The sequence below is a fragment of the Haliotis cracherodii genome, unplaced genomic scaffold (assembly GCF_022045235.1).
Source record: "Haliotis cracherodii isolate W230 unplaced genomic scaffold, xgHalCrac1.p SCAF_9, whole genome shotgun sequence".
NCBI lineage: Eukaryota > Metazoa > Mollusca > Gastropoda > Lepetellida > Haliotidae > Haliotis > Haliotis cracherodii.
In genome coordinates, this window is record NW_027266343.1 from 34,937,926 (window position 1) to 34,998,321 (window position 60,396).

A 60,396-nucleotide genomic window follows, 5' to 3' on the forward strand; every position below is an offset into this window, starting at 1 on the left:
TTGTTACTTGAGACACTGTGTCACTCGTAGTGAGTGAGTATTGTTTTACGCTGCTTTTAGCAATATCCAGCAATATCAGGGCGGGGGTCACTAGAAATGGGCTTCACACATTTTACCCATGTCGGGAATCGAACCCGGGTCTTCGGCGTGACGACCGACCGCTTTAACCACTAGGCAACCCGGCCGCCGCTTTGGCACTCCTAACAATACAGACGAAATTGTATGAAGTTCATGCTTGGTGCTGTACTGCCGTATGTTCTGTGTGCGTGAGCTGTTATAGGTATATGCAGAATCCTGTATACTGTACAGCCGGTAGTGGTATACAACTTGACTGTTGTGTGTATTCTCAGAGGGGATCTTGCACATATTCCACGTCTATTTGCTTGCGATTTATCAGTGAACTATAGATGGGAATGTCTGAAGTGACGTGTCCATGATATGTTCACGCCGGGACAACCATGACACTCGAGTGCAGTTCATGTATTTGGGTGTTGTATGTACAGAGCCTTTACAAGGGTAGAGTTTAATGATATATATATATATGCTACTTTACTGTCATACATCTATGCAGTGAAATGCTGGACAAAAAGGTTAGGGATCATAAATATTTGTTGGGAAATGTTCATGATATTGTGTGTGCTCACTACAAAACTTATCCTCCAAAATATGAGGATGATCCTAAAAGTTTCATGTTCAGTATAGCTTGGGGCCATGTACTGTCAGTGTGTCTTGCCACATGAAATGTTTGCTGTTCGCCGGTGTAAGCTTTCTGGCTTACTAGATAACATACATCCAGTCCACGAACTACTGTGACGGATCCCTATTTGGCCAGATCAAGTGTTTTACTGTCTACGGGTGAGATTGTCCTTCAGTTTGTAAAAATCTGAAATACATATACTTTTGTTTTCGATTGAAAGCCAATCTCATTAAAATCAGATCTTAGTTAAACCGTCAAACAAAGATCTGTGGACATCCCATTACGGATCACGTCAGACCGACCTTTCGCGAACTTTGACCGACCAATGGAATGACTGCCAAGAAGTCAACATTAGCCAATCAGAAGGCAGCTTTCTCGTGCCTTACGGCACTAGTTTCAAACTGGCTACTACGCTTTGAAATATATTTGACAAATTCTCGATAACAAATTTGAAAACGGAACAAACGAACATATTGGAATAGCTAATAGTTGGTTTAGATTGTATGGATTCAGCCATAAAGCCCGTAACTGTCGTTTGAAATACCCCGTTTTAAATCCTCCGAGGTTGCATGATCAGCAATCCCATCCCGACTGTCATATTCATGGTCTGGTAAGCGACGCTCTGATTGGTCGGTTGAAAGGTCGTTCTGACGTGACCCGTAAATGGATGTCCTCAGATCTTTGTTTAGCGGTAGCGAGAACTAAGATCTGATTTTAATAAGATTGGACTAAAAGTATGCTTATTCCAAACCTCTTTTTCTATTCATTAAAACTTGTTTTCAAGTACCTTTTTAGTAAACGAAATTGTGTTATGGTTCTACATCTTGGCATATAGACCTAAAAACGTAATACAATATAACAATCGATCTGGCCTTGATTTGTAAACAACAGTTCTAAGATACCAGGAATAACATCAAACAAATATGGAAGAAAAACATTTTAATCATAATCAAACTTTCAATATAAAAACAATATTTTCAGTAATAAATAGTACTTTGACAGAATGATTTGGTTAAATGAAAGAACGCACGCGAGATTATAGAGTATGCTTCGTAATACATTAGTACAGCATCCCGCGTGCGTCGTGCGAGGAAAGATCAGAACCCTTACTATGGTCAAACTGTGATGTTGCAGAGATCATTTGAACAGCAATGACTAGAATAGACACGGCGGGACTAGATTAGACATGGCGCGACTAGAACCATGCGAAACTATTGGGCGAATTGGACGCCAATGTCAAAGAAATATTGCCGGCAAAATCAACTAGATTGACTAGAAAATGACTAGATAACGGTGTATATTCCGAGAAAAGGGGAAATTCATTCGCAGAGAATAAACTTAAAGTGAGGAGGTATGTTTTAAAAATGTACAAAAATAAAACCTAGGTTGATAAGTTGTATTTCCACAGCCCTGTTAATACTTTTTGAGTATTGTACACAGTATGCAATTAAGTACATAAGAACAGCTGATACTCTATTATGAGATCAAAATGCAATAAGATACGTTGAAACATAACCACGCAAGACTTGACAATCAATATACAGAATCCATGCCTCCAGCACTTCGGTTTCACCTGAGATGGGACTTCGAGTTAGGGTACATACCCATAATATATTCGCTAATAGTTCTCTTCTGTTCGCCAGAATTATCTAAGAAGTATTATGTTAATATGACAAGTGAGAGCAATGGTTGGTGGATCACTCTTAATGCTGCCTTATTATGCATATTTCGTCTATAAATTGTTTTTTCGTAGCAACAAGTTTCTTTTGTGAGATTACTGTTTTCGAATACTGAACTTTACATTGACGGTTTCGTATTGAAATATGTACAGTTATATATATGTATATATATATTTATTCAAATGTCCCGTGTTGTTTTACTCGCTACGAATAAATAAATCTACATCACGCAAGAACACGTCGCAAAAACAAGTACAATCAGAAACAAAGACACGTGACAGAATGGTAACGTAAAGGCCAACAAAAATAATCTCTTGGGTTTTGTGTCATTTGGTGAGCAAAATGTCCACTGAGCTTTGGGACTAGGTAATGAGTATTTACAATGAGAAAGGATTACCCTCAGGTATATTTCCCACGAGGCAGGGTTATCTCCCATGAGACAAAGTTATCTCCCATGAGACAAGTTATCTCCCTTGGCAAGACACGAGTAAACAAGAAGTCTGTGAAACAGAGAAACACTCAGGCTAGAGCAAACATCATGAACGATCACGTTCAGTCTAAACAAGGATCACTTCTATGACCGCGTGCGCATTCCAAGACACCTTCTTAATGGGAATATTTGTGAGGAGGAATAGAAGCCGATATAATTCCCGACATATCGAAACTTCCTATGGTGTAGCAGAATTTACTCTCCGGGTGGGAAGCGCTGTGTCTTTTCACGTATTGTCCGTTTTCCTCGAATTGTTCGTGGTATGATAGCACTGATATCGTCTTTGCCCACAAAGTGCATTAACCATCCAATTCAAGAACGCACACTGCGCTTCCGGTTTAACACTCCGTCCAATCCTGTAATGTTGAGGTATTCAGTCCGGACCTACACTGTGAATTCCAACCAATCATTTTGCAGGAGACACGATGGAGCTGCTGTATGATTGTGAGTTGCACGTGGGCAGAGCGAAAGGGTTGACGCTCGTAAACGGCGACGCTACTATGCTGCTCATTCCTGCAATGAAAATAAACATCTGTTTACCCTCCTGTTTTCATATATTATCGAACATAAATACCACATTGCCAATATTAACATTTTCATTAGCATTTATTGAAACATTTGAAAAATGAAATACATTTATAGAAAAGAGTTAAAAAGAAAAAGCGAAATTTACAGGAAACAACCACAAAGCAAGCACAGTGAAAGCAGACAACATCATCTACCATCTATTTAATTTAAAACTCTGATACTACATTCGTATGTCGTCATAACAAGGTCGGACATCATGATGGCTTTACTGCTAAGGACCTTTATATCAAGCAATATCTACTAACGTGTAAAAGCGGATGTGAAACCCAGCCGCACTGAATGCCGGGAAGGGGAGGGGGCGGGCTCGGTGCTCGAACCACTGGTGCAAAGGCACTTTTCTGTTTGACCGCCGTGATCATATTGGCAGGTGAGAAAGAGAAAATCCCGGGGGCACAAGTCCCTGACAGGCCCGAGGGGGCGGAGTACTGATGGGGAGGCGAGTGTGACGTAGCAACTGCAGAACATAAAACAAAAAAGAAAAATAAACAAACCGAAAACGGCGAGGAATGGATGTCCAGCTCCACCCCCTTCCCAAATGTCGTCACAAATATCTGTCAATACCTACTGACCTTTATGCTTCATAGATTTAAAAAACGAAAAGAGCATTTTCTAAATACAAGAGAGACAGATAGAAATGAAATTAGAAAGCAAAATAAAAACGGACCGAAGAAATGCAAAAAAGTACAGATTAAAAAACGTTAAAATTCTTACCGGCTCCCAATCTTCCTGCTTCATCTCTGAGAAAATGATCTAAACCTGAAGAGAAATAAAAAAAATAACACATCTTGTCGGAATTCTGTTTGTTAATTTAGATTGGGTATGATATCTACAATGGATGAATTGATTTGTTTCACGCATGGATGATTCGGGTCATTAGGCACTAGTACAGTTATCACAGCCGGGCATCAATAAAGGATAAAGAATTATTTTACAGCCTTAACGCGTATTAACTGCTCTGCATCCTGCAACAAACACTTCCATCCTCTGTGTACCCTTGGTAACGGATTTGCCGGGACATAATGGCGTAGCTTTTGTTACAAGTTAAGCAGAGTCTAAATATTACAGCCATCAGCCAACCTTGTGTTTCCTTTTCGGAAATAAACACAGCGTTGTAAAAGTCACTGTTTAATTCTCCAATAACCGGCCGTTTCGGGCGGAAATTGAGCTACAATTGTAAATTGATCTTTGCATTATCCTCGCGCCATGTGCGCGTTATGCTAGCTACCGAGAGTCACATATGATTATGAGCAGACGAGTTAGGATTAACGTACTTTCAAGCGACACGAACTCAAGTTCGGCTTAAGATGGCGGCGCATCGATTTCCCGCCAAATGCGATTGAGTTCAAACCACGTGCGCCAAATGTTCAGTGAGGTCGCAGAGAGGAGCTTGCACATATTCTACGTCTATTTGCTTGTGAATTATCAGTGAACTATAGATGGGAATGTCTGAAACGGTGTGTGCATGATTTGTTCATCACGACGGTCCCATGACGCTTTAGCCAGGCTAACAAGTTGTTGATCAACCTATTAGAACCTGGTCCCACGAGATCTCGGAGAAACTGGCGCTCCGGTCCAACACAATGGAGCCCGGCTCCAATCCCTTCACCAAAATCAAACTTCTTCCCTATGAATTATGCGGCATTTGTTTGGCTAAAACAATTAGCGGCGCCGACTACGGTAGTGTTGATTTTCTACTAAAGGTAATTTTGCACTTATTGTTACAGAATATTGTGTGTCCACAAATACCATCGGTTCCAAATGATGTATTGTTCCACTGTAGCGAATATAGAGTAGAGTAAACCCTAGGCTTCATTCCTATAGCCAGCACAATGCATAATATGACGGCAAATTTAACCGAGATTGACGGCTGTCTAACGTGTATTCCGAAGTAGCGGTGAGATCATTGATTATAACTGTTCCCAACTCCCCTAAGCGCAGGGGTAAACACTGGCACGAAGGGAGTATTATTGTACTGTCTCCTCGTTGTGGATTTTGAATTCTTCAGGTAGAAATGGGAATTACTCCAAAAATTGTGCCGTTATGTAGGAGCATTTGAGCGTTGTGCCTTAACGTAATGGTATATCAATGTCGGGCAGCAACATCAATGACAACAATTAACGCTACTTGGAATCTTTTGACAATTGTTATGACAGATCATTTAGTCGTATGGGATGGGTCATTTTAACCTAACTTATAAATCTAGGTGATTAGGAAATAAATGCTGACATTTCGTTTCATTATTTACAGAAAACGTCATTCCTTTAATAAGCATTATGACGTATGGGATACCAGTTATATGATATTAATTTTTTTCAGATCATGCAATAAGGTGCAAAATATTTTAAATAAACACGAGTGCCACAATGGTTGAAGAATATGAAGTAAGCCAGCAGCAACTAAATGACAATGACAAGGAAGCGGAAATGATGTCGTAGCTTACCCATGTTGCCTAGCGCACCAGCACTTCCGTGATACCCGTTCATTCCCGGCGTGCCTGCGTAGCTTCCGCTGTTTGTGCTGTGTGGCGTGGAGCCGTTAGACCCGTACCCACGGGGCGACACACTGGAACTCTGGCTTCTGTTGTAGCCTAGAAGAAACAGTTATTTCAATAATAAAGGGAACCAAGAAAATCACTCAATTTCACTCGGATTTACTCAAATTTGAAAATAAAACATTGTCATTATGAAATCTTATATTTCAATCACTTAAACACATTCTGTTATATACATTATGCAGAGTGAGTTGGTTTTAACGCCGCTTTCAACGGTATTCCAGTTATATCACGGCTTAATGTGGGAGGAAACCCCGAAGTGATACAGGTCTTCGACGTTTACCACTTTGGTGAAACCCACGAGCATGGATATGGTTATAACAAACCTAGAAACATAATCGGGGCGAACCGGGATTTGAACCCACAATCCTTGGTTTCTGGCGTGCCCAAGGGACGCAACTCTGCACAGCGAATTGTAGCGCATTCAGACGACTGGGCCACCCGGGCCCTCATACATTACAGAAACAAGTGTAGATGACAATAGTACATGCTTGACAAAGAAGCACAGAAGCTACAAAGGTAGACTACATCAATTTAGCAAATACGTTTGTTCATTTTTACGTGTACATAACATGCATGATTTGTCTTGAATATTCCTGTCTATTTACGTCCATGCATCTAAAAAGTTGTCATTTAGAGGTTACTTTTTTACATTTTTGTTTTGTAAAAAGGCACATGCAAAAATTAGTAATGAAATATTCTCAAATGCTCCAACACATCCATCGCTACCTCTATCAACTCAGAAGGACAGTCAAGTATTTCAGGGAGCCAAGGGAGGCCACTCTGGCTAGAGCAAAGGGAGGCAACTCATAGGCGATGTAACTAAGAAGGTTGGAGCGTCACCAACCTTCTTCCCACTGACCGGTGACTGTATCGGCCACGCTGACCGCTAGCTGACCAGGGTAGGTGTTGAATCCGGACATTGGGGAGGTGTTGTTCATGGCGGGTGATCTTGGGGCTGGGAGTGATAGCTGGTTGGGGTTGCGGGGCATGCTGTACAATGCCTCGGCTAGATCCGCGGCGCGTTTTAAGATTATTTCCTGCAGCGAAAAAAAATATATATAAAACGACAATCACAGAAAATGCATTGACACGTCATTGGATCATATTAAAGGGGTGGACAATTTATTGCTTTTCTCTTGTTGGTATAATGCAAGGTTATTTTAAACAGAATTGACATTTCAGAGTGAACAACTGCGGTGATTCGGGAACATGAAAAATGGTCTTCCGCTCATCTCACACAGTAAAAACTTCAGATACGTCATCTAGCTGTTTCTGTCACCACTTCTAATATTCACCCCGATTATCCACAGAGGGGACGGTAATGTATTTTATAAAGTTGACAGAAAGCCAAAAAATATAATTTTTTATCTGTTCGATCAAATATCACCAAGCATGGTATAAACAAAGAAGCCACAACAAAAATCTGCACATCGAAAATAGCTAATCCATTATCACTATAGTGGATGGACCGGGGAATGCAACACTATAAACTTCACCGCCGATAATTAGGGCAATAAAAGGGAACGGGTTAGTGGCTACCTGCTAACAGATGTTCTCATCCAGAGCTATGACAATTATTGATTGGGTGTAACTTTCTGAGTTATTTTCAAAGGCACTCGAAAGGTAGCGGTGCATATCATTGTTAGCGAGAGCGGTTTGACGGAGACCAGTGACTAAGAATGATATCATCCTGGAAACTTGTCTTACTTTGGGAAGTCGCTCTGGATCTCCTGGGTGACGTGGTACCAATTTCATGAGGCGTTGAAACCCGTAGTCTATCGTTGGTTCTGTTAACGCTGTCAAAAGAATAAAATTCAATAAAAAAATGTCCTAAAGAGTCAGCTCCCTGAACACAAAACAACTAACAAGGCAACCTGAATAAAATACACCACCGTGACGTGCTATTCATTGTTAGATTAATTAATGATGAGCATGCGATGTTCGCAAAATATCCATGAAAAGGTGATCGGTGTTATTTACGATGGCTTTGTGTTTGTGTTGCCAATCAATACGTAACTTCTACTTTAATACCCATTGTGCGTGATATTATCTATGTTGTATGTACCATATGTAATATCGTTTGCCAAAAATATCCCGTGGTAGACATATGCTAGTCCAGTCATGCGTGCCTCGTTCAATCTGGATAGTTCCGCCATCGTGGTTGTAGGACTGGTACGGAAGCCATTTTGATTTGACATTTCCCTTCGGAATACTGACTTCCTAACCGCTTGTGTTCACTGACGAGGTCCGTGAAGCGTGTCTTTGGTAGAAGTGTTGGCAACGACAATAGCCGGAGTTCTGGCTTGCAACAATATCATGAGGTAAATATTTCATGAGGAGATACCACTTTAAATGAATAATGCAAACACGCAATATGGCGCGACGAGGCTGGCATATGTCAGGTTCATTCACGATGGATCCACGCAATACCGTCAATTGACAATTAATCCACGGGAGCCTGCTATACGCTTCGATGCAGCATAGCGGTATTACAATGGTGCATACTTTATGGGAGTATAAAATTATGTAGTCTGTGAATGTCTGCGGTTTGGTTTGTACCTGGTATGAATTTACTGTTAAAACCGTTTTATCAAGAAGCTAAGAGTTCATGACGTCCAATTTGGGCTAATAGTTTTAAGGGCGCTCGCGTTTCGCTTGATTGCGTTCTCTCAGAGATCACTAGCCAAATTTGAGTCCATACTCGCGGATGACGAAAACAAAATGACAGCTTTTAGTTATCAATGTAATAAGGGGTGACTGTATTTAAGATCGATATCCCCCTTCTGCCAGTGTTAAACCATAGCCCCCGTCAGAACCGGGGGGAAATGGGGAGGTTCTTGCGGAGGAAGAATCGGAAACAGTGAGTGTGCCCTTCTCCTAAATTTCCTCACTATCACGACAGCTCCCGACTATTGCCGTTTAAGTGATCGGTAATTTTCGGGATCACTCGTTTAAAGAGACGCTTCCTGATTGGCTGTTTTCTTCTCTTGTCTCTTTGACATGCGACTTGGATGAAAAAGTGGTCGGGGATCTATGAGAGGTTAATAACTCTTCATATACGAGTATGGCCAAGCTAATACACTGTTATCGATCCCAGAAGCCACCGGGGTTTTGGGGGAGATCCGGACGCCTTTCAACACCAGTGTCGGCGTGATGGAGATTAGTTCAACGTCATCGTTATGAATGAGAGTTTCCTAGAGACTGAAACCTGCACCTAATATTAGCATATTTGTTTACGGAGTTCGTTTCTCTTTATTTCGACATGTATATGATTAAGACAAATTGTAGAGAACACAAAACCTCTAATTGACGCACGGCCGTTATATTGGCTTGTCAATACCATTGAAGCGGGGTTCGGTTTTGACAGTGACAGTTTATTGCTTGGCGTTTCGACAGCAGAAAAAAATTAAAACGGAAAAAATACAGTTAGTATAATGTCCTTTTGTATCACAACTTTCGGAAAACCACCAATAAAACATACTTGCATATAAACAGTCTGCGGTTATGACTGTAATTGTGAAAGTCATGAAAAGAAGTTTGTTTTGTTTGATTGGCATTCTAGAAGTTGGTATGAGTAAGTAAACAAACGTACAACCTTATGGATAACAGATTCTGGTTTATTGCATGAAGCGACGTTTCGATGAAGATTCTTACACCTTCGGTTGACCAGAAGTTGTAATCCATGAAGTTGTACGTTTTCTTACGATTAAAAACTATTTTATCAAGCAAATCTTACTTTGAGTGATGGCAAGTCAGCAAATACATACTTAAGACACACATGCCTGATCTAATTCTTCACTGACTGACAAAATAAATACGCTTACGGGGTATTCACTATGAGATCGTATGTCAAAGCTTTCATTTATTAATAACTTTAAGAGAAAATAGGATCTTGGATATTCTACAACCCAAGATCTATGTCTGTTCATACAGCCCTTCTATGACTGTTAGACTAGAACAATGTGTCGCCTTATATTGTCTGACGTGAAATTCATTAATTATGAACGTTTCGCTGGCTTCTTCTACATAGTCCTGGTTCATTTATGTACATGCCATTGTACATTGGCGGGGGATGCTAAGTAATTTATCCCAAGGGGGCTACTGTTAGAAACAATTGATGTTGGTGAGGGGAGAGAGATGGGCTGTGAGCGGGGATTACTGATAGAGAATTAAAGTAACCGAATGCTATCAGATTGCGCCTTCCCAGGAGAGAAGCTTGATGTGAAAATATGAAGACATACTTGTGCATTCCATTTAAACACTACAACGCTAACGAGCCGTCTGGAGAACGCGCCACTGTAGTCCGACTGAGCACCGATCTCCGCCTTGTTTACATTTTAGACTTATTTAAACAGTTCGTGACGATATCGAATAAATCAAAAACAAGCTTGAATGTTGATGTTGTAAAGTTTCCCACAAAGTAAGTGTATTTTTTTGCAACTGATTTTAACAAAAATGCAAACATTTTGACAGGTGTGCTGGTAAGAATATTTTTCCGTGCCTCACCACGTGGGTCTTGTTGGGAACAATGGCGTGACATACGGGCAACACTCGCCGGAAGTAAGAACTGGTAAACCGGAAATCAAGTCCCGTCCACAAAACAAACTGAGATGTATCCGAGGCGACAAACAGACATACCAGGGACATATCTCTATTCTTGATACGACCATTCAAGTTTTCGGCGCTTTCAACCAGTCACCAATAGACTGTACGGTCAAAGGTTGATACCGTTATATCCTGATAATAGCTTCCTCTTGATACACATGCATATACTTATGTTGCCTGTCTGTAATCTTGGTGTAATTAACCATAAAACCATAATCATTATTAACACGTTCTTGTTTTCAAAGACCAACATTCAAGCTAATCTACTCAAAAGAATATTCCCCTCTATATAAAACCCACACTGCCTCTGCAATAACTTTATTGAGATCATATGTCCTTAAATTACCAAGACACGGTGTGATTTTAGTAGCATTAAAGATCGTTGTTACTTTGAATTGTCTTCTAAGACATGCTAGAAGTTATGTATTCTGTGACTGCACAAAATGCCCACTTTTAATTATTTCAACCATTGTCTCTCTATAATTAATACGTTAAATATGTATCTGCAGATCTCAAGCAAGGCTATCGGAACAATCTCGCCTTCTTTCACAAGAAATATCCTCGAAGAACGAGTGTGAAGACATTATGCTTTGATCATTGAAGGCTATACCGATCGATAATGGAAAACCTGATAAAAAGAGAGAGCAAGAAAATATGTCTGCCTTTAAGCCATTGCACTGACTGACGTGAGCGTTCATGTTGGTATTATACGACTTTTCATACACGTGCTATTTCATGCATAAATAATGTGCAGAATTCAGCATTGTAGTTACATGGAATGGCATCTACGTGAATATTTATTTGCAGTTTTGAGAAATAAGTGAATATCGCACGCTTATTTCTTTTCTTGATGCATTGCTCGATACTGATGGTTTAACCAAGTGCTATATGTTTCGGAGGAATGGTTAATAACGTATCTATCTGATATCAGTTTCGAAAAAAACAGATTCTAAAAAGGTTGAACGTATTCATCCGGAAGACGGACCCAAGACAAGACATGAATTGAAGTGTCAGTATGTGTATTGTTTCATGAATAATTGTACAAAAAATAATAATTTGTTTTGTTTTATTCAATATCCCTGTTTCTGTATGTCATTGTTATGTATCAATGAACGATTAAGTGAAGATATTGAAAACATATTCCTCATAGAAAGGTTGAAGATATACATACATCTACCACGCTGTAGAGACCAGTTTAGCTATAGTATACTAGTTTGTAAATTTATTATTTCAATAAACAATAAATGGGTTTGTATTTAATAAATTTTCTTAATGTCAGGCTGGACCATATGTTTCTACCAAACCAAAGAAACAAGTTGTAATATGTCTAAATGTAATATTTAGGTGACAAGTCGATCCGTAATGGGTACTGAAAATATTCCCCATACTATGGTTGACAATATATTTGTTGTTGTGTATTAAAATATATACCAATGAAATATTTTTATATTTGCGTTGATATTAAAAGAGATGGTGTATTCAATACACAATTGCTACTGTAGGTTGCATGTTTCTGCTGAGCTGAAGAGGTCAGTATGTCACAAATGCCAGCACAGATAGTTATAGTGATGAACAAAATTATGCATTATTGTGTTAAAAAAATGTTCCCGGATATATCTTTGCCGTGGGAGATTATATGTCAACCAAACAGACCAGTTATTGCTTACCTGTATATACAAATCTGCCCGGTGCTCCTTTGCAGAATTGTTTAGACTTGTAGGACAGAGTGACCTCCACCACCCCCGGGATATGACGCGGGGGAGTCTGTACCCGTATCGCGTGTGACGTCAGCAACTGCAGCACGTGAAAAAATATGTCGAATAAGTATGACGTCAATCACATTGTTTTTATATTTTATGGAGAGATGTCATGAGGTTAACAGTGCGAGAACTGTTCGTGGTAAGATTATTACGGATGAAGAAATCTTTGTGTAGAAAATCATTTACAAAGAAATCCTTAATGAAGTTGTGCGCTTGATATGTTGCTATGTGGTCAATAACATTTACTCCAAGCCTTGTAGTCTGCAATAACTGTCATATTGACATCCACACCAAACAAAGACGAGATCAATACCACTGTAGTTGTATGAAAGGTTGAAATTATGAAAATCAAGGATCATGTAAAACCAGTGAAAAAAACTTCTTTTTTCCGAATTGTGAAAAGATAAACATAACGATGTATATAAACCATGGATTCTAAAGATCCTAAGACAATAATCGGTATTTTGGTATTGCGTAATTTAAATTGGTTCGAATACCTGTGATCGTTCATCAAAATGAACATATATTTTAGAAATTTTAATATGCATACCTCGCCTTTCATCTTGTCAATCATTAACAATTAACAGTCTCAAGTAACTTGCAGGATGACTTGAGTGAATTATTGATTATTCAAGTGTCAGCCTTTTTGTGAGTTATAGTCCCATTCCTACTTTTTATTTTCATTATAGCTGTTAATTATACATCATGTGCTTCCAATGAAGACATGATACCAACTGTATTGACACCACAACTATAGAAGAAAGGACTATCACGTTACATTACCATTATTCGTTAGAAGAAAAAAAACGTCGTTGTGTTGAACGGAGTTTTCCAAACGAAAAGAGCATTGTCGTTACTTTATTGTATAGTTGATAAAGAAATAGTTCCTTTCATGATTAATTTACTAAAAATAATAACAATAATAATCTCTTTCACAGGAACAATTCTCCTTCAAAAGAGGCCGATATATTGGAATAAGAATGTTTCACTGCGACAAAAAAACATTGGACAAAATTTATGAGCAGAATTGTATGATATGAGAATATTAATTACTTTCAAAGTGATAATGCCTCTATATATGAACGATTGTACGCAAATTGTACATAAAACTAGATCAGTAATTACAGGTTACCGAGGCGGTCTGATAAACCCATACCAAAGTGTATCAAGGCCCTCGTTTCTCTAGATTCCTCAATTACTACCAATTAACTCCCTCTAAGTGACCCTGGACTCTTCTAGGATTTGACTTAATAACTGTTAGAGCCCTCCGCTTTCTCAACGGGATGGTTGCCTGCTGCCGTAACAACTTGAGTCGGGGGATACAATTAAGACGCCATCCTCATCCCGCACCTTGCTGATGCAGATTAATAGTTCTGTTACTAGCTGCAGTGTCGGGGGAGAGGAAAACATTTGTTTTCCTGTCCCCCGTGATGCCCTGACAGACTTTCAGATGTGTTTAGTGCGATACAGTGGAAGACGCATGGCCCGCTTCTTCATGTTGGATGCACGAGAGATTGTATCGGTTAAGATATACGGCATCTTTCGTTACTGTAACTCTCGTCATTAACAAATGCTTGATAATTCAAAGAAAACAATTACGACGAAAACCTGTATTCCCAAATCGCGCTGGAAATGACAATCATCTCCGGTGGATTTATGGGAAACTGTCGGGTTTTGTTTACTTGGTATTTTCTACATTCATATCTCCCCACAGTGTTGACAGAAAGCAGTATCTCACACGCAAAGGGACAGGCCGAGAGAGGGACGTCAATACTGATTTTCCTTAATCATGTAGTATCAATCTTTTCCATATATTTTGACAAAATGTCATGAAAATAAGTTTCAGTTCTTTGAAATTCCCCTAATGGGTTTCTGTAAAAAATAGCCTTTCAGAAAAAGTGTTAACTGGCTACATGGGAAGTATACATGATGTAATGATACGTGTATCAATATATACTGAACAAATCAAGTTAGGGATCATGAATATTTTTGGGGTTCTTTTTTGTGAAGACTGATTTTTCATGATCCCTAAACTTTTTTGTTCCTATATTACTTTAAATAGTATGTATTAATAACCTAATGGCAAATCAATTTACTGTTAAGCGTGTAAGCGAGGGAATATGACAAGCATACCGCAATCAGACCGTATCTATCGACAAATCACAATAACAACAACAACAACAACAACCCTGCAGATTGTGATAATTTGTTTTCGCTGGGTTATTTGTATTGACGGAGTCAAACAACCTCATCATGCCCACAGACACATGATCATAAAACTAATGGCGATGATGATAATAATTCCCCTATAATCGTAATTATAACAACACTAATGGTAATATTACCGTTGTGGCGTGGTGGCGTTATTGTGAGTCATGTACACAACATGTTATTTACAAGTGTCACCCTACAGAGCCCTAGAGGCGACCGATCTCGCCTGGCGTTCCCATCACCCTGGCCGTGAATGGATAGCATAATCAGACAGATTTGAAGGGAGTCTTTTATCACGAAGCTAAAAAGCTGGCATACTGGCCCGGACCAAAATGAATCTAGGCGCTGTGACAGCTTTGATGATTTCGGGAGTGATGAGTTTGTTGGCAATAGCTAGCCTAGTCCTCTCTCTCCGTCGACGACTTGATGAGAAAGTGTACGACCAAGTCGGCCGGCTAATGTGTTGCCCCGCTGATGAAGTGAGAATTAACTGTCCCATTACTACCGGCGAGATTTTCATTTTAATCAACAAAAATCATTTCGGTATCAGGTGCGAGCTCCCCTTTCCAAAAATGAAGAGCAATTACGGCGAGATCGGCCCTGACAGTTGGTCGCCATTGCCGGCAAATTTATTATTTCTGGTATTCAAATGAGATCTGGCTCTCACAATACGGTATTAATGATTCATGTTGGAAAGGATGTAAACTTGGCGGTATTTAAGGCACCGAAACGTTGACAATCCATTTTAGGAACAATGTAGAATGGAGCAATAACCCCCTTATACAAACAGACTCCGAGTCAAAATGATTCCTTGACAAACAGATAGCGTTATATTGTGGTGCGGTAAGTGGGCTTTCCATATTGTTGCAAACACAGCTCACTGAAGCTACTTCCGTGTTTCACCCGAGCTCAAAGAGAACGGTTTAAGTGCCAGTGCTTTTGAGTCGGATAAGAATCACAGGCGAGAAATTTCATCATCAAATAGTCGTAAATTCGACAAATCAGAGCCCCTGGCTCGTAACAGTAAAGTCGTGGACATTAGGATGAGCTATTTTGTTTCAACTTCACAGACCCTGGGTCAATGAATAACGGACAATCTTAAACAAAGGATCCCGGTGACTATGCGCGAAGTATTTCTTTGGGTTAACTTCACATCGTGAATACTTTCATAGGCCAAAGGCCCGAATTCGCTGGGATAAAGAAGGTATAAAATACGACATGGGCAAAATAAACGACTATAGAGAATCTGATTCATTCAAGGAGTTCTTTGAGCTGGTGATACCTTAAGGTTTGATGGAGAAATGAAGCGGACAAGTAATGATCCTTTAACATTAAATACTTTTGTAATTTGCGACGGAAATTTATGACAGCGATACCTTGGCTTGAACTTTCTACTAAATCCTCTTCTTATTACACGACCAAATATGATCTTGATGACTTTACAATTAAACCGTTTGAGAATGAACACGATAATTGGAATGTCGATATTGCATCCAAAGTATCAAACGAACTGACATTGTAAAACGTGACGACATGATGTCGATGATAATCTTAAAGAAATAATGGCATCGTATGTTTTTGGACATTTTCCGAAATGTCACTGTGACGTAGCTCACATTTTGAAAAATAAACCGAAAAAGAGTTAATCAGGACTCCTCTTTGGAGATTCCTTAAATTCCGGACAATATTTCAGCATGAACTATATCATCCGGGTTCTTGGCCACAATTTGGTTAACCTAGACGCAGACCAGTCCGGCTAAACGAGGCTGTGTAAAACACACAAGGCACCAAGCCACCCTACGATGTCAATCACACAGGCATGTCAAGATGATTCAATTGATATATCCCATGTGAGATTTCATGTCCTCATAGATCGTCGTATTGAATAATAACGACAACGAAACTGTAGCTGTGCGCCGCATACACATCCTCTCGTAAACACTGAATGTCACTACGTCTCTGGGCACCAACACTGTCGCACATAATAAAACCCCGAACCTGCGGATCTAACAGTAACGCTTCCCATCTATCAGAAATAGATATGACGTTATACCGACTGATTGGAGCGTTGTATCATTATTATCGAGCTTTCACACATGGGGTATGCGTCTTCAGGGAATTCGAAATAAATGGCGGCTGTCTATAATGTCGGAACCCAAGCTCAGGGGTCAGGCGAGACGCTCGTTCTGGTGGTACCTCGCGGCCCGACGGTGAGGAGGTGTCGAGGTTGTGCTGGGTGCTACCCTAATATCATTCCCCTGTCTTCTCATCCAAGAAAATTGGAAAATATGACCATATCAAAATCCAGTGAAATTCGATACAGCGAACACATAACTAAAATTTATCTCACGCGATGTTCTGTTGAAGATAGTGTTTTAGTGTTTTTATTCAGCCCAGCTCAGCTTCATAAAAGATTACGATACTTGTAGGGAAGATATTATCCTATCGTATATCACAATTGCTCTTTTAAATTACACAATCTTTTTATGAAAAATGCTGCCAAAGAAAGGATGTCATATTTGAGTATATTTTCCGATTTGGGGAACAATATTACATACACCTGTTTTCGATAATTGTAACTTCAGCATTTCGTGTACTGGTAAATATTCCAAATGTTTTCCTATATGTTTTTAATCCGGCTAAAACCAGTGGTAACGAAAATACTAGCTGTTCTGGCCATGGTCCAGTCGAATTAGCATCAAAACCAGACATACAGCCCAAAGGGAGCGCTTTAATAGATTCTTGGACTTAATACAATACACATTTAAGGTACAGACCATTTGTAGAGAACAGATATGCCATTCTATTTCTTTACTGAGGAATTACACACACAAATTAAATTCAAAGCGGGTTTTGTTGGAATATAAATGTACCGTCTGAAAAGTGCTGGTCCTAGAGAGGTTACTCAAGGGATTAATTTGTATGAAATGAATGACGTAAGCCACACTAATGTCTACAATTTTAATCTCTTTAAGACTCTTTGATTTGGCTCTGTCTGACATTTTGTCGTTATGAATTGGCTTGGCATAATGATTTCAATTTGACAAGTGCCAATGAAAAATATGCTGTGGTCGAAAAATTGTTAGTGATTTGTTAAGCAAGAAAGCTCTCCAGGCAAGATGGTGGGAAAACTGCAAACGTACTTGTCTGGGATATGCGTGTCCATGGAAAACATAACTAGGGCGTGGTACTACCCAAAAAAAGACAGCGATGTAGGTCAAGGTTTATGCTTGTCATTAGAAAATATTTTAAAGTGGCATCCTCACTATGAAGTGCGATGGTTGCCGCAAAAGAGGTTACCTGTAGTTAACAGTTGTTAGTATTGATTGTAGGACGAGTCTCACGAGTCAAGACTAAACTGGGGGACACTTTAGAGTCGGTGGCTATCAAGTCTTGTAAATTAAACAAAGTGCCCTTGGTGTTTTTACAGGCGTTTCGATTCCCGTATCACAATTATGATAAATAAGGCCATTGTTTTAATTATATGCAATAACCACCAATGTCTCATATGTGAGGTGAAAAGGGGTTTAATGTCGCTTCGAGTTGTCATCTCTGTGTGTGTGTGTTTGTGTGTGTGTGTGTGTGTGTGTGTGTGTGTGTGTGTGTAAGTGTGTGCGTGCGCTCGTCCGGCCTGATGCCGATTTTACACCGCTCGTCTACTGAGATAGCATGCAGTTTAACATATATACTATATACTGACTTCGAGCCAACCAGTCCTTGTTTTATCCCCTTAATGCCGTGCTACAGGCAGGGTAACAACAATTACCATCTTTTACGTCTTTAGACGCGCTCCGGGATCGAACCACCGACCTTACGCTCTCACAGCAGAAGCTCTATCCACTAGACCACGGAGACGGTCACATCTTTTAAACAGACGGAATAATGTAGAATTTAAAGTAATCACCTCACTCCAAACAAGCATAGTTCCAAACACGACTTGTAATCCGTCGAAGAAGTTGTCACCGATGATGATGACTGTCGTTCCCCCGGTCGTCCAACCCTCGCTCGGACATATAGCCTTGATACACGGAGTGGCTGGAAATAGAAAACCTATGGATAAATACTACTACCAATCTATTTTAGAATTTTCAGCACAAATCAAATTTTATTATCTTAAACCAAATCATAACGAAATTATTGATAAAGATACAAAATCAGAAACATATGGATACTTATTGACGTTTTTAACATTAATTGTTTATTTGGTTTTATTTTTTAAACTTTTGCATGCACACAATGCATTCTGGTAGAGAGCGTACGCAGAAAAGATGATCTCACAACAAAATTCCATTTGAAATGACAGTATATACAACAGAGCAGAGGGAAATATATGACTTTAAAGCATGCATGACAAGACATATTGAAGAAAGAAAGCAAGCTGAGCTACAGAAAGTCGATAAAGGTGAATGAACGAAACATCAGCTGCTGGCTCGTTGCACATAATTATAGGCATGCTTGAGGGATGTTAATACTGGTCTGTAGCTGTTACTGCATTTGGAAAAGATGTAAGAGTATTTCTAAGTATTTAAATTCACTTACGCCCAAGTTCATTTCTGGAGGATACTTCCACTTTGCCCCAAAATACATGAGGAATTTGACCATAGCCACTGGACATGTCTGTCAATGCACAGAAAGTGGACAGGTCAGTATTTGACCATTTACTGTTACTGTCTTTTAATCATGTGCAAAGTGTTCGAATGGCTCAAGGAAAATCCATGTTACGAAAGAATATAAAGCTTTTTTTTCACTTTCGGACAAAACCTTCATTTAAATTGTTAAATGTTTCCTTGAACCATTTTAGTTTTTGTAGAAGTTTCAAAGATTAAACTTAACTTCCGATTGAAAAGTTCATCATTTTGTCTATCAAAATACTTTTACGATGCGATCAACACTAAATTCAAATTCGATTTCACCGAATTTTATATCATTTGAAACTTCTACATGAAAACATGATTTAAAGGCAAACAATGCAATATGCAAAACAAAATAAACGTGTCATTACAACTGCAAAACAAAAAATGCCTTTAACTGCAAAAATGTAAAAATACAGATAATACGTGCATAATATACAACGTGGTTAGGTATTTTCACGGTGCTTAAATAATAAACATCTATCGTAATTGAAACATAAGATAGCATGCCGTACATAAAGCATTCAAAACATTTCTTAATTAGTTTCAGTGGTATGTATTTACTTAGACTTGTACACAAACCACGATAGCAATCAAACATGGTATGATATTGTAGCCATATTAGTTCCAACCATTCAGTATTTTCAGGTTAATTAGAAATAGCCTTTAATCATTGGGGGTATTGAAATTATTGATTTAATAACATATATCGCTTGTTTTTTCTTTGTTTAAAAAACGGTAAACTGACTTATTTGTTCCAGCAATTATCGTTGTGTCGTTCAGTTTGGGTCATGATGCTAATGGCGAGTAATTAATATTGTGGTCGACTGTCAGGCTTTTATACTCATTCATTAATTGTGTACTTATCCGCGAGGAATCAAACGCACTTGTGTGACCCACCGACTTAGGGAGATGGTGTGAATCGGTTTAAACACTGGCGCGACAAACGAGCTCTAACAATTATGAAACAGCTTTTGATAACGGTGAGACTGTACTCGGCTCTGTATGAAATAATTCCAGCAATGATGCTTGGGATGAACCATCAAAGAACGAACACCACTTTGTGTCCCCCTGGACCCCACGCAGAGAGGCACGCAACGCCGATGGGGGTAAAGTGCACGTGCGACAAATTACTAATCTTTTGTCAATTTTGTTCCTACTGACATATTAATTTCATGCGAATGAATCCAAACATAAGTCAGAAAATGTAATTGTAATTCAATATGTTGCCAACATTTTTAACACACCAAGTAGACTCAACGCGCGGACGTGGGAGAAGACAAGCACGCTTATGTTTTTGGTCTACGAGCTATTCCATTGGTTGTTTGTACACACACGGAGAAACCGACGGTAGGCCCGCAGAGAATACACGGGAAGTATCTCTATTGGTGAATAAGGGATTCACATTCCGTGCGGGACTGTTATAAGACACCATGCCGGGGTATTTTGTTGTTAGCACGGTTTATATTCGAATGGAATGTGGCGGTGTGGTTACAATGGAACACAAAGACCTGCGCATCTCCGGGGATTGAGGTTCGAAATCAAAAGCAGTTTTGCTGAAAATCGCATAAGTGCAAATATTCTCCATACAGGGGGGTCTCCCACCAAAGGCAACAGAAGTTGTTTTCTAGGCCACTAGATCAATCAACTTGTGATAAGTGAACTTTAATTGTGTTTGAAAAAATACAGCCGCGATAAGATATTTTAAAAACATGGTTGTCGGCGACTGTTAACAAAATTTGTTAATCAAATGACGTCATGGCAGTTGTAACCTGTTTCCTCTCACGACCGAAGCACTTCTTCTGATCTTACTTTCATTTGCGCCAATTTCCAGGCGTCAGTTGGAAACTTAACAAACGGTATTCATTTAGACGCTGCATTTTTTCTCCCAACAACAAGGCACATTTAAAATAACAGGAACTACCAGAAAAAATGTCGGAAGTAAAGGACAAGGTGAAAATACTCGGCCAGATGGCCGACTCGGACTGGCTAATTAGATAGTTGCAAATTTAATGAAAACTTAGCCCCGCTCTTCACAGGCGAGCAGAGGAGACTGAAGCAGAGTCTGAGACGAGCATGCGACATTTCCCGGCAATCTCCCAGTCATGAGACTTGTCGTTTGCTGTCAATCTCGTCTGAGCACTGACCTTGACCTTTTGTAAGTATACCCACAAAGTGTTCGAATGTGGATGAACAGAAGGGAAATTCCCGAGGCTCCTTTAAACAATAAGTGTCAAACAGTATTTTTGTGTCAAAAACCTCTATGCAATTATAATCGATTCCGCTATTCATTTTTTTGTCAAAAACGGTTAGCCCCGTTTGCTACGTTTTTGTCAATTCGATTTCCTGGAGTGTTGATGTAATCAGAAGGATTGTCCATGCTACCTGGTATACCCCTTCCTTTCAATAACGTAGTCCCTGTGCCAAGGTCCCTGTCTGATGTCGCGTGCGTCAGCGACGTGTAGTCACCGTCCCAGACCCCAGATGCGCAAGGAAACCAGAAGCAGATGGGACGCTAGAATCTGATTTTGGACAGCTGGAGCCCAGTCTCGGCTGAATCACGTGTTATTGTCATTCTAATTAAAGCGGTAATCTTCGATACGCTTGTAATTGTAAACTGTAATATGAGCGCATCTAGAAGAATCTCCGGGGCAGTAATAATTGCTGACGAAATGAAATTATTCCCTTTAAATTCTACTACACATAGCCGTTACATCATGTGCACGTTCGGCGTTAAGTCCTTTAACTCCCTCCGATATAGTTGCACGTTAGATAAAATCCCTTAATGTTCCTCAAACGATTGGAAAAGGCCCATGGAGCGATGACCCGCCATCTTAACGGTTCTTGATATTATTTTTCACCCCATTTTGCTCACCCAACGGTATAATGATAAATTAAAGTTTTAGTGATATTAATGCCCCTTTATGCATCGCAAGCGCTGGAGATGTTATTTAAAATGACGTAAGAATAAATTAAGTTTCTATAATCAGTGCTTTAAGTTCCTAATAATGATTTTAATTTCAAATCGAGGGACAAAATGCAAAGCAACTGATTTCACGGCTCGATATTCTTAGATGGAAAAGTAAGATTACCATCGGCTTTATTTCTATTTTGTGCTGCATTGTTAACAAATTTCAACAGGGAAAAGCTTCTTCTTTGTACTTTCTTGCCTTGAAGTGGAAGTAGCAGTATTTCCAGACGCGAAAAAACCCATTATCATTAGCACGACCAATATCTTGTTGAATAATATAATACTTAGTATGCAAGGTGAGCCTTGCCAATATCAATCAAAATCAATTATAAACCACCGTCGTGACAAATAATCCAGATATATTCCTCACAAACGGTCCCTTTTCAACAGAGGTGAAGAATTTACTCCCTGTATTTTGTACGAAACAGTGGCATAGGTGTGAAGGTTATGGATCTGTCTGCCTTGCCGCCATTTAAATATATGTATGACTACTTGTAGACAGAAGAGCGAGCCCTAACAGGTGACTGATTACGAATACCTCATTAGTTTATTGGATCTAGATTCCCTACTGTAATACCCCATACCAAGGAAATTAGCCGTGCAAGGTGCCGGACTACTTTGTTGCGGCGTATTGATTTCCGGGGTTGTAATTGGTCAGGTGGGAGTTGCAATCAGCCTTTAGTCAACACCTCTTCCGCCAAGCTTGTAAGCCTATGCAGCGGAACTACATTTTGATTTCTTAATAGGAATTTGAATGACATCTATTGGGATTTTTTGTGTTATAATGCTCGATAAATGCATAGTAATTGAGCATGAACAGACTGTTTAATGTTAATTGGTTTTCCTCTCATAAATCCGAGTTTGTGAACTTGTTTAAGAATTATGAAGCATGATTATATTTTTACTTTACAGGATTAACTTTCATTTATTGCCTTAAAGTGATATTTGAAAATGTGAATGAAAGGGTACATTTGTTTCCAGGTGATATAACAGATTCATAAATTTAAATGCTTTCTTTAAATGTCTTCCGTTTATCACATCTGTACTAACACATATCGATTAACATGTTCTATTTGTGTTTACTTTAAGTATTTGATGTCAAACAAACAGTAATCCCACACACCCGTTAAATAGAAATTACTTAATAAATGAATACAATTTGAAAATTAACATCTGGCAAAGTTTAATTTTTATTTGAATAACCTTGTAATTGAATGAATGAAATTATGTATACATGTTATCGTCTTACCCCCTTCAGTCGGGTCCAAACGCCGAGCCCTCCGTCCGTGTTTGGAGTTATTGTGTACAAACATATTATCTGACACAGCTAACAGTGGGCCATCTATCGCAACATTTGTACAAACAGACACCTGAAAATAAAGAAATTCGTGTATACAGATATGGACACGCTATATGACAAGATTTGTTTATATAAGTAGCAATAGTTTTGAGGTTAATAGCATCCCAGCCGTATGCACGAATACGTTGCTACGTAGCACCTTGACACTAGTACGGATACAACTAATTCTACAACGACCTTTACTACGCATTCTATCCATACAACTACGTCTACTGTAATTCCAACTACTACAGCTTCAGCGGTATACTACTACTACTACTACTACTACTACTACTACTACTGATGTTGTTGCTACTACGTCCTACTACTACTACTACTACTACTACTACTGATGCTGTTGCTGTTAAAACTACTCCCTACGACTACTTCTACAACTACTATTACAACTACTACTACTGCTGTTGCTGTTGCTACTACTACTGCTACTACTACTACTGCTATTCCTACTAGTTATGATAGAACTAGGGGTATTCATAACAGCTCTAATAATTATAACAGTTACACATATTCTGATGTTGTAATAATATCAAATAAGCGACGTAAAATGATATCATCACGAATTAACAACGGACTTGTATCAAATGCTAAATGGGCATTCACCATACCAAAATTGAACTAATTTCTGTAATGGTTTTCAAACAATGTTCATAAAACTTTCCCATAATGGCGTGTTAAAGCAAATTTAATTCTGTGAACAAAGGCAGAATATTTTTTTAATGTTGTTTGCTGCGTCATGTTGTCTGGGTTCAAATCTATCGACCCGGACCTAAACATCCGATGCGTTGTTTTAAGCCGCGTCAAGATGTTTAAATCCTGATTCAGTCTGTTCAGTCAAGCTTTGCCCAGTCGGGCTCGTCCTCATTTTCGAAGTGTTTTAGTTAATGAAGTTTTTACAGCGGTTCACGTCCCCCATTTAATACCACTCTCCTAGGTCCCTGCACTTTCATTTCCACAGCAACCCCGTAAACATCAAGTGATTGACAGGATGATAGTGTTTGTTAAAAACGGGACTAGATCTAAAACACTGTGGATTTGTTCCATGCTATAGATGAGCTGAACTCAATTGACAATGAAGGGATGATCATTGCAAAGCAGATTCCCTCAGATAATCGATCCCCGCACATTACGCCTTGCTTTATAAACTTTACAAACATGGACGCTTTGACTCACGAACCAATTGGTTTCAGCCAATTCCTTTTTTTTCCCGGTGCGGCATTAGAATCTGGATGTTAACAGTTACCATGGCCAAACAAACTCGCTTGACTATTGTGTGTTGTCAATGATCGGAAAATTACGAGCGTGTCCCCAACACAAGTTGCACAAATATAAATTACAAGGCTATAACCCTCCCAAACGCCATTTCCTTCCAGCAACAATAAAGGGAGTTAATCACGAAGCGCTATAATGAAGCTATTGCCCCTCAAAGCCTGGTTCGACAGTTATAAACTATCGCGTATTCGCTAGACAATGAATATTTTATACGTCCGTCCAGCTACCGGGTTTCCTTTTTTCTAGCTGGTCATGTTTCAACTATGTATGCTTCTACTTAATGTTTGCAAACAATGCAGAGTGTGTAAACGAAACGTACTGATTTCATCCAACTGTCAAATGTATTTCCTGAATTTAATTTGGATCTACGTGATTTGGAAAGCAATCGCGTAATGGTTTATACACTGCTGACGTCACTCACATGTTCCCTCCACCAATACAAATATCAACTAATGTTCTCACGAACAAACTTAAGATCTGTGAAATAGAATATAAATTTCATTTTGTGGATTGTGAACGAAATATTGATTTGGTCTACCAGCCCTTGTTGAAATAAACAACAGTACTCAGTTGTGCAAAGCAGAGGTGAATAACAGATCGCGCATACACTCCAACATTATGTTCCCCAAGCAATGCAAATAACATATATATGTTTGGTACCTCATGCCAGTTGCTTCCTACCCAAAATATAGTGACGTCATTCTATATCACTATGTGAATCGTTACCATGACTACGTCACTAAGGAGTCACATATGCTGTCACTGCTTTAGTACAACATCGTAACCATGGTTACACAATGAATGATGGTATATGTGTTATATAAAATGTAAATGTAAAAGAAATGGAGATTTTTCTATTAGAAATTAAACATTTTGGCTTACCTGGAATCGTCTCATGTCGCGTGGGTTTCCAGCGTTCTTCAGGCAGTTCTGGTTGCACTTCATGAAAAACTTCAAGAAAAATCTGAAAATAAAAGAAATAAAATTTGAAATTACTTGATAACAGACACCCGTGTATATAATATTGAAATAACAAGATGCTCTTCCGTATGGTAACCTACCCCAAACTGGAACGACATCCCGCGAAGAAATATATATCCTTTATCAAGAAACATAACTTTCCAAATTTGTACCAGTAAGAATTCGTCTCAAAAAGTCAAGTTTTGTTCCAGACGGATGAGAGCGTGTTCCATTCACCCCGTGGCAGGAGATACGATGCGACTGAAGCTATATACTGCCTCGGATGCTTTTGTTTGGGAAAATATTCTAACTTGTCTCTTGAGAGCGACACAAGCAAATTGATCACTGCTCTATTATAGCGACAGACAACGGCGTGCCGTCACAGCATTGGTGTCAGGGGGATGGGAAATGAAGGGGGTTTTACACTCCAAACTTGAGATTTACATTGTGCAAATGTTTACTTGGATTGAATTCACCCTGGTATAAAAGTGGCAAATTTGCATATTTGAAAGGTGATCCTGTTTTAAATACTAAATGGCATAAGCTGGTCTTGGTTTATGGGGGCTTAACGAAGGATTAATAAAGGATCGGATTTCACTGCAGGAGACACCGAGGTGAAACCATCATTCGGGTTAACATGTAATCAACGGAGTAACTATTTCACATAGAGTAAACACATCAACTCGTGGCGGAGGGTTTTTACAAGATAAAGTTCCCTTGGCCATCGACACGAGAGTAGCCATGCGTTTCGGATTGGATTGATGGATAATGTATCCTAGTAGCTACTCTGTCATTAGAGCAGCGATTGTAGTCCAGTGTTTGTCGGTACGCGCCAAAGGGTTCGCAATTTTGATGAGATATGATTAATTGATGAAAAATCATCGTAAATATTTAATGAAGAAGCGAATCGGCTTTGATCTGCGCATTACGGGCACCATCAACACAAGGCTACCGCTAGTGATTGCCATCAAATTCAACCACCAATCCTGCTTGATATAAATCCGCCCCATCGACACTGAAAGGTTTTTTAAATGTTACAAGGATTTGCAATGAGTCTTGGTTGTGGAATGGATCGTGTTTCAAAGCTGATGCTATTAAGGTATAGAGTGTCAAACCCCTCAATATGGCCTGGTTTAGTTTCTTCGTTATGAACTGTAGGCTCAGGGATGGCATTGTCGTAAATATGGCATGTCTACATGCTATATATGCGTGGTGTAGGTAATGTAAACACACAGTCACGAAACACGGTGTAACTTGTTGCCTAACCAACACAACATCATCCGACAACCGTTTAGCGGTCCCAAGGCACAGGGGAATTCGCTGCACAAGTTGCCATTTTTTCCACATATTCAAATCCCCAATGCCCTAAGCAGTTTGTTATTTCCACATTAGATGGATTTGATTACACGTGGAAGTTGTACAGGTTGTGGTAGCTGTCATCCCCCATCAAACAACGAGTCAGCAGTCAGCACCATCAACACACCCTTCACATACAATAGACTACGTCACATCTAACGGTAAAATGTAACAGTAAACATTGTCATGGCCAAGAATGTATCAGAATAATATTTTCTTTATGATTTGATATTTATGTTTTTAAAACTGAATAACAACAATACCGAAAACTGTTTGTTGTGCAGAAAAAGTTTACTGGTTTACAATAAATATGGAAGAGACGCGGCTCTAATTACACTTGAATTTTGTTTCCACGTTCATGATTATTGTCAGTCCTTACGCGTCTTAGTCGGTGACTATAATTATGAGTGCGGTATATATCATCACAATACTGTTTACCTCAATTTTAACACAATGAAACTATTTTTAATTATTCTGCTTGTATCGCCGTTTTTGTATTTTTACAGATTGTGTTCCATTTCTAAAAGCATCTAAGATTAATTCCTTTATGGATTCCTTACACATATTTGCATTTGAATTTCGTGTACACAGTACCGCTCTTTAACGTTCATCGTACAAGGCCATGAATAATTCACGGCTGTTCACGAGCCTCGGGGGACATTCCCTGGTTGTTAATTACAATGGTTAATCAACAAATATATATATACAAGCTGCAAGGTGGAGTGTTGCAGGAGGCTTGTTTACACCTAATTGTTGTTGTCAATCTCCTGAGGATTGCCCGTACATTCACACCCCGTGGTCCTATTGTTGCGCTTTACACTGTATAAGTTCCACTTTGGCGACGCACTGATTTCAATAAGCATAAAATATGAACGTTAACAATGAGAAATATTGTCAGAGAAAGACAAGTCCTATTTCTGTCATTAAGGACGAAGAAATACATAATGAATAAAAAAAGTAATTACTTTCTTCGTTGTTTTATATGGAGATTGCGTTTATTGAATTTTGATTTTTGTTTTACAAATTATTTAATTCTGAAAAGAAAGGTTTTAGAACGCTTTGAATATTTTAGATATGTGTTTCAAACCTCACATCAAATCTGCGTATTTACCCAGACCAGTGAAACGTGCGTATAAAGCTTTTAGTCACCTATTAATTTGTTTGTGGAAAGAAGAGCGGCGTGAAAACTCCGGTTTGTCCGCAGTCTGACCGACTAATGATGCCTTACATCCGGGCATGACTAAAAGGCTTTCCCATCCACTAAACACGAATGTTTGTTTAGATTTCAAAGAACGCGTACACATTTTGTTTGCAAAATCGTTTAATTACCAGAGGAGACCTTTGAATTCAAAACACCTGTGCATAAACTAACTACAGAAAATTGAATTAAAAACGTTTCAAATCTTCGAGTAATTAACATGATAAGAATCCAAATCACACTGAAAGAGAGATCAACTCCAGATAAGTGTCACTTTGTCTTTAATTATAGACCCACTCAGCTAAACGACGTAATGTAATTAAGAATTCACAGTTGTTTATCGATGGTTTTAGGCAGTGTCGCAAACAAATTGGCTCTAAATAATACATTTAAAGAGAATTTATCTAACTCGGACGTATTGGCCAGGTTGATGCCGGATTTGCATCAAGAAATCCTTGCTCCCAGTGTGACGGAATCAAAGACACCATTGTTAAAGAATTGAGTAACGCTTGCCCCCTAGGGATGGGCCGGGTGGTCAGCGAGGGTTTGGGGGTCAGTTAAACGCTCTAATTGCTGGCATCCATCTGCTTGTTAAGTGTTCTCGTGTCGTGATTAGCGTAAACAGGTGAGGACGTGTAAGTAGCAGGTTTGGGTATTACATTACGTGTAAAGTTGGGGGGTACCCCGCAGAGGGATTGCACAATGGCGGCTGGTAAACGCAGGGGGGACAAGCTCGTCGTGATATATACAAGACAATCAGGGGGTGGTATAACAAGCAGATTTGTTACTTCAAGGAGTGTGATCTTATCAACAAATCAATTGACTCGCAGCAGGGTAGGAGATAGCTGACACAACATTTGCTCCACCCCCGGGGATTCAACCCCACCCCCGCGGAGTCGCAGACAAATTGGTCCCTTGTTGCACATTAACCACTTGAAACAGGAATACATTCTACACACAAACTATTACGCTTTTCAACGTAAATGCAAAACCTGTTAGCATAAATCATCAGAGGTTGTCCCACACATACGGGACGATTATGTTACAACTTTAAGCATATGGTGACATACACGTATAATACCAGACAAATAATCAGTCTTCAAAAGATTAAAGTATTCTCATAATATACAGTAATTTCGGTATGATTCACGAAATTTGGACGTAAAATACGGAGCATGTATCAAATTGTCTGACAGAGCCAACACATCAGTGCGATGTCTTCTCGGGGGAAAGGGTTCGCCATATGGGAAGCGTCTTTGCTGAGGCAGAAACATCGAAAATGGGCTAATTTGCGGGATTCTATTCAAATGGGGGACCCCTGACTTCAGTATCAGCGGGCTCGAGCTGAGAGAATGACTTATGTTACAAATGTCGGGGTCATATTTAATAAGGCTCTTATCAGAACGCTGGTCAATATTATCAACAATAGCGAAGCCTGGAAGGAGATTTGCCAGACCGTTCCTTGCCCATTGCAGCGCCATTCTACAGATGCATTAATTTGATTCTCTGAGATCAAGCGCTTTCCCGACATTCATGTGTGTTAGGATGGGGAAAAGATGAAGTGGCAGAAAGGGGTGCCCAGGAACTTCAATCACCGGGACTAGCGTTCGGGGCGGGGGACAGGAGGCTAGGTTAACTAAGGAAGACACATCCTGTCTTCTAGCAGGCTTATTTCGCAGCGTTACGATAGAGTGCGCGTTAGATAGCCTTAGCATCGTTGCTATGAACTTTCATTTCCGCTATTGGATGCTTATCGGGAGACAGTGTGCATGATATGTCACTGCGCAAGGAGGAAAGACATTTTTCCTGGAATATTAATGTATTATATCAATTAAAATGTTCTTTTATCGCTTGTAATTGACCGTGAAACAGACTAGAGATGGCTGCGACGGTCCCTTTGTTTCCCAGCCTAATAACGGTGTTAACGTCAAGCGAAATGTAGTGCAGGAAATTGGCTGCTAGGAATTGCAACTGGCAAATACGTTAAGAGGCACGTTTTTTTATAACTCAGGTCACACCTCTGTTATCGGTGAATTATTAATCGCCAAACTGTCCCTGCTACTTCCAGTGTAGTGAATGAAAACACGAGACTGTGAGCTTAAACTCTCCACACACAAGTCGACAGACGCAGGGTGAAAACTGTCCATGTAGCGACTTTAGTTGGTCGATAATATAACACTTCATCTAAGTATCTGCAAGCTAGGACGCATACCATACATGTCTTCTGAAAGGGAAAGGAGGACTGTCGTGTAAACAATAGAGGTAGCAATATCAAGAATACTTTTAATATAACTATTTAAAAAAGGGATATTGTAGTAGTAGTAGTTGTAAGTAGTAGTAGTAGTAGTTTTCGATTAGAGGTAGTTGGTCTCCACATCTCATTTAGTTTTCATTTTGTCAGTAGTAGTAGTAGTAGTAGTAGTAGTAGTAGTAGTAGTAGTAGTAGTAGTCGATTAGAAATAGTTGGTTTTCCACATCTCATTTAGTTTTCATTTTGTCAGTAGTAGTAGTAGTAGTAGTAGTAGTAGTAGTAGTAGTTGTAGTTACCATGTAAGGCATGTCCGTACATAATACTAAACCGACCTGTAAATTTAAAAATAAATATTCATCACCATCGCCATCATAACAGCCTAATCATTTGTTGATAGCAGACTAACATCATTATTGTGCTATAGTTTTCCAGACTACCCGCCAGACAGGAGATACGTTCAACAAGCCTCGAAATGCTTTTATTATCATTATTATGATGGCAATGATCAGTCTCAACGTTTCTGCTGCATTGTTTTAAAGTTCAGAATGTCACAGGGTGTCTCACCAACAAAGTGCACCCGGCCAAACAATATGGCGCATGTCGGGATATGGTAAAATTTAATACAAAATTCGATATCGCATTCACGAATTTATTGTCGCGGAATTAAGATTGCAATTAGCAAATGGAAATGAAAATGGATGGTGCTGATGATAATACCCGAATTGTTAACAGAGTAGCGGACACCAACTGGAATTCATAAACTCGGAAATAAATCGTTAGTCGCACGCGAGAGAAATATACAAACTGTCAGCCTACATCAAACACATTTCATGCTGGCGTTTGTTCATACGCTCCCGCCATAACTTCTATCCGCACAGACACGCCTGAGTGGACACTAGCATCACCAGCTAATATCGTAATTTGAAATACGGCTTAATCAGCGAGGACCATATGACAATCACTCTCAGCCTTGGGTTACAAAGGACTGGTGTTGTCATAAAACACTGAGTGACAGGTCTGTCAGTTGAAATAGACAACACGGCGAGGATGTACATAATATAATTATTGGACAAAGTCTCATCATTATAATGGTAGCGAGTGTATAAATTTTATTATATCCTGGTATGAAACGTCGCGATTGTTAATACTGATATCGATTCTCGCTATCTGCATATTCGCTTCCAAGTCATCTCGGTAACATTGAAATCGTGCTGTATTCGCGTTAATGCCACTGACAGTCCGATCGAAGCGACGAAAGCTATTTACTATAAGCTGCCATTGTGTAATTGATTTTAAATGACAGTCCATGCATCCGCGATCCCATGAATAATTTGCTAGGTGTGAAAATACACAATATTGTTCGGCAATTTGATAAATGTGGTAACGGCGCTCAGCGGTATTAAAACCATCCTGTTTACCGTCCCGGAAGTCATGTCATTAAGGGTTATCCTCATTTTCGACAAAAGCACCATGAAAAATGCAAATTTCGTCAACAAACAGAAAAATCGAAAGAAATCTGTTGCGTTTAACTAATTTGCGATGTCTTAGGAAGTCTAAACCTCCTTGTCCCTGTAAAATTGGTCCCAATTCTCACTGTACGGCGAGAAGGAATCATGTTACTGGTCTCTTGAGTACGCGCGGCGGAGCGGCGATAACAAATTACTGCCACATAATATTGTTGTAATAACAGCTCTTGGGAATGGCAAAGATATAATTCTTCTTCCCGTGGTCTCTACAGTAGATAGAACAGAGTCCCCGGGGGCGGGGCTTAAGTAGCACAAATAAGTCGTTTGAGAGCCGGTGATTTACCGAACGGGGCTGGGCGAACAAGTCGAGAGAGCTATCACTTTGGGCGTTCGGCTGTGTAATTGCCTAAGACGTCTTCAGGTGGCCGATGTCGAGGTGAAAATTGAGATTGTCCGCGCGTGCAGCATCTAAAGTGGTCTTAATGCAATGCCGTTGCGGCAGACAATACAAAACCAGCAATTTAAACACATCTTGGTCAACAAGACTGCTTTAAAGCCAAGCGGAGTATCAATAGTTTTAAACGATTTCCCGCTATGACTCTAGGAGCTTAGACGCGTGACAAGAGGAGGTCCAACACTACTGGGACCTATCGCACAGACAGCGAAATGTGAGATGTCTGGCGGGAGAACGAGATAGAAACCTCCATTTAAAAGTTTAGTCATATACGTTAATTCGATATTGTAAATACATACGCCTTGGCATTACAAACCCGAAACGACGATTATGTAAGGGAATATTGAATTATGTATATAAACCTTTGGAATTCCCCGTCAACGGGGGTCTTTTGTATTCGTTAACGACTTCAGAGGATGTATTCTCCAAGTTTAATATGGATGTGTCATTTATTTTCGGAGTGTTTTTAAGTGTCTGCTAGCCGAAGACTAGGCAGATGGTGTGAGTGATTGTTCCACTGAATTTTCACATAAAAGAAACACTTTGCAGAGGCGAGAATGAGAGCTAGGGACGGGAGACTGGATAATTTACAGTTATGGTCTTGAATCTTCTTGGCAGTAAAAGCGCTTGCATCTCCTTGCGCTTAATGTCTTCAAGTGTCGTGGCTAGAGAAGATGCCCTCGCTGCGTCCATATTGACGACCAAGACGTTCTGATTGCAAACCAGCAAATTAGTCGAATTAATGAATTAATCAGCTACTATCCCTGATGAAGTGGAAAATAGGCCGAATTCCCTGACCTCTTGCTTGGCACCGGAAATAAGAGCAAATTAAAGCCGTCTACAGACGGCCATCAAATTTGAAGAATTTAGTGTTGGTTTGTGAGGTAACGTGGGGGTCTATGATGTGAGGGGGGAGGGGGGTCGGTACAGGCGGTGTCAAAGGGACTGAACCCACAGTGAACTAAACAAAAAAGATCCAAGGTTGTTTTTATTTAACAACTTGACACTTTAAGGTGTTAAGAGTCAGGAGTCTCGAATGGCCGGTGAAACGATTCCGTGAGGCGGTAGTTCCATGTCAAGAAAGAAGGGGACCCATGGTTCTGCTTGTGTATCTAATCAAAGCGTGTGTGGTTCACTTTATAAAGGCTGTGACAGGGACATGATCTTGTATCAAACGGGCAACTTGAGAAGTTGATAAACAAACAGCGGTGTTGGTGTCATACCAGCAGGTATCACCATGCCTCCATACCTTCCTAATTAGGGGCTACCCGGGTCACGTTGTGACGGCGTTGCCATCTCCCTGGGAAGCCTATTTCTTTAAGCTGACACTGTTTTAACCGAGAAATGAATACGTTTCTGGCGTGTTAGCAATTGCTTCCGTCATGTGTGGAGAAACAATATATTACTGCTCGGGTAATACGAAAAGTTGGATCGATGGAAGCAGGGTCGCTGTAGAGGTTGGCAGACCAGAGTGCCCGGCGCTTTTCAAACAGTGTATCGCTTTTACTTAGGAGAAACCAACACGGTATTGTCCATGAGGTATCAGGAGCGACCAGAAACTCAGGGAATTGGGCCCTGGGACTCTGAGGACTTGCGGATAAAGTTATCACACACTAAAGCACACTATTCAATAGCATTTTGTCCTCATTACAGTAAGGGCCCCTGTGGGGACGCATTTGATTGGCTAATCTGATCAGCGCGCGAGTTTGCTTGTTCAATTGCACATTCATTCGCTTGTTGTTGAAGCGGCCTCAAGAGACAAAGTAATGCCCTGAGCTCTATGCAAAGTGTTTGTAAATACACCGATTATCTTCTTCTACATTCTATCTATCAAAATTTAATCAGTGGAATGTGATTGCAAGAGCACCGGGAGATAAGAACCAACAACTTAAAAGCGCGCCGGCTAAAGATAAGGGGAGCGGATTGCACGCAAACCACGCACTACACATAGTTAAGCGAACCTGAACCTTTTGAGAAAATAATAATACTTCTTATTATTTTATGTTGTAAGTCTATTAGAAATTGTTTAAAATTTCATGCTCATCAACGATTGAATTGATTATTCAGATTAATAGATTACGAAGAATTGATGGAAATCCATGGTCTTGCCCAATCTTGAGAAATTCCAATATTGGCAGGTAAGGACAATCACCAACGCACTGAACACAAAGGCGCAATGATGTCATGAATTCCACGGAATGTTTTCTTTGGAAACAATGTCCATTGTTGACGGGGTACCTTTATATAGCGTTACCAGCCAAAACATTAGAATATTAATATCTATGAGTGACATGGCCACTTTTAATAATCAGCGGAAATTGGTTTTGGTCTTTCAGAAAGGATTGTCAAAATTACCTGATTACCTTACACATGCAAAGCCATCAAAATTCATCAGGAACATTAATTTGACGTGGAAAAAGTCAGTCGTGCGCTTCCTTCCCGAACGAAATTATACTATGTATGGCCACGTTGTCAACTGACGCCAGGCCATACGGCACTGGCAATAATCCACTATCGATCTGCGTCATAAATAAATAATAGCTATACGGGAGATGCACATATACAATAAGTGCAGGGACTTTACCCAAAAATGGCACTAGTTCCCATGGGAGGGCGGGATAGATTGATTTCTAACACCGTATCTCTGGGAGCGGGGACAGGCACAGGGCGATGGTTATGCTGGAAGGTGGTCAATGCCCAACAAGGTGGTATGAGTGGCTTCAAGGGTGATAATCTTCACAACACAACTCGCCAGTATACAAATAATAAAATGATGAAATGTCGCATTCAATTTACCTGGAGATATGTCTTGGTTTGAGCGCGATGCTTGAGTAAACCTGTCTAACCTTTACAACATGGCATCGAGTCTCAGTGGAATGTGACCACTTTGGGATGATTTGAATTGTGAAATTATAATAATGGTTTTATAGCCGATATATATTTTCAAATGTCATTTGTCACGTTTCTACATCAAACTGTTATTTTGAATATACCAGATAATAACCACGTGTTAACTTACGTGTTAAATTGCCATTTATGATATATAATCATTTTATAATGCAAATATTGCATTTCCTGTTATTTCCCCTGAGGAATTCCATACGTAAGAATGAATTGTTCTACAAATACACATAACAACAACAGCTAACCACTACAACTGCTACTATTACTACTACCACTACTACTACTACCACTACTCCTACTACTACTACCACTACTACTACTACTACTACTACTACTATTACTGGACATGACAGTAAGGACCGGACAAAATGATATTCAAAATAACTGATTTTACTGCGATTATTATTATAATTATTATTATTATTATTATTATTATTATTATTTAATCTTTCTTGTTTTTGTTTAAAAAATCAGTGTTAACCTAATATGTCTGATACGTCTCTCACAGCACCAAATCACTTTGGTATATTTCCCCCAAACGACTGTCTGGCAAGTTAGCCGTGGACCTGACATCGCTCTGCTCGTTCTCCCCCGCTGAATCAACAGCGGAATACCTAGGCTGTATACAACATAGCCGACACCCCTGGTCCCTCACACACCCTGGACACTTGTCTCTGTTTGTACTCCTTACCTCGCAGGAGCGTTGCTAACATTTGATATCCTTTTGTTACAAGGCGATGGAAACCACCTTCCGCTCCCTGTACGTTAAGGAAAACAGCTTATCGTCGTTTTCACATCAAACGGTTTTCTGAGAACCGGGGAACGAAGTCAGGAATATCGCGCGTTAGGTTCCGTTGTTTCAGTTGAGATTACCGATATTTAACTTAATGTAAATATTGTTCTTATATCTGAATGTGTACATTGTGTATATTATTGATATCTTAGTTGTGCCTTCTTTTTTTAAAAAGGATTTTTTTTGTAAATTATATCACCGGCATTCTGATATTATTTATATTTTTTCACTTATTTCAGTTAACACAAGGTTGGTTTCATGCCCCGGGCCATGCTGTTTGTGAGGTCTGTTGTAGTTGTCGTTCCTCCATATGATTCGAATATATTTAATAAAAAGGTAAATCCCTCTCCAACGGAAGCGCGTATTTCTTCCATCATAGTATAACTATTTGTATATCGTGTAAGTCCAAATTGTTTTAAAACGATCCCGAGTTTAGATAATATTTAACACCCATAAATCACACTGAAATGCATCCCAAGATTGTGTTCATTTTTAATGTATGAAACAAGTGTTAAGCGGAATATTTGCAAAACATTAATAACGAATGTCAACATTTGCCTGCAATAGTTATTAAACAATTTCCAATGTCTTTCGTAATTGCCAGCATTTATTTTTCATTCAATTTTCTCAGCATCAATCCTTTCAAAATTAACGAAATTCCAACCGTTTAACAGAAGCCATAATTAATCGATAATATCTTTGCACGTAGCCTTCCCGCCGACCAGATCTCATCAAAGCTCAGTAAACGGTCTCAAGCTTGAAACAGAACTCAATACATTAAGCTCGAGAACAAACACGTCATGTCGCTAACAGTAAACCGGAGGAATACAAGAATGAAATGTAAAAGTCAGTTCTCCGTCTACCAGCTGTCTTCCCTTTATGAAATCTAATTTGTCAGTTATTGCATATCTCTTGAAATCTCACTGTGAAAGTGCTTTATATTTACCGACATTGGCTTCTAATTGAATGATGTAGCGAGCGCCATTAAGAAGTATCCTTGTCGGCTCTGCAATCGTTGAATGATACGCCATTCAGTCATGTGCATAGAGTATTAGTCTGTTTATTCGCATTGCTTTCATTCAGCAGTTGGATGCCCACAGTCGATTTCTCGCTAAATTTTTGTTTCCATGTCCCCGAAATGCAATTTAGTGGCCTAACGCGAGCTATATCGCTAAACTATGGTTTTACTGTGCTTGCTGTCCAGCCCCAATTACACGAACAAACGGGAGCATCGCGCTAGAAAAATAGGCTAAATTTTGGTTTATCGTGTATAAATGAAATTTTAGGTCCAGCATTGTGTCCCCGATTGCAGTTGGCATCACCAGGAAAGAGAACAATTGCATCTTTGTTCTTCCGCATATTATTGTTGTCATATGAAGCAAGGACTTTCTGCGATCGATACACGGTACCTTTTGGGCGAGACAATTAAAAACAAGGCAACCACGATCGATAATTTTCTCGCCCTTTAGTTTTCAAAAACATGCTTTTTATCTATTTCTGTCATGTTGAAATGGAGCTTTCCTACAACGAATGAGATATATTAGTTGGGGGTATTGCCGAGTTTTACATACCTACACAACAAGGCAATGAATCGCCCTATACATATTCGCACGGTAAACTTTAGATTATTGATCTCTAACAAGCGTGATATTTCTTTAACACGTTATACAACAGGAACAGAAAACGTGAGAATTATACTTTAATATGTAAACTTTCCTTTCCGGATCTTGCCTGAAGATAACGGTTATCTTTTCCAATATAACACGTTTGCTATTTTTCACACTGACAAGGCTCAATAACATCAGTGAGTGTGATCTCTCCTTGACGGCAACACCGCGTCAGGCGGACAATAAATTGTCAAACCTTTGGCAGACGAAGCATCTTCCCACAGATTCACCCTTACTAGTTCTAGTCTTGAAATATTCATCTCTCGGCTTCCGACTCGATTTTTCCCACTTTCCTGCCCAAGACAAGCTTAACAAAGAAACGCCAATCTCCCTCACAAGCATCTGGTCTGGCCAATAAATTCATTCGACATTTTAGGCCATATTGGTCGTAGAAAAGGGTCTCACCCCAGCGTTCGATCCCACGATGGAATGAGCTCGTCTGTTAAACTCGGGAGGTTGTCGTGTGATAGCCTTTGCAGCCTGGCCTCGGTACTTAACATTTAAATGAATATATTTATCCTATCTTCAGAGCTATATTGTTTCTTTAAGTGACTACAAGAAACGTTTGGAGGTCATAAATTAATATACCTACTTGATAAAGCATATGTGTGATTATGATTTGGGTACATTCCTCTGTTCTGCATCATCAACACTTGGGAAAGTGTGGATGTACGGCTTTTGACAAATATGGCTTCATCATCCCCGTAACAAAATAAACAACATATCTTGTTTGATATTTAACGTGGTCAATCCGCGTATGTACAAATATGTCCATATGAATATCATCATACAACATGCCTATGCAAAACCATGCCCAGGTTATTATAGAAATGCCGTTCTATAAAGGAACTCCCGATGAAGAATAGATTGGCAAAAACGTATGTTAGAACAAGCTGGAATTTATAACAGTGACAGAATACAACCGCATGCTTCTAAATACATGAACAAACGCCAATACTCTCAATCCAGGTCCAGGAGAGTGAGAGATACTCTCGATGCCGGCTTGTGATAAAATCACTCGTCTTGGTAGCATATAAAATCCTTCCGAGCGCAAATCAGCCGGCAGATATCTCCCAATAAAGAAATTAGTCTTTCTCTCGGCTGTGGAGGACAATTTAGAAGACAATTACGGAGGTAATGTGATCCCGAACAACAGAAATCTTCCTCTGCCTTTGAATTGAGAAGATCTGGTCTTTCTAGTGAGAGCATTATGTGTCAGTGCTTGTCAATCAGGCTATCTAGTCGTCACGTGCGCTAATTAACGGTTAGAATAGCTCTATATATTAGTGTGAGAGTCACCCGAACAAAACGGTATGTGAAGTCGGTTCGGGCACCAACATATTCCCATATGCTAGGCTTGAATACGCTAAAGAATATATGTATTATTATTATTATTATTGAAGAGAGGGTTGACTAAATTAATTCTTTCAGTAATGATAACGCGGGTTCTAAATGCCACTTAAAGATTATTATTATTATTATTATTATTATTATTAGGTCTATGTTAAAACCAAGTATTGGACTATGATACATAGTGTACAGACATTGATTTAAACTTATGAAAAACATTATTCGACATGTATTCTGGATGACAGTGTTAAATGTGCATTTTAAAAAGAGAAGAAATAAACGTCTTCATCAGCAGATTTACCCACTAAACCAATCTTCTGTCGTTAACAAATGATTCCGATCTTAAGCAATGGCTGAACAACAGCACATGTTAAGGATTAGTCCAAGTAGTGTGATTAGCTTTATCGACGCGTCATCCTGAACCACGACTCCTGCAACTGGGCCGACCTTCCCTAGTCACGAATCCCTAGACGCAGCTCTGTGATAACAGGACAAATTATCACTTCAACCGACCCCCATCTTAATAACCTTTATGGAATACGTTACAATTTCATAAATAGCCACCTCTGGCAGCCCGACCACGCGAGAAGCTCGTGCTGCACGTGGCACCGTCCGGCCAGAACCACCTAACTCCGTCAAACCATAGAGCAACGTAAATATTTTCCCCATTAGATAATCAAAGCTCATCGAACGCAGACCATGAGGGTTCTCAAGTGTTTCTGAAGCCTGTGTTAAGCCGATGCTAAGATGAACTGGTGTTGAAGTGAGCCATCGCTGGGCAATAATCCCCTTCACCATTAGCCTGTCTGCACGGGCTCGCCGTGTGCCACTCAGTAACTGCCACATCAAGACAAGATGACCAAATCAAATTTTGTCGAAGCAGTTTACCTTCAAACCGAGATTTGTCCAAGTCTCCGGTCTCTTGGCCCTCAAAGCGAGAGCGTCCTGTTGTGAGATTACACGGCCAGGAACGCCGATCTCCCGAGTTTAATTCAGTGTTAATGTTTGGAAGGCGAGGGGGAGAAACTAGATTAGGAACAAGACAACGAGTGCCTTGTTTATTGAAAACCTCGGCTTCGGAGGCAGGTGTGATGTTGGTGGTAAGATGAAGGAAGATGGCATAGGGTAACCTACGCAGTAGTGTTGACACCTTGCCGTGTTGCCCTCATCAAACTTGGATGACGCCAAGCAAAATCAAACTGCCACTGCTGTCAAGTCGCTTGTTGGTATAGTGGACGGAGAAGGCTGGTGGGAATGATGGGCTTCTCGATCTAATTCGGTTTACTACCTTTGTCTCGAAGTTTGAATCGGAATAGAATGGTTACAGGTGGAATCTAGCGCTAGTTCGGGAAATCACGAGTTTCGATATATCAGGAATGTTAAGGTAAAACTCCCAAACAAACGGATTTGGATTGAACATTCGACATCGGTCAACAGTAAATCGTTCGAGGTATACGTGTTCGAGCAGGAAGAAGACTTTTGTTCTGTATATGCCACTTTACATCAATAAACACATACTCTGGTTACGTGATTTTCTTGACACCCACACCCCTCTTGTGGGACAAAGCCTACCTCAAAACATATGTACATATACGTATGTGCTGATAACAGCGTATTTGGAAATATGCGTACTTGACAAGATTATTGGTTCCGAAATAAAACCAAACTGACATGATAAGGACTCAAGATGACTGTTGGATGCGAAAAAGATCCAAAAATGACAACCATTAGATTTATACCCGCACTTACGGTGCATAGATAATACCACATCTTACAAAAATAACAAACACAATTGTTTTTGTCATACAACTATACCTCTATATACGATCTCGGATATGATACAGTCTAAATTAGACATATTACACAAGTTACTATGACAGCTTTGAAATGGCAGAATGTCTGTTCAAGAATTAAGTAAACAGATTTATCTACTATTCCCTGCATGAGTATCTACAGAACTCCCGGGAGATTGTGTATAGGACACGGTACCTATGTATGTACTGTGCTACACGGTTGGAATGGTCAAGCGGTCACAGCCACTGTCCGACTGGTGCGCATGGTCAACATATTTCAGTTTAATTATTATCAGAGAGAGGAAGTGGCTGTAAGGGATACCATGACCACACCACACTGACCTCTGCCCACCTGTTTCAATACTGGCACTGTCCTTAAAGGCCTAGGTTAGTTCCAGTGCACTGAATAGTACAGAGAACCCATGTAAGAGAATATTATCATATTCTTGGACAGTCCTTTGTGTTCAATGGTACCACGTTGGTACCAGCTGAACCAAATGATATTAAACTATGAAAAGACTTTTTGTTTTATAGGGTTGATTACAAGCTATTTAAATTTACAGTTCAAATCAGCTGACAACATCATTCAACATAATACAGAAGGAAAACGGCTTGTTTTTTTAATTAAAATATTTTTTTAACCATCAATTACATATCTCCGTTATTTTTGATTACGTATCCATAATATCGAAGGTACTTTTATTACAAAAAAAATGTAATATATCATTTATCTTGAAATGCATCCCACTTTTGTGTCTGACAGTAGTAACATAGTTAACATATGAATATGATATTGATTAAACAGCTGTGGTCTTATAGTGAGACAGTACGATGCAATAAATCAAACTTTTCAAAAAGTCTTAAATCTTATATCATTCTTAACATGAAGGTATAAATGATGTATAATCAAGACGGAGGTAAAATTTATCATGATTCAGCGACAGACTTCCCTTAATCCCGTTCTTCAGAAATAGGGCCATTCAAGCGAAGACAATAGAAATATGAGAATTCAAGTTGCTGCCATCAAATGACGAATGTCAATGGGGCAGTTTAATTATTATAGATAGGCTCGGATTGTCATGGTAGAGATCGACTTTTCCAAGGGGGCTACAATTGCTCACTTGAAATATCCAAGCCTTCAGACTCCCAACTGTTTTGAGCATCGCATACAGTTGGCTAGCCATTGGAAAATCTGGTTATCTTAACGCCGATCTTTTGTGTTGGTCAACGTGCAATTAATGGCCTTGCATCGTGGAGAAATTAGGGAAGGTGTAACTGACAGTCCCGGCTGTAGTTTAATACTGAGGGTGACAAATGAAGTACCAGGATCCATAGGCGGTAGACTACCCAGTGTTCTGGGTTTGCAGGCCACCTGTCACAGGAACGCTGCCCCGGGAGGGGGATCGGGTAGGGGGTCTCTTTATAGGTGTACATATAAAACACCATGAAAATAGTTCATGTTTCAAAATTGCACATCAACGAATGACTTTTAATCTGCTTTGAGGCGTTAGGGATATCAGTAAGGATGGCGATGAAACAGAAAAGAGGGAGATTGAGACACGATGGCGGACAATGGGAAGGGGATGGGGGCACGTGCCCCACTCGCGACTCGAACAATGGGACAGCTCTGATACTTGCCACAAGCTCATCGGGTCAATCACGGCACGTGAACACACAATGCATGCTAGGATCGAACCCAGTAGAAATGGTTCGATAGTCATCTGAAGATGCCGGAGGATGACCCAGAGAATGAAGTTCATCGGAATGTCCCAGTTGAAGTTAATCATGGATGTAAAAAGCCACCATGTGTGGTAACAAAGCAGTCGTGTCTGTGTGTAGGTAGGGGTGGATGGAGTCGTTGATGACGGTGTTTTGAAATATAGTTTGATAACGATGTGTACCAGGGATCAGATGGTGTTCAACCATGGTTGAAGGCTGATAAGATACTGACTCAATTCACAATAAACGTCTCCTTACCTGTCAATGATAACCGGATCAGATGGAGTCTCATTTCGATTTCCACAACTTTTCTTGTCGCAACATCGGCTAGAAGATTAAAAAATACATTTACAACAAAGAAACCTTGGTACACTATAAAGAATGGTTTTTAATAAAATAATACGCTCGAACATCAACGTATGTGTTACGTTTCAAGACACTCAGTACAATATGTGTAGCCTGTTCTTACTTGATGTCTTAACATAGTAAAAGTGGTAAAGCCGTGAAAATCCGGGGTAAAATTGATCTTCAGTACCCCATGCTTGTCGCAAGAGGCAACAAACACCATCGGGTGCTGAGGCACGCTTACGTGGTTCTTGCATGTCATTGTATCCCAATTCCGTGTATCGATGCTCATGGTGTCAATCACTGGATTTCATGGTCCAAATTCGATTATTTACAGGCCACCGTCATATAGCTAAAATATTGCTGAGTGCGGCATTAAACAACCCATAGATAAATGAAAAAAATAATTAATAAAAGTTAACACTTAATGTTAGTGAACCATATACGAGGGAACACAAAAAAAACGCGCTTATTATGGCTTTTGTCTTACCAGTTCATACGTGTTTATTTTTTATTATTTAATTCACTCTTTCTAAAAAGTGTAACAATAGAAGTTAACAAATGCACTTATTTCATTAGCGGTTCAATTCTGACTTCATCTGCCAGCGCAGCGTGCAACTTGACCCTGAGCCTGGTAGAGCTTCCATGGTATCACATGGTACTCAACAGCTATCGATTGTACTCTGTACAAGATATCCTGCACTATCTAGATAAATTATTCAGGTGTTTTATCAAAATATCTAGATAAGCGTAAACATGTGTATGTCATTTTAACTAGATATGGTATCACATGAACAGTTGTATATAATACTCCTCTGTATGAATTATATACATTGACGAGACACGATGTGTTTTGTAGCGGTCCGGTTTTAGGACCAGTTGAAATCAGTTTTGTATGTGCTAACATAATTACCTGCACATCACTTCGTGTGTAAGTAAAACTCTGCACATTTCTGGGTTTTTATCCTGGCCTTCATAAATGATTGCCTGTAAGAAAAGAAATAATTATTCATCATGTGATTCATAATAACACTAAATAAACAGTATCCATATGTGTTTTGCGGTAAACAGATCGAAGGATTGGGTGTGGTGGGGTAGGGCGGGGATAGGATTACGGGTGGGAGGAGGACTTAGGTCATGGTATTATTTTTTTTTAAATTGCTTCTTATTTATCATAAAGTAAACATTCTAAAAAATATATTGAAAATGTTACTCTATCGTTATGGTGAATGAGAATGTCGGGTTCTTTAGGTGTTTAAATATAATTATTGGTTACATAAACTTATATAAAATTAAACCTATTTCTCCCTTTAATTCAACAAATGTCGCGTAAGTTGCGAATTGCTTCATTCAACGTTAATCAATTCAGCCGCTTTCAATCAGTGTGAAAAATTTTACGAAATTTCATAGGATACAACTTTAATAGACTTGACAACACGTGTGACGTGTGATGCAGCAGAAGAAAAAATAGTTTATTTCTTTAACCATGCATTAGAAAAACACAACTTATTTGATCATTTAAAGTCAGGGTGTGATTGAATGAGCAAAACAGGCCAACACACTGTGGGTCAGTGTGAACATCGACTAAGCTATTGAGTAATCTCCCCTTGTACGTGTCGGCCTCACTTGGGAGTGGGGAAAAAGTGTTTACATTCAACCGTGAGGGCCTAATCACGCAGCAGTTCTACACAATGAAAATAAGACCACCATTAACAGTTGACGGGCCGATGCCTAAATTGGTGTTTTCCAAATACGCTCCTTACATAAACATTCTTGTTTATTGGTTTCCTCTAAAGCCAAACGTATCGTCCTAACGCCTGCACCAGACGAAAGCTATCAGTGAATCAAAACATCCCTGGGAATTCATTTCAATGAATCCTGTGAACGGGAAACAGTGCCCGGTTGACACTAAAAGGTCAAAGCGATTTTCTCACATTTTGGAATCGAAACATAAATGAAACGAAACGGGATTTCGTTCACTTACAAAACGCATTGAAAATCACGAGGACTTTGGGGAATAAACTGTTCTTAAACGTATATTTGTTGTTTATATTTTAAGGTTTAAATACGAATACAAACACGACTTAACGTCATAAAGTAGATACTTTAATAAGTAAACAGGTCGCTCAGAGCGTAAATACCCAAGAGCCCAACGCCTTTCCTTGTCAGTTTTAAATACAAGCTACAATCCAGTTTAATATTCTGCCATTGTGAGGATCTATGGTAGTCACCAGGGCCCGTCTCTAGGGCGTTGTAGAATGCTCATTGATTTGGCGTCTTCTAGATTGTTTTAATTATTTGCCATTCTTATCTCATGGGACGAAGATTACTCTCATGCGTGAAGCCTTCACAATACTTAACCGTACAACCAATCGAATTCCCTTTTCCGTTTGTGTTTTCCGCGACGTCTTTCCGTAATGATCATACTTACTAAAAGCAACAGCTATTACGGAAGACTTCATTCGACTCCGTGAAATATTATAACGGCTTTCTAATGACACATATTGTTTTTTTGTTTTTTCAGAATGTGTTAAGGTCCAGACAGGTACGATATTCGAGTGTTTGTTAGAATCAATAAATTGCGAGTTTGCATGTTGTCCTTCATCTGGGCAAGGAAAAGGTGTATTGAACTGGACCAGCCCAGCCTTACTGTCTACATGTGGTTAAGATGGCTTGGCGCGCGCTCCTGGGATTTCTAATTTACTGGAGACTCATTTCACAGATGAGATCTTTGTGTAATAATGTCATGCTGTTGTTTTTTTCTGTTCTTATGCTAAAGCGTGGCATGCTGTAAACAGTATCTATTATTGCCCGATAATATCCGAAACGAAACAAATAAAAAACGCAAATAAACAAATATTCCCTACAGTTTTATTCGGTTACATCTCAATGAAAGTGTATTATCGCAAACCTCGTTTACAATTCCCCAGGGAGGAACTGACCTCAGAGGGGACGTGAGACAAATTTAGTTTTTAATCTAACGCCTCCTCCCACCCCCCTCTCACAAAGAGCGCGAGCCCCTCCCCCTGGCCACTCACAGTCAATGCAAGAAGAAAGAGCAGAAAATTACAGCTCCGAGCCCAACAAGGCGATTCAACTCCGAGCAGATAAAACGTGCATGGACTACACAAGTCCAAAATTCGTATTTGGAGACAAAAGACTCGAAATAGAGTTTGTTAGCACTGGTTACCATGGTAACAGTCTTACCTGTTTTGAGACGGAGTCAATAAGACGGACATACAAATCTTGCTCCTGTCGCACGCCTGAAATAAAAACAAAATAAATAGAATTAGCTGGTTTGTTTCTTGCATTCGGGTTGTGTTTTTTTGTGTTTCAAAGTGCAGAGAGGATATTCGTGCGGTGTAGCTGTAGTCTGGATCGTTATTAACAACCATCAACATCTAACTAGTTATTTAACAACAAATAATTTGTCACAATAGCCATCAGAATAATCTACAACGATTTCTTTTCGAGATTTCGCAATACGACCTTTGCGTATGATTTCTCTGTCAGCCCTTTTAATTAATTAAAGGAGTTCTTGAATTAATGCTTTTATTTGCGAAGTGATTATACAGCTTTTATTCATCTGTTTCAAATTCCAATAAGTGCTGCAATATATGTCTACCCTGATCTGATCATGGCTGTAAATATATTAATTCTGGCATTGAATTAATTCAATCTCCTCGTCAACATTTTTAAGTCAGCATATGACGTATGTTAGCTGGCACTTACAAAACGTACAATAAACGATGTATTTAAGTACAGCAGGTTAGGGAGTCAGACTTTGCCATGTGTTGGATTCTGGGCATCTCTTTACCGTTATATAGCCCTCGGCATTTTCGAATACATACTATCAATAAAGCGGTTTGATGACACCCCGCGTAAGCCTAAAACGCTATTGAAAACTGCATGGGTCTCCGAGTTTCAGATACAATTTTCAGTCAGTGTACAGCTGAAATTAACACGAGCAGCAAATGTAGATGCAATTAATTATCGCATATAACGAACAGATGGTCCGTCCCGTCGCAGATGAAAAGAACAACAGAAATTAACAACTTAGTGCAATCGACACGACTATTGTCACCATTGTAATTTAAACTCAAGCGGAACTTTTTATCGACAGACCGGGGGGCGGGTAATGTGTATGTATTTATTATGTATGTTTCAAACATGGCAAGTCACGCAGCTTGATTCAAACATAAACAACAGAAATTAACAACGTTAATGTTATCAACACCGCCAAGCCGGTATGGTATTGTAAACTTTGTAAAGTTCCCCCGCATTTATACATTATCTACTCGCTGTTCATGTGATCTCATTGTCAAGTGTGCCAAACACATGATACAAATAATGAAATTCACATTATGAAAACACGGACAATACTGACAAGTTAAAATGATGATAGTAGAATTATTGACAAATTTAAATGAGATGAACATTATAAAAATAATGACATTATTGACAAGTTTAAATGCAATTTCATCACCAATTCCTTGTAAGGTAGTTTAAACCTTACCGAGTAAATCTTCTAAATCCACTCTTATCGATGAACTGTTGATCGTATATTCATTGTATTCTTTCCCTAACTTACATGACTATTAAGACCACGATACTGTAATTACCCGAGGCGTGGTGGGCGTTTTTCACGGAGATGAATATTAAATAAATTCAGATTTTATCAGTCCTAACTATAACGTGTATGAGCTGTTATTTTCTTAAACAGTAGGCTTTGTTCTTTGGGCTGATGTATATAAACACATGTGATTTACATACAACTTTAAATTATACATTTCTTGTTAAAAACAACTGAATGAAATATATCACGGAATTGTTAACAATATTCAATTACAAGTTACGAGTTTCATGCTGCAATTATACCTCTTAATATTGATAAAAGCGTATAAATATTTCAAATCAAAGCGATGCAAACGAGCACACAGCAATGATACGTTAAAATAGCATGGTACATATATGGTACATATATGATACATTATCAAGGAGACGACCGTTTGGTGTTTATTTGAGGTCATTTACCTAATCTTTTAGTGTCTTTTAACACAATGTAGTTATCGGTAAATGCAACAAACGTCATGTCTGAGAATGCGTTATAGACAAATCCATTTGTAGAAAATTGAATTGATGACAGTGGCATTTCTCATAAAATATTCAGCTCAAATTCGACTAAGCGTAAAGATGACACTAAGCATAATTTGACAGCTTTGAAGCAAGCATGTGTATCGATGCTTGAACAGTCGGTTTTTTTTAATTTATGAGACCGTAGGTCTTCCATCCGATTCTAAAGGGTCTTAATAGGAGTCTCAGTTAGCTTGATGTTAGTTTCAATAACATATACGTGAACCAACTTTATACTTTTCAAAGGGTGTCAATTTCCATGTGAAATTGACAACGTTAAGATTGAAATTGACATCCCTCAAACTGCTATCTGTACTTTAACAGAAGACTTAATTCGTTGTCTAGGAGTCAACTACTTAAGATAATAGCAAAGTATAATTGTTTAGAAGCCCCCGAAGCAATGGCCCATGAATGTGATGAAGTAGAAGATGCATATAGTGAAAGATTCTTGGAATTATTGGCTGATTGATGAGACAAGTTTTATCAAAGAAAATATGAAATAATTGATTGATCAGTTTCATTTACATTTACAATGTTTTTACAATGTCGATTCACACTTGGTGGAAAATAGATCTTATTATGTGTTTGATAATGACACGTGCTCGAAGCGGTTTGTGTTTACATTAAAAACATAGACTAATTGACAGAACGGTCTGGGCCATAGAGAACCATAGTCCCCCAAAGAGCAGTCGTTCTTTGAATCTGTGACATATTGTTGAAACTATGCCGTTGTGATTATGTGTTGAAATAACGACATTTTCCATTTGAATAAGTCTACAGCTGAACCATGACAAATAATACAGATGCTACCTACAAACTCTTTTGCAAAGGGAAAATATTGTCATGACTTTCATTTTTACGCGGAGCTTATACATTTTTAACATGCTTGCAGAGTAGGCCTAAGCCAATTCTACAATGTCGGGCTAAGAAAAACACTGAAACGCAAATTGATTGACTGGCAGGCCATTTTTGTGAAAGTTTAAATAATTAATAGGTCCATTGAAACAGATGATAAAGGGCTATATGGCAAGGAAGAAAACCTGGCTTGTAGTAATGAGCTTCAACGTGCAGCCAGTGTTATTTGTGCACCTTGAATCGCCGTGACATATGCTGCCCTTTATTTTTCGATATTAAGATAATATATTGACATAAAGACTAAAAACGGTTTATTTTCACCAAGAAAATTGATAATAATCGGGATATTTATTATTTATAAAAAAAGCCAGTGAAAGCGGGCCGTATATCGGTATATCATTTTTATGTATTGTGTCACTTAGATAAAGAAACAGGGGTTAGGACAACCGATCCCAGGAAGCCAGTCTGTAAGCTGGTGCTGTGGTGTTTGTAATATAAGAGAAATGAGTACTTACCGTTGGCGAAAAGCAATTGAATCCTATAGTGAATTCCATTGTTAGTTTTTTGTCCTTCAGATTCCTGAAAATGATATAAAAAATAACATCAAACAGGGTTCTATGTGAGACGTTCATTCACTGCTACTGAAATTGATACGTTTACAATGACAAGAGCGTGATGATGATTACAAAAACAGATGACGGATGGACTTACCTGATCTTTTTCCACGAAGTCTATAAAAGCAGTCCTTTCGACTTCCACGGGTTGTCCTTGCCGGTCGTACAACGCGAGGACAAAATGGAAGAAATTACTCTTCCTGAGATTGCTGGGTGGCTGTTTTTCGAAGTGAGCCCGGCCGAGTCCGGCACTGTAATAATAACGCACAAAACAAACATTAGAGCCAGCAGAGACAGGCGTAAAATAAGGCCGATTTGGGAATAGAGTGATTTTTCCGTGATCACGAAATCGAAATTATATGAGATGTATTACAAAACGGATTGGTCTGCGGGGAATGGAGGTATTATCAGTGTCCACGGGAATGAGTGCCCCCGAAGGGAGGCTAGTCCCCGGGGTCGGGAAGAGGAAGGAGGGCGAGGGAATAAGCACGTACCTGCCACCCTGGTCTACGACGGTCGGCTGCATCCAGTTTCTTACGGGTGTCAGTGTTGTTTGAGAAGGGTGGGTACTCTCTTCTTTCATGGGGGAAGTATTAGAGGAGGATATGTTGGAACCCGCTGGGTAGTCGAACATTAAAGTTTGCCAGGTCGGGCGTACGTTGACAATCACACGTCAGAATTAGCACACGCACATGCATTCACACGCGAATAAAATCACATGTAGTTTTACGCCGTAATCCCAAGTGCCTGTCGGTGACTATGAGAGGTAGATTCTAGGACGGAGGTACGCTGCCAGTGGTGAAGAAGTAATTGACGACACAAGATCCTGTGAGAGTCTAACTGTTCTCGCCTTTAGTCCATAACGCATCTCTCTCCACTCCCGTCACTCTATCACCAAACATCACCCATTGACCACCAAGTTAGATAGACTCCTCTGAGTGCTACCGCCAATTCTGGCTAAAAATCTCTCGAGATCGGCTTTTGTTGCTTTCTTCAGTTGGATGTTACCCTGGCATCCCAATGGACTATCGCGATCCCGTGGGAGGAGAGCACGACCAGCGATGGGGCTCGATTAGCCAATCGCGTGAGCCGCTTGCCTGATGAGACCGGGATTACCGCCCATGCGCCGTAGGGGAGTGGACGAGCGAAGCAGCGGGCCAATCAGATACCGCCAAAGGTCATTGTTAATTTCGACGAATTGGTGCTATTTTCATATTATCATACTAGCGCAGAGTCACACGCTGTAATTGAAATTGAAATGGTAGTAACCTCTGCTATCTCTCGGCGCTCAGCGTTCACTGTCAGTAGCGGGGGACCTCCAACTGCCGTCGACAGTTAAAAGACCCACATACATGAAGCGCGGGCTTGCCGACACGCGCGGCTCACGTTTTGTTTATGTTTCGTTTACACCACGTGGCTCGTGAAATTGACAAGCAAGTCCGCGCCTCCTGTTCAGTATTGACGAAGGGCGAAAACGACCAATTTTACTGTCGGAATCCTTCCCCGTCACCATTAAAACGATGCAAATATTGAAATATTTCTTTCCGATCAAAATATTCGTCATCTTGTCTTCAGATTTGCAGCAAAAGAATATAGTTTTCAAATTATATTCACATCACGTATTTATTCAGGTCAGCATATGGCTAATATTGACGCTGGCAATTTCTTACAAATTCATATCGTTGATTCTCCTGACCAAAGATGAGATTAATCTACACAAAGCAAACCCAGAGGTCTTTAATGAAGGAAAAATTGTTTACAATGTCGCCCAACACCAAAGAACACGGTCGATCTCTCCGACTCGAGCTCGTCAATGACAGATGGTGGGAGAGTGGTCTATTGTTGATATTTACAACGCTTGCTGAAATAGACGAGTTCCAATTGTCTCGTGCTATTCACAACTGTCCCTGTCGCGCGTGCCACGTTATTTATTACGATAAACAACAACATTTAATAGAAACAACTCTTTAACTCGTGTCGATGAATTTGAACAACTCTGTACCCTTGTCGCGAGAACCACGGTGTGACGATCGCTTTGTTATGTGTTTGTAGTTGGACCGTGACGACGCTACAAATTGACTTACGGTTCACGCTTCGCCGAACCCGTGTCGTGATACCCGATATCATTGATAAATGCCGCCCAAATGTCACCGCTTCATAGACACTCTATTGTCGCTGACCTTCCCTACCCTCGTAAGATGAGACTCGCTCACACAGAAAATGAAATGAAAGAAAACCATTTCGGTTAATCTCCTTCTCTTACGATTATAACTGGATTTTCGTTGGAAACAGTAAATTATTCGCAGAATATTCCGTATCTAGAGCATGCTGTAAAACTTGGTTAATCTGTATTATTGAAAGGTTATAAAGAGGATTACATGGAGTCACTGCTAATCTCTAAACAAAGAGCGGGAGTGAAGAAATCGTCTCTTTATACGTCGTAGACAAGTTTATGGCTTTCTTGTTGTCATTCTTTATTGTCGTATCATTAATCTGTTTGTAAATATAGGTAACTTTAAATTGACATAAACTAATTTCAAGTAACATTTCAAATCTTCTATAACTTTCAATACTTTATACTTTCAAACTGAAAAATAGTTTTTATAGCCAGTTTTTCACAACTGAAATGTACAAAGAAGCGTTGAGTTGTCATATGACATTATTATATTGCTGACATTATATTCTGAAATATAGATTTCCTGATTGCCCGATATGTAATGGGATCCTTCGGGACCAGCGTGCATTGGGATACAAGCTTATTTCATGCTGCTAATTATACAAATATATAACATGGGTATAAACTTATGAATATTTAAAGCAACTAATTTTATGACTGAACAATTATATTGATTGTTCATTATTCTTTCTACCAAGGGGTTAGTAATAATTAGGAAAAACATTTTCTGAGTGACGAAAACAATTTTTTTCGTTGATTTGACTTTTGTCGTCTCTTATCGAATACATTAATATTGTCATTTTATTCCGCTAATACTTTGTAGAGAGTATTTTCCGTATATTATTCATACAGTTGTCAATAAGGACTTCTCAAATTCAAAAGCTGCAGCAAGGGGAAAAGTGTGACCTTTATGCATCGTGGAAAATATGTGTGTCTGTGTGTATATATTTCCCAGAACAACTGGTAGTACTTTAACTCGCAGTAAAAGCATCACCAAGATACTACATCGCTATGCTACTTCTGGTACCACGAACAAGATGAGAATAATCGCGTAAACATCATCTAAAATGGTAGTACTTTTTTTAAAAAAAGAGATTATATATATTAAAAGTTTACTAATATGCCAATGTTGCAGGTACATGTGCCCCTTATGCCTCATGCTCGACAGAGATGAATGGTTTAACATCTTCTATTCCTGCTAGCACACTGCTAAGATAATACATACATATATATATTTTGTGATAAAAGTCAAATACAGTCATTTAAAAGTATAATCACATAGATATGCATGTCCTGGACCGGCCATGCGGTGTTTACTTCGTTATATCTCTCACTCTTTGTATCTCTTATCTTTATGTTTTGAATAAGGTAAGATTCAAATAAACTATCAGTCCGTGTTTATACCAAGGCCGTAGTTAACTGTTTTGACAGAGAGGAGGAGGGGGGGGGGGCAAGTAAGATTATTCATTTCTTATTCAAGTTAACTTTCACAAGGAAAAATGTTTCCTTTAAAAAATCCAGGAGGGCAACTGCCCCCCCCCCCCCCCCCCCCCCCCTGCCCCCGGGCTGGCTACGGCACTGTATACATTAACCCTTTGCGTACAGTCACTCTAAGGAACCAACGGCAAATACTGGCAGCAGTGTCTTCATAAGGACACCATGGTTCGCCCGTTTATGAGTGGATATACACTGAGTGTTTGCCCTTAGTCTCATTGGACACTGCTATAATTAATTTGTAATTTCAAAACAGGAAAGTTTCACAGGTTATTGTTGATAAAACCAAACCTATAAGCTATTGATGCATTCGTTTAGATTGCATAACTGGTATAGCTTCATAAACATACCTTGCATATACCACAGGACGTTTAATATACAACGGGATATAAAAAATGCAATGTTTCCTGTTAACATATAGCTATTTAAATATAGGTAAATAAAGGTTCTTAAACATGAAACCTATGTATTTTCTGTAAATTACATACAGATAAAATACGGATCTTTCCAAGCGACCGTAGCCAGTAAAATCGTATTGAGGTCACATGCCGTAATGTAGCCTTATTGTATATGTCCTGCATTGTGAAAAACAAATATGTTTACCTCGCAATCTGAGCGGATAATGTGTAATAACGCTTACATATCACCCAGTGTGGAATATCTGTCAACTACACAAAGCCTCTGCCGATATAGTCATATGCAATCACTTAGTGTTCCACTCGACGTTCACTATCAATCAATGGTACCCAGTCAATATCAGCACGCAACTTTGTGGTATCATTATTAACTTCCAACCCTCGCACGTACAGCAAACACTAATATATAAAATATAGTTACATGGCAAGTATTGTTATTCATCTCACTACTGACGTGTCTCGATTAGACCTAACATTCTAATGATCTAATTTCATTCTATTTCAAATCACTATAGGTTCATAAGAATTTCAAATGATTTTGCCTATTAAAGTCAATGTGCATTCTGAGCTTATCATTTGTTCATTTAAATCACATATGAAACTATTAAGATGTGGGGATTGAAAGAACACAACCTAAATATCTAAATAAGGATTTCGGAAATAAACATGGTATATGTCTCCGGCCGGAGGAAAGACCTATGCAAAACTCATCGTGTCATATGATAATCTTTATGACCGCTGTCTACAATATCTACACTAATTCACTGCCGTCCTAACACCACTACTGTAGTTAAATCAGGTACTTGATAGGTATAAGGACGTCACGGTTGACCGTACCGTTACCAAATAAACAAGCTTACAAACACGTTTTTGGTCACGACGGGAATATAGTGCTCAGTGAAGTAAAGAAAACAATGCAATAATCAGATAATCGGCAATAATCGGGAGCCCATCGCCAGACAGGCTACAGACAACGTGAATAGGGCGTGTCCGTTACATTCCCCCAATAGACAGTCATTTGAAAATGTTAATTGAGTCACTTTATGGGGGTAATAAAATTTAGACGTTTTCATCTGCAACAGTTTTATGACGCGGTTGACATCCTTACTATAATCTTCTAGACATGTATATGCTAGCGAAGTTACAGAAACCGTTATTTTATGGACATGTTTTGTTTAATATAACCATTTGTGACCACGTCTAATAATATCTAAACGTCTTTAAAACATTATGTTTTCAATGATCAAATATTGATCCTATCACAAGAAAAGGAGGCAGTTTAATCAGTGATGTAAACACTTTAAATCAATGCATGTGATCTATGCTGTTGCATTTTCAATCTCACGGTGATGTAGGCCTATGGCCTAAACAACAGGTAAGGGAGCATGATTCGAAATCGTCATATTTAAGGTCCATATTTGTAATCTGAATTTTAACAGCATCACCATGTTAAGTAAGTAACTACAAGATATATCGTTCCAAGGCACTTGGATGTGTTGTATTCGAGTTGATCCTAATAATAAATATTTATGCATTGGTACGATTATTATTTTTCTGAAAATGTCTTTGAGGATGTCAAGTTTGAGAGTTTTAAAGATGTGTAGGTGCCAGTCACAAACCTTAAACAATTACGTGATTATGTATAGAATTAGCCCCCCAATGAGTACAAATAGCTGCCCCGTGTAGACAAAATGGTTTTAAATTCAGATTATTTCATTACGCGAACTTAAATTCTGGGTAAAGTGTTTTGGCGTTGTTGATTTCCCAATATTGTTCGTTCTAAAAAAAATATTTTCTGATATTTTCTTAATCATAACTATTCTCTACAACCAATACGCTGATTGATTATCGATGAACCGATGTATCAAATATCCATCATCATACTTGGCTCACGTTTCTATTATTCGAATATTTTATGTTCAGATCTTATCATTCAAACTTTTATAACAAGTGATATGTACGTTCGTTTAATGGTCCCTTCACAACGAAACAGAGGACATATCATACAAGACGGATACAGTCCTAGCTGGGTGATTGTGGGAATAATCCTATAGTCGTAACTCCCTTACCACCTTCGAGGAAATGTGAACCGTATCGCATTTAAAACATTGACTCAAATTAGGTTTAACAATATCTCCCTGCTGATGAAAATTAGCTAAAAGAGCAAAAAAGTCTCGCTTGGGACGAAATCATCAATTACACGAGAGAAATACTATCAACATCGCTCAACACAGCGAACGGGTTGCATACCATACCGTACACTTTTATCTATCATGGCGTTTCCCAAGTCGGTTGGAGGATCGTTCTTGATCAAATTGGTCCCTTAAGTGTGGATTTTGTTCTTAATCAGATACAACGGTCTTCTAGTTACTATTTGCTTTTTGAGCTGTGCTAATGAGAAGAAATGAGATGTCCCCCAGCGTTCGCCCTCCTCCCCGCCAATCCCCCCCTTTCTTTTCTCGTGACCGAGTTTACTATGAGCGTTTATCATGGCAGCGTAATGACGCTCATGAGACCAAGCAACTCTGTATTCATCGTTCTCCATGTCAAGGCATTGTAAAATCCACGACCACGTACACACAAGCATATGGAGCGTTTAGAACATATAGACACATTTTCAGGCAATGATTTACTGATATGCCAGAGAGAATTGCAGTTGTCTTGAATATATTCAGTATATTATGGTCGGCGACACGAGACCGTTTGGCAAGGCGAATGTATATATATATACCTTAGTGACCACTGAAACACTGAAAGTAGTATTGTCAGTGAGAGAGAGGGAGAGAGAGAGAGAGGGAGAGATGTCTGTATGGAGGGAAAAGGTGTGAAATCACCCCAGCGAACAAACACGAAGTCAAGCCACAACAGTATGATAATTGCACTGAAATACAACATATTTCTACTCTAAACTTTAACTATAAATCAGCTTTCTAAATCCTTTTGACTTACTCACATATACATTTATACGTAATATGTATTTCATTAATAATAATAATAATAATAATAATGATATGATAATAATAATAATAATAATAATATGTACATCTCCTGAGACTAACTACACCTCCTAATGCTTATCCAACCACTAATAATCCGTTTGTTTACAAACACGGTGCTATATTTATCCTGCGGAGCGTGCCATGTTGGTGTCACCTGATCTGTGTCACGTGGTTAATTATGGACACGTGTTTGTTGACATTGGTTGTTGTTTACATTCTGGCTATCACTCAGGAATGTGATTAGGGTCATTAGCACTAAACCTCTGGATAAGAGTGTTAATGTGGATACTTACAACTGTTCGGATTTATTTTTGAATCCGTTGAAATTTTATTATTCTTTGTGCATTGACAAAATATGTATTTATGAAAATGTAGTAGGCTTTTAGAAAGTGAATATGATCACGCGTTGTGTATTTCGAAGTGGTTCATTTGAGTGAGAGATCGCGACATTTTTTGTGTGTACGTGACAGGTGCCAACGCTGGGGCAGGATGCGCTAACCTTTCCGCGAACACATCATGGTATCAACTCTATTTGAGAGTAATTTATGAACACAGTCTCGTGATATTGTTGTAATCGTACAATGGAATTTGCTTTAGCCGGGATGGTGGTGATGATGATGATGATAGTTCACTGTGAGCTGCCGTGTATATACTACTGAAAAGAAGTAAAGGGTCAACCTATTCGGGTCCTTAAATTCTTTTGAGTAGGGTCACCTTATTCGGGCCCTTAACTTCTTTTGAGTAATAATAAATATGGTAGTGGTAGCAGTAGTAGTAGTAGTAGTAGTAGTAGTAGTACTAGTAGTAGTACTAGTAGTAGTAGTAGTAGTAGTAGTAGCAGCAGTAGCAGCAGCAGCAACAGTAGTAGTAGTAATAGTAGTAGTAGTAGTAGTAGTAGTAGTAGTAGTAGTAGTAGCAGTTTAATTATATGTAATGGCAGATTAAGGGTGTTCTATCAAAAATAGCACACAAGCTAATAATTTCACAAACACATCTATATTCAATATGATGAAATATAGTGAAGATATTTATTGCATTACATTAACAAAGACACTAAATTAGCATCTATCGAAGGCGAAACATAGACAGTCGGCAGATGGCAGCGTACATTATGTTCGCTACAAGACCAGGGGAAACGTTTCATTGTGTTTCTTTGTTAAACGCCGCACTCAGCAATATTCCAGCTATATGACGGCGGTCAGTAAACAAATGAGTTTGGACCAGACATTCTAGTAATCGACATTATGAGCATCTATCTACGCAGTTTGAATACGATGACAAGTATCAACCAAGTCAGCGAGTCCGACCACCTGTTCCCGTCAGTCGCCTCTTACGACAAGCATGGGTTGCTGAAGACCAATTCTATCGCGGATCGTCACGTGATATGGTTATAAACAGGCAGAGGCCACATATCATGTGATAGGCCACAAAAAAGGCTGTTGTGGCCGAACACCAATAATAATTATAATCATAATAAAAGGATCATACAAATGTTATAATGTGGCGGTCGAACCTTACAATCAAAAGTTACTTTTTTGTGTAGACTTACGAATGCAAACGTTCTGTTACAGAATTTGCTTCAAAACTGCTACTTTATTAAAAAATAATTATTATTTCCAATACCTTCAACTAACATGCCATTATTAAAGTGAGAAACTACGTATGCAACTTGGTCTATTGTGCAACTTCAATACATATCACCTTAATCCATAAATGTGTGCGTTTACGTACCTTTGCTATATTTATGCGTATTTATTATTTTACCATATTATATACGTGATATGTGTACATATTGAATCATACATATCTTGAACTATATGCACCGAGCGTTACTCAAAGTAACTCAAGAAAGCACTCACTTGAACATTAGATTTGACCAAACAATTACAAACGCTATCAAACTGTTACTATACTGAAATCAGTCGACGAAATACTGCAAAGTGTATGTTCAAAACACAACTAGTTGCTATGATACCCGTATCAAATACCTCACCATCCAATAACCATTTCTTTTTTGTTTTATATTAGCCACCGTCAAACATGGGTGTATGCTTTCTACCCGGCAGTATATCTGGCAAGCGATGTTTAATATTCCTTATGAATATATCGTGGTGCAGCTACTATGAACGTATTGAACAAGGCTCAGACCAGAAGCAATCTACCCACGTGTATTCCTTCACATCTTTCAATCACGCCTCTTCGTAAATCATGTCGATTCAATAAACGTCGAACGAAATGTCAAGAACAACATGAAGATCTGAATCCGCACACACTCAATAGCTGTCATCACCTCGTGCAAATCTCAATGTTTACAAACAACCGTCAATCAAATTTGCATAGCGGGATTACGTTGCCGTCAAAATCACTATGTAAACAAGCTCCTAATGAACTTAACTAGCAGACTAATAGGGCTAATATTATCATGTCTTCCGTTTAATTGTCACCCTGAGAAAGGGAAATATTTTGAAGAGGTCATCACTTGTAATTGACCTTCCTGGAAAGAGAATTAGCACATGAATTGGTTTTGGGGTTGAATTCACAAGTGTCTCGTGCCAAGGGATTTGTAACGGTAAATATTGGTGCTTATCCAGGGGTCGTGACGTGTGGTCTTAATATATACTATTAAAAGTTACCACCCGATTCTTTCATATCCCCATAGTTAATCTGTCATGGTATGAATATCGTGCTATTACAGATTAACTATAGTGATATGAACAAATCGGGTTGTATATATCGAGCATATATTGAGAAATAACTAACTCGCCACGAGGTCTTCATTAGCAACAACAGCAACACATATCAACACTAAGATACACACATCACTCCTGTAAAGCCGGCGAGAGGTTTATAGCTTTCTAATGTTCTTCACGTTACAAGCACTCGACGATATGAGAGAGAGAGAGAGAGAGAGAGAGAGAGAGAGAGAGAGAGAAGGAGAGTGTGTGTGTGTGTGTGTGGGGGGGGGGGGGGGGGGGGGGGATAAGGTGTCAAATCACCCCAGCTGAAATAACCAACATATTTTACCATACTATTTACAGCATTCTGTTGAATAAACAGAATTTATTTATTTATTACTGAGTATTTATTTATTTTACAGCACACGCTGTTACACACACAGCACGAACCCGCCAGAATGAATGGTCACTTGTTCACCTGCACACATCTTTCACGAAATCAGCTTTAATTATGTATTATGGTATGTAATTTTAAAGCATGGTAATTAGCAAAATGGAATATACAAACACATATACCGTATACCAAGCTGTACTTCTAATTTTACTGACGGACAAAAACGAAGTATGATCATCATCGTCGTCGTCGTCGTCGTCGTATTCGTCGTCGTCATCATCATCATCATCAGTAGCAGCTGCGAAGTTTCGACACTAACACTACTGAAATGAAAGTATCTCTGCTCAACACACGACATGCACGTGTTATCTATTGCTGCTAAAACACTTCCAGTGTTTATATATTAATTCTTTAATTTCCATTTACATACATGTATACAATTTTATGGATAATCTTACAAGTATTTAACATCCATCTTTGATATAATATGGAATAATAATTACATATGAAGACGCATCGGTCCATTGAAAACGCATTTACTTATAGAGGAGTAATGCAGAGATGTGGTT

At 39.2% G+C, this 60,396-nt stretch overlaps 1 protein-coding gene across 7 annotated transcripts; it reads right to left on the bottom strand.

Moving 5' to 3' along the window:
• Positions 1-1,695: 1,695 nt before the first annotated feature.
• On the bottom strand, positions 1,696-50,679 carry LOC139452289 (transcription factor COE1-like). 7 transcript variants are annotated; one of them, XM_071233699.1, is made up of 17 exons: positions 50,168-50,679; positions 49,771-49,924; positions 49,575-49,638; positions 46,279-46,334; positions 43,985-44,058; positions 42,985-43,053; positions 25,698-25,779; positions 23,436-23,556; positions 19,124-19,201; positions 18,489-18,619; positions 12,281-12,407; positions 7,716-7,804; positions 6,868-7,045; positions 5,895-6,041; positions 4,166-4,210; positions 3,700-3,908; positions 3,320-3,379 (listed from the first exon to the last, which is right to left on the bottom strand). In XM_071233699.1, the coding sequence occupies exons 1-17, from the start codon at positions 50,305-50,307 to the stop codon at positions 3,374-3,376; spliced, it is 1,770 nt and encodes a 589-aa protein (XP_071089800.1). In that variant the 5' UTR covers positions 50,308-50,679; the 3' UTR covers positions 3,320-3,373. The 7 variants fall into 7 exon arrangements, with proteins under 7 accessions (XP_071089805.1, XP_071089804.1, XP_071089806.1 ...); XM_071233698.1 differs by having other exon boundaries at positions 6,853-7,045; XM_071233704.1 differs by lacking the exon at positions 3,700-3,908 and having other exon boundaries at positions 1,696-3,379.
• Between the last annotated feature and the right edge of the window lie 9,717 nt (positions 50,680-60,396).

Bases quoted from the DNA above. Each gene is read 5' to 3' on its own strand.
- LOC139452289 (XM_071233698.1), bottom strand. From the start codon at position 50,307: ATGTTCGACTACCCAGCGGGTTCCAACATATCCTCCTCTAATACTTCC. The intron at 43,054-43,984 runs GTAATTATGTTA...TTAATCTTCTAG, and splicing joins ACACACGAAGTGATGTGCAG to CCGATGTTGCGACAAGAAAA. The intron at 25,780-42,984 runs GTAAGGAGACGT...TTTTATTTTCAG, and splicing joins GATCCGGTTATCATTGACAG to ATTTTTCTTGAAGTTTTTCA.